Source organism: Heterocephalus glaber, unplaced genomic scaffold, assembly GCF_053883595.1.
Source record: "Heterocephalus glaber isolate CG9 unplaced genomic scaffold, H.glaber_assembly_v1.0 deba00000546, whole genome shotgun sequence".
NCBI classification, from domain to species: Eukaryota; Metazoa; Chordata; class Mammalia; order Rodentia; family Bathyergidae; genus Heterocephalus; species Heterocephalus glaber.
The window spans coordinates 29,526,151-29,598,239 of NW_028258147.1; the positions used below are offsets into that span (position 1 = coordinate 29,526,151).

At 35.2% G+C, this 72,089-nt stretch overlaps 1 long non-coding RNA gene across 1 annotated transcript; it reads left to right on the top strand.

Moving 5' to 3' along the window:
* Nucleotides 1-22,049: 22,049 nt before the first annotated feature.
* LOC101700865 (uncharacterized) lies at nucleotides 22,050-41,822 on the top strand. The gene is made up of 3 exons (XR_206010.4): nucleotides 22,050-22,247; nucleotides 35,175-35,268; nucleotides 41,618-41,822. It is a non-coding gene; the product is annotated as an uncharacterized LOC101700865 (long non-coding RNA).
* Nucleotides 41,823-72,089: the final 30,267 nt, after the last annotated feature.

Here is a 72,089-nt window from a genome sequence, read left to right on the forward strand (position 1 = left end):
TTAATGCAGTCCAGGGGACTCTTCTCTTACCGCTCATACTGAGCTGCACTTAAGGCTCTGAGGGAAGTGCTTCTCCTTTAGCATTCACAGTGAAATGTTTAGAGTCACACCTAGAAATCCACAATTCCAATATATTATGCTCGTTTGCCCCATGACAAAGTGCGGAGAGATTTAAGTGGGTCTAACCAAGGAAAATCAGTATTTTCCTGGGTACTAGGAACCAGATGGACTATAGAGGGCTGCACCAATTCAGCTAAATTTTTTCTTATCAAACAATCCCCAAAAAGAACTATTCTGAAAAACTTATAGCATGGATAATTTTGTATTTTAATAAAAATTAATAAAAGAAACAGTATCGGTATTTATATCTTATCTTATAACTTCTAATGCAAAAAAATATACTTATACAAAATAGTCATTAAAACAATAGTCATTAAGACACCTTCAGGAGGCACATATTGAAAATAAACACAAATGTAGGTTTTCCTTCTGTCTTTATATTCTAGTTTAATTTATTTAATATAACATGCAGATGAAGGAGTTAGCTTACATCTAGGAAACTTATTGTGTAAAAAATGTATACTCATAAGTACTAGAGTCACACATGGTGCGGCAGGACTTGAATTATTAGAGGCACAAAAGAAGTGAGCCAATGGGGTGAAGAACATGTTCATGGCTCCATCTTCTGTTCACTCAGTGAGGAGAATGATAGATGGATCTATCCTTTTTGCTTGGAATACAATCAGCCTTCTATATTTCTTCATCCATGGTTTCTTCATCCATGGCTTCTGTCAGTCATGGATTGAAAATACTTGAAAAAACATTGCATCAGTACTGAACAAATACAGACCTGTTCTTGTTGTTATTCCCTAAACAATACGACAAGTATTTATGCTGTATATCAGTTAGCTTTGCATCACTGTTACAACTTGAAAGAGAAAGATTTATTTTGGCTCAGTGTTTCAGAGATTTCAGTCCATGGTTACTTGTCCTTGTTACTTCTAGGCCTGTGGTGAAAGAGAAACATCATGATGAAAGGACATAAAAAAGTAAAGCTTCATGACAGCCAAGAAGCAGAGAGAGCAGGAACCAGAGAAAGGTGCCAGGGACAAGATATAGCTTCCAAGGTCACACCTCCGTGATCTGCTCTCTTCAACAAGGCCCCATCTCTATCACCTCCCAATAATGCCACCAAATTATTATCTCATCAATGGATTCATCCACTGATAAAGTTAGAGCCCTCATGATCAAATCATCTTCTAAAAGGACCATTTCTAAACACGAGACTTTCAAGGGGCATTGTAAATCTAAACTATACCATGTAGCATTTACAATGTATTATATAAGTCATCAAGAAATGATTTAAAGTATATGAGATGTACATAGGTAATATGCAAACACTGTGCCATTTTATATTATTATTTAACTATTAGCTGATGTTGGTATCCTTGGGTGACCTGGAAATCAATCTCTTATGAACACCAAGAGATGACTACATTTATTTTTATTCTGAGTATTTGTTTCCTTGTCTTAAGTTAAATGAGCACGATGCAACTTCCCTACACAAAATATAGACTCACATTATTGTTGATCAACAAGATACCATATTAGAGTCACCTCAACAACATGACATTAACAATCATTATTCAAACACATTGTGGTGACTCAACTCTTAACAATTCCTTTTTTTAAACTATTAATATGGTAGAGAAAACTGTAAGTAGGGAAATCAAGAACTATAATAAAGTGTTACTGAAAATTGTGGTTCCCTCATGACCATGGTGCAGGTATTCTATTATCATCTGGGTAAATGCAGGAACAATTTAAACGTTTTCTTTATTCCTTTATTTATTCATCCATTGATTGGAACCTAGGATGATTCTATACCTAAGTAATTGTGTATTGTGCCACAATATACATGGGTATGAAGATATCCCTATAGTATGCTGACTTTAATTCCTTTGGGTATATACCAAAGAGTAGTATAGCAGGTAGTTCTATATGTGGTACTTCTATTTTAGCTGTTTGAGGACCCTCTATACTGATTTCCATAGTGGCTGTGCTAATTTACTCTCCCACCAGCAAGGTAGAAGACTGGTTCCTCCCCCTTCCCACTTCCCCACATCCTTGCCACTATTTATTGTTTTTTTGCATTCTTGATGATAGCCATTCTGACTGGATTGAGGTAGAATCTCAGTATAGTTTTGATTTAGATTTCCCTAATGACTGAAGGTATGGAACACTTTTTGTATATGTACTAGCCATGTGTACTTTTTTTGAGAAAGATCTGTTCAATTTGTTTGCCCATTTGTTGATTGAGCTATTTGATTTTTCTAGTTCTTTTATATTCTAGATATTAATCCTCTGTTGAAAGAATAACTGGCAAAGATTTTCTCCTATTCTGTAGGCTGTCTCTTCATTCTGTTGGCTGTTTCTTTTGCTGTGCAGAAACTTTTGAATTTGCAGTCTTATTTATTTATTCGTCCTGTTATTTCCTGCGTTCAATTCAGCAAGTCTTTGCCAGTGGCTATGGCTTCAAGTATTTTCTTCATGTTTTCTTTTAGCAGTGTCAATGTTTCAGGTTTGTACCTAGGTCTTTAATACAATTTGAGTTGATTTTTAAATAAAGTGAGAGATAGGGATCTAGTTTCAATTATCTTCATTTGGATACCCAATTTTCTCAGCACCATTTGTTAAAGAAGTTGTCTTTTCTCCAACATATGTCTTTGGCCCTTTTGTCCAGAATCAGAAAGCTAAAGATGTGTGGGTTTGTTTCTATGTCCTCCATTCTATTCTGTTTGTCTGTGTGTCTATCTTTGTGCTGGTACCATAATTTTTTTTTTTTACTATGGCTATGTAGTATAATTTTAAATTGGGCATTGTGATGTTTTCAGTGTTGCTCTTTTTGCTCAGGGTTGCTTTGACTATTCTTGGTCTTTAATGTGTCGGCATGAATATTACTGTTGTTTTTTCTCATTCTGTGAATGATGATGGGGATTACATTGAACCTATAGATCACTTTTGGTAATATGACCATTTTAACAATATTACTTCTGCTGTTCCGTGAATGAGGGAAGTCTTTCCAACTTCCAGTTGTGTTTCTTTAGTGTTCTGTAATTGTCATTGTAAAGGTCTTTCATCTCTTTGATTAGGTTTATTCTTAGGACTTTGTTGATGTTGTTGAGTTTTTTTATGTTATTGTGGATGGAATTGTTTTCCTTTTTCTCGGCTAGTTCATTATTGATGTATGGACAAGTTATTGATTTTTTACATGTTGATTTTATATTCTATTATATTGATGAATTTATCAGTTCTTAAAGTAGTCTTTTGGCAGAGTCTTTATGACCCTCTAAGTATAGGATCATATTGTCTGGAAATAACTATAATTTGACTTCTTCCTTTCTTATTTATATCCCTTTTATTTCTTTTTTTTCTTGCGCATTTGCTCTGACTAAAGTTTCAAGTAATAAATTGAATAGGAATGTTAAGAGTAGACATCCTTGTTTTATTCTTGATTTTGGAGGAAATGTTTTCAGCTTTTCCTCATTCATTATCATATTGATGAAGTTTTTAGTTATAAGTTTAGAGGACTGGGAGAAGGAGAAGTAGGAAGGGATAGAAAAGAAATAGAACCAAGACTATTTGAGAAGCTTGGTTGAGATATTTTATATGTTCTTTTACCTACAAGATTTGCATTATAGATGAGGTGCTCCAAAGAGGATTTTTTCCCCAAGGGTCAGGCAGTAGAAAGTAGCTAAGCTAAAAGTCAAATGCAAGTCTCACTGATTCCAAAATCTGACCTTTCTCCACCAACAAGAAGGAAACTCTACTTTTCTTCCTCACAGGGATGAGAAAAATAACTGATGTTGAGAAAAAATAACTGAAGAGTGACTGCACCATGCTTCACTAAATAAGATATGTTAATGAAGAACTGATAATATCAACCTGTCCCATAGGAATTAAATATGATGAACTTTAAAACTCACTGAACCAGCTTTCCTGATATGTAATTCCTCCTCCTGTCTCTCTCCTAAATATGCAGTATTATCTCTAATATATTATAACCTGTGCAGTTAAAAGCCAGTTCTAATAATAAATAAATCATACTGTATACGTAAATAAAATTTCAAAAATGGATTTAACCTTACAAGTACTACCTCAGTCATGTGATCAAGGTCAACATCAATAATGATAAGACATGCGGATAGTATCCTTGATATAACAGAATGAAAATGGCACTTTACCTCTTTGTATCCCTTTCTAAACACATAAATCCAATCTAGTTATGATAAAAACATAAAAAATTTCAATGGATGGATAGCCTATAAATATTATATATGTATATATACTTACAAAATCAGAGTGATCCTTAAATTGTCAAAGTCATCAAAAACCAAGAAAGTCTGAGAAACTGTGATAGTCAAGAGGACCTAAAAAGGCACAATCATGTTGACCAAATGTAATGCACTGTTCTAGATGGAATCCTGGAACAGAAAAAGCACATTAGGTAAAAACTAAGGAAATCTGAAAAATGTTATGGACTTCAGGAGTAATGTACTTAGTTAGATTGGTTCATTAATTATAGAAAACTAGGTGTGGCCCATATAGAACTCTCTGTACCGTCTTCATAATTCTTAAAGTAATTTAAAATTGTTTTTATAAAGAAAATTTATTTAAAATAACTGAACACTTTTTTTTTTTTGGTACCAGGGATCAAACTTGGGACCTTGAGCTTGCGAGGCAGGTGGTGGAACCACTGAGCTAAATCCTCAGCCCAAAGTAACTAAAACTAAAGGGCACGTAAGTAGAAATTTGCTTTTAATAAATTTCTTAAAATGCATATTCCCCTTCCCCAGATCTCATGTTTCTTGAAAAATCTGAAGGATAGAGAAGCAACAGCATTGTTTTATTCACAGGAAATGTTTTTATAATGGAAAAGCATAATAATTTGGCCTTGTTCCATCTTGCCTTCATTCATAGAGGTTTAAAAACTCAAGGCTATTTTTTCTTAGATTGTTATTAATCAGTTAAGAGCTTTAAGAAGTCATTTTACATTTGTAAAATAGATTAAATCCTACCTGTGGGAGTCTTATAAAGTTTGATAAAATGGAACCAATGCAATTTCAATAGGTGAAATTACTTTCGGGCTGGCATTCTAATATCAGAGCTTTTAAAAACAATTACTTTTAGTCAATTTCAAATGCTGGCCAGATCTGACTTTTCCTCAAATTAAGAGGCCTATAATAATTTTATTCCTGTTTTGAATTTTCTTCACACATTTAAGCACACACTTAAATTTTGCTTAAATCCCAGGACATGCTGAAACAAGTTGGGGGCACAATTGCACCGATGGTCCACACCCTGGGTCCTGCTCAGATTTAAATTCAGGACACAGTGTGACCCAAATTTGCAAGTCTCTGCTTCATGAGTCAGCTCCTCCATAGGAAGGAAAACATCCTTGACAACTTGGCCATGCTGCTCCAAGGTGAGAGAAGTGATTACCTAGGGAGGAGACATCAAGGCCACTGCAGGCACAGACTTGCTGTGCTCAGGATATAGGGAGTTTTGTTTTGCTTGGAATTAGCTCTAGAATTCAGAATTAAGCTAACTATAACTTGCTTTTCTAAATATCCTAAAAATGTGTGCTTCTCATAGGGCCCTAGGTGCTGACTTTCTTATTTGTGGAAACTTTGCCTCTATACACCATTCCTGAGCCCTTCCATTAGCACACTGTTACTTGATTTCTTCAGCTACTATAAGGTAAAGTGAAGCATCAGCTATTTGATTCAGGCACAAATGTATTTGTACAAACAATCTCATGTGTAATCAGGAGTCACAAGACAGTAGAGGGCCACTGCAGTTTCTTAAAGAAGACGTGAGTGGTCTGTGCCAGAAACTAGGCAGGAAAGGTAGAGTATGGTCATTACCTGTGTGATGTCATTGTTCTTGTGATTTGTACTATTGGTGCCTGACTCAAGAGAACTTTAAGCCATGGGAGTACTAGAAAACAGGCTGTGGTAACTTCTGGGACTAGTCTCTGGCCCAAGGTTAATTTCCAAGCGATTTTTTTTCTCTCATGTAGGACCCAGGAATTCATGAAAATGAAGACTTGTGACTTCAGGGAGCTACTGAGAAGAATTTTGGGCAACACAATTCCATTAGGCTCTATGACTTGACTTCAAACACTACATGACTTGAAAGTCTCTAGATCAAATTCCAAAGTCTCCATTTATTTTCTCTTTGATACTTTCCCCAATGCTTCTATCCCTAGTAATTCTACCCTCGACACATTTGTAAGATGGCTGTGAGTAGGTCCTAGCCCTAGTCTCTAAAACTTTCTTACTAGATGTAGAGACATGCATCCTATTTCAACTTTAGAAGTTCAGGTTGAGTACCATAGGAACACTGACCCCAGAAATTGTTAAAGCCTAAAAAATTATACAAAATTATTTTGGGCATAATCTCTAGTCTGAGGCTGGGGTATGACACCCTTTGAACTTCTGTGAAGTTCAGAATAAATAATTTACCACATTTCAAATTTTTATTTATTACATCAGTTGCATGGGTTCCATAAGCACAGACAACAATAAAATGGTATGTAAAAATCACAAAGGAGCATCATATAGGACTAAACATTCCTGGTTTTCATCCTATATGTGTGAATGGGAGAATGAATATAGAATGACATAATGGTAAGGATCTTGGTACTTTGTATCATATTACAGTAAATGACAGGATGCAATTGAACAAGCTTACCTGTGGTCAGTTATTACTAACTTGGGGTTTTACTTCAGAGAACATTTATTTTGACCTAATTACAGTGCTTAAAACGCTTTGACAGAAGAATAGGTAAAGAGAGGAAAAATAGTATTGTAATTATTATTAATAAAATATTAATAAGCCTATAAAACATTCTTACTTAAATTTTAAAAGGATCCTATGATCAACATGTGATATAGGACAATTGGATAGCCACATAAAACAGGAGTTGGACATTTATCTCACACCATATATAAGAATTAACTCAAGATGGATCATAGCCCTTGATGTAAGAGCTACATTTGCTTACTAGAAAGCAAATGATTAGAAAACAAATGATTAAATCTTCATGACCTTGAATTAAGCAATGGTTGTTAGGCCTGATCCCAGACCACACATGATAAGAAACAAATTAGATAAGTTGGACTTTATCAACATTGAAAAACTCTTTTGCTTTAATGGTCTCTTATCAAGAAAATGTGCGAAGGACTTGAATAAAGATTTCTCCAGAAATGTTAAAATATTTAACAAGAACATACAAAGATAGTCAATGTCATTAATCATTAGAGAATGCAAATCAAAACCCACAATAAAATTCCACTTCACACCCACTACCATGGCTATAGTAAAAATGGAGAAAAACAAGTAGAGATGGAGAAAATGAAATATTCATAATATTCATAATAATTGCTGATGGTAATATAAAATGGTGCAGCACCTTGAAAACAATTTGGCAATTCCTTAGAAAATTAAACATATTACCATAAAATCCAACATTTCCATTCCTACTGGACTCCCTCATAGTTATATCCTAACAGAAATGAAAATATATGTCCATACAAATTCCTAACAGCCACTACTCCAAACTATTTGGATACTACTCCAAATGTATATCAACTGATGAATTAAAAATGTGGTCTAACTATACAATTGTGTATTATTGGCTATAAAATAGAATGCAGTATTACTATATGCTGTAACATAGATACATTCTGAAAGCATTATGCCAGGGAAAGAAGTCAGACACAAAAGGCCACATATTATATGACTGCATTTATATGCAATATTCAAAACAGGCAAAAACAAGAAGGTAAATTAGTGGTTGCCTGGGCCTTATTGAGGGGGAGAGAGAGGAGTGATGAATTTCTTTTTGAAGTGATAAAAATGTTCCAGAATTACAGATAATGATGTTCTGGAATTTGTGACTATGGTAAAAAAAACCAATGAGTTGTACACTTTTAAATGGTGAATTTTATGGCATGTAAGGTATTGCATCTATACACACTTGAAGGTAAAGAAACTATGGTTTGGAGAGGCTAAGGACTTCATTCAGATTGGAGGGAACCAGTGTAGTGCACTGATTAGATCACTGGTTTTCAAAATGTGGTCTGTGGGTCAGCAGCATCAACACCTGAAACTTGTAAGAGATGCAAATTTTCAGGTTATACTTAAATCTACTGAGTCAGAAGCTCTGGGGCCTGGCTTAGTGATCTATGTTTTCATAAGCCTGGCAGGTGATTCAATGCACATTCATGTTGCAGTTTTAAAAACCTAATTGCCCTTCCACTCATTAGATTTTCAGTCTTTGGCAAGCTTCTTGATCTTTCTGTGGCATACATTATTCATCTGGAAAAATGGCTCCTCATAGGATTATTATGAGGATTAAAATGTGTTAACATAGGTAACATGCTTGGAAGACAGCTGGCCATTGAATGAGTACTTAGTGTCAGTTATTACCGTGCAACAGTGCTGAGATTAACTGAAAATCAAATACAGATCTGTTAGCTTAGTAGAATGTCAGTGACGTACGTCAGTTTATATTTTCTAGCAGTCACATTTTTAAAAGTAAAAAGAAATGAGAAATTAATTCAATAATATATTTTATTTAACCGATGCATGATTTTTTTTTTTTTGGTACTGGGAATTGAACTCAGGGCCTCACACTTGCCAGGCAGTCACAGCGCCACTGAGCTACATCCCTGGACCTAAATATTATTTAAAGATACTTTAGACTTTCTTTTTCATCCTATGTAATAAATACCCATTGCATTTAGAATATATCTCATCTTGGGATAGCCATGTTCCAATTGTTCAGTATTTTCATGTACCTAGTGGCATACAGAACTACACAGCTCTAACTCAAACCCTGTTGTTTTTTTCTCTTTCTAAAGTTCCTGAATATTCAGAGATGTAGTTTGTGGCTAAGGATTTGGCCAGATGGGGACAGGCCATGAAGCATTGTGTTTTGACCATCTTCACAGGTGATGCTGGGCTGCAACTGAGCTTCACATTGACCTGACTGAAATAAATGTTAATGGAGTAAAATATTATATCCCATACTCTTGTCAACATAGAGTCTAAAAAAATGTGCCTGGCACATAGCAAGCACTCAAGATTTTCTTTTCCTTATTGAGTAAACATTAACAATGATTTCTTTAACTTAACCTTTAATACCCATCTTTTGAAATATCTGAAAACATCTAATAATTCTTTAATATTATCATTCCTTTTCAACTTTTAACAAGCATTTTTGTCTTCTAAATTGATTTTAAACTCCTAGTTGCCTTTAAATATTTATTGAGCCCTTAGTAAAAATTAGGTTTTATAGAACATGAACCAATAATAGAATTACTGATATCTAAGAGTTTTTCTGTGACAGGCCACCTATTCTATATATGTACAAACATACAAAGACCACAAGTATTATTCTTTCTACTTTTTTATTAGTGCTTATTAATTATACAGGGTAGTGGGCTTCACTGCGGCATTTTCATACATACATTTAACATGCTTTGATCATACCCAACCCATTACCCACTACTCTACCCTGGTCCCCTTTCTTTTCTGTAACAGTCTCCTTTCTAACTGGTTTAATTTTGGATTTTTAAACCTATGTGTTTAAGAAAAAGTAAACAAATATCCAAAGTTCTAATAGATGTGATTATTTCTACATTCTCAGTAGTGATAACTACAGAACGCATTTTTATGTGAAGGGTCCATGATGCTGGATCACAGTGACATTATTAAAACTTAGCACTTGAACAACCTGAAGGGCATGCAGAAACACCACTGATGTGTTGGTGAGTGGTATACCAGGAGGCTGACACTGCATATGAATTAATTTCTTCACTGAGTTCCTTGGATTCTTGCAATGAGAAGTTGTGAGTAGTTTGCTCAGAGTAAAAGACAAGGTTTTTCAAACAGCCTGCTGAGCCTCTCTGATGTGATTTCTTAAGATTCTTTCCCACACTCACTTCCCACCTTGCCACGCTGGCCTCCTTCTTGTTGTGGGGATTCTCTCTGACTGGCATGCTAGTACCCCTACATTCCCTTGGCTATTTCACCTCCTTCAAGTCTTGTTCAAATGCCTTTCATTTTCCGTGAGTTCTATTCAGAACGCATTATTAAACACCCACTTCTTCCTTCTCACCATGTCTTCTACCTTCTTAGCACTTACCACCTTTTAAGGACAGCAGATGGTGTTCTTTACTGTTCCTCACACTAGAATGTAAATTTCAAAGAGCAGATCTCTTGAATTTTGTTCACTCGTGTACTCTACGTTAGAATAGTGGCTGACAGATAGTGGGCACTCCATAAATCCCTGCAGAATTAATATATTAAATAGTTCACTCTAAAGAATGTTCTGTATTTCTTTGCCCTTTTGCTTTTTATTCTGCTCTTCTATTAAACTCAGCTAGTACTAAAATTGCAAGCATGTGGACTTCTCCCAACCTGTTGGTTAGGCTTGCTTAGTGAAGGAGCCTGCCTATGGAATTTATTCCTTTGGGCAGGTTGCCAAAGACTGAATTTGTCATCTTTGGTGTATGATGCAAAAGTTAGGGTTTTTTCCTTGTTTTTTTTAGGGGCGTGTTTCAATTTTGGCTGACTTTATTGTTTTGTCTGGGGTTTTATTCTTGTGTTGAGTTCTATTTGTCTGGGTTGATCAAACAATTTAGCAACTATTCTTTACAGAGTTATAGCATAGTAGAAATTAGAGCTGGAAAACTTCTCATGGTTGATCCAGGCCATCCCCCTTGCCATTAAGTCTTGTTCTCCACAATACAACAACCATGGCTTTGTTCAAAGAGGTTTTAAATGTCTGCAGAGATTCCTTTGGGTGCCCACTCAACACACCTAATACTTCTGACAATTAGCAAGAATTCCTGATGTTTTGTCTATACTTTCCCTTTCTGATTTTCATTTTATTTCTACTATTTATAATCTAATATAGCAAGCTATTTCTCTTTTGGCATTTTATAACTTCAGGAGAAGTGTGGATTTACATACATATGTATACATATATACATATATATATGTGTATATATATATATATTCATACCTTAATCTTTTTCTCCTTGTCTTTGTTTTTGGTTTTGGTTATTGAATTTCTTCTAACTTTTCACCTTGATTTCCAGTATGTGTAATTTTACTAGTTACCCTGTGAATGACTGTAACACAATGCTGTTCCTTCTCAAACCTTAAGACAAAGCACTGCCATCTGCCACATGAAATTGCCAGTATATCCAATTTGCTGCCATAATCAATCTAGGATGTTTTTATTTTATTCAACAGAATATGGAGTGAGCTCTGTGCAGTGCTATTCAGTTAATTTGACTAAAATTTTGATGATAATTTTGTACTATCAGACATCTCACTTAAGTCCCTGGCATCTTTGTTTCTACATCTATGAAAGGAAAGACTACCATTTGCTTCAGAGCCTTCTTTTCTATAATCTTATAAAAATAAATACATTATTCTAGGCCTAGAAAGATCTTTTAGAGATTAAAAACACTTCACTTCTCAGCTTTCAGACAGAATCATGCAAGATAAATTATTCTCAATACTATAAATTTAAAATTACATTTTTTTCTGGCTTACAGTGATTTATGTTAAATTAATGCATCTCTACTTGTAGTAAGGGGTAAATTTAAAACATTCTCAAACATTATGCACTGAATTTTATAAAATATAAGATCACAGGGTTGGATGAAGTGCAGAATCAAACTGCTTTAAGAGTTTCTAAATATTTATGCTCACTTTTTGTGATAGTCTCAGATAGGTACTGGTCCATAGACCTCACTTTAAGTGGCCCTGTGCTAGACAGTTTTATATTCTTCACCTTTAGATTTAGACAATTTTCAAGATAAATCTTTCCCTTATAAACAGGGATGTTCGACTTGCTTTTACTTTTCAATTTGCGTTCTACTTCAATTCAAAATTGACTTAAAATAGCATAGCCAATCAGTCATTTCCTCCAAAATATTTGGTAGCATGTTTCTCATTTATCTTTTCAGAGTGATGGAATCCCTAATTTATCTCATAAAATCAGAATGAAAAATACTTTTAAAAATTTAACATTATTTAATTGTACACAGTTTTGGAGTAGAGTGAGATGAGTCAATAGGAAAAGTACCTTTAGGAAAGAAGAGTGAACAATTTCATGGAGCTTCCATCTGGCCCAGGACTTACAGAATAATCCCTTGGTCATAGTGAGGTCACCAGCAACTCTACTTCTCAAACTGCCAACTGTCTCTGGTGATCCAAGGTCAGGACAAGGCTGAGAGTAGGCAGAAACCTACCAATCCAAAGAAAAGCAAAACCCTAAAAAACCTCCAGGATCTATTTTACCTCACCTGGCACTCTGCCACCAACCTGTACTTTTTGGATTTACGACATAGATTATATATCAGCAATAACTGGAGTAGTTCTTACATAAGCTGCTTAGGGTATGCCATAGGCTTTCAACTGGCATCTTTTATAGTTTGAGTAGAAAAAAATTTTTGTGTTTTAGGACTCTTGTCTGAAATAGGCTTCTCTTATTTTTAGTGTCTTTAATTACTTTGAGAGGGGATTGAATAAAAATGTACTGAAATTTCATTTTTCCAGGGAATCAAATAAAGTTTATTGGAAAACATGAAATGTGGGGAAATATTAGATACAGTAAACTAAGCAAATGTAATATATGTTATACACTGGACTTTTTATGATCTAAAAATCTATTCCAAGAAAAAGAAAAATTGAAATTTGAAGACTTAGAGATTGTTTTAAAAAACAGTAAAAATAAGTTCCAGCTGTTGTGGGAACAGGGATAGAGGACCAACTCACAGCCAAGGTACAACAGGGTCCTAAGGTAAATAAAAGCCCAGGGCGGGTGAGGTGTTGGCAGAGGGAAATGTTAAATGCAGAACGTTTTACACTGCTTTTCCAAGGAATTTTTAAAAAGGTAAGAAAACATATACACAAGTATCAATAGCACAGAAAATTTACCAAAAGAATATTTCAGATAAAGGTTTTCTTTACACAATTTTCTAAGAGCAAGCATATGACCAATATGGATTAATCACCAATGAATTTAATAAAGTGAACAGATTACTAGCTCCTAAAGCCAATTATTTTTGTTTTTAAAAAATATTTCAGTAAGCCAGATGTTTCCTAATAATAATTTTTATTATTAAAATGATTTATGAAGCTAAAATGCTCAACTTTTATTTCGGTGTTAAAATTTAAGTGTCAAAAACGTTAACAGACAAACAGAATTTACAGTTCAGTTAGCAGTCACTGAATGTGAAAAGAGTTCTTAAAATGCTCCTCTTCTGAGCCATTCTTGTTCCCATAGAAACCAATGTGAGATCCTGGAAAACAAGGTAAGTTCTAAAATAATCACCATTATAAATACCCATTATATAAATGTAAATACAGGCAATTGAAATGATTTAGATGATTTTGAAATTGCATATCATTTCCCAAACCATAATGATTCTTTCAGAGTGGTTCTTGTCTGTCATATAAATACAGCATTTACAAAATTTTAAAAATTCTTATGATTTACTTGTGAAACTGTAATCGCCTATTCAAACAAGTCTTGGGCATGCAAATATCAATTTTTCTTCATATACTTTAGTGCAAGATGGGTCTTTCTTGGCTAGGTTTTTACTTTATGGTAGATTAAGTACCTCTCATTAGTATATAATAAGTTTATATAATGGTTTCTTTATTTATTACTAATTGCTTACAAAAATATCCAGATATTTGAGACTTATTTTACAATTATGATTTTTCACATTTTATTTGCTCAAGCATTTTGTCATAAGAGCCAAAAAATCTTTTTCTATTGCAATTGCAACTTTTTCCAAAGTCTAGAATCAATCATTAGAATGCTCATAATATTAATGAAGAAATGAGTTGTTCAAAGTTGTTATATACATACAATACACACACACACACACACACATACATTTAAAGAAGAGCTAATGAGTAAAAACAGAGGAAAAATTTCAACTCTATGTTTAGTGTGCCTGTTAAGGGAACAACAAGCTATAGACTAGTCACATGTACTGTTAGCTAGATCAGTTTTCAGAACCTCAGTATTTTTTTTTTACTTGATCATCTACAGTTTTGCTTTTTGTTTTTTGTTTGTTTGTTTGTTACCGGGGATTGAACTTGGGTCCTTGCGCTTCCGCAGCAGGCGGCGAAACCACTGAGCTAAAACTCCAACCCTACAGTTTTGCTTTTTAATGTGTGCTCTCCAAGCCAGCAATACTGATGTCATTTAGGAGCTTGTAGAAATGTAGAATCTCAGGCCCTATACTGACTCAATCAGAATCTGAAGTTTAACAAGATTATCAAAGATTTGAATGAACATTAAAGTTTAAAATCATAGACAGCCCCAAGTATTTGCTCCCCCCCAAAATTAGAAGCTTTATTTCAGATGGAAGTTAACAGGACCCACCATGATATAAACTCTAACAGGGAAGGGGGTGTGTCTTCGTGTGGTCTCTGTAGTGTATAGTTCAGACCAGAATCTATAAATAACATTAAATAATTTGGGAAAAAGAATTTAAAGTATTCCTTTATTTCAAAACTGACATAGTTTCAAGTATAATGTTTTTTAAAAGAAAACATTTTATATTTTTAACTACCCTTCCCCCATAAACCGCAACATTAAACATATTACACACAAAATATAACCCAAAATAAAATCTGAAACATAAGGCCTGATGCTCTAAAACCCCTAGAAGGAAACACAGGAGGAAAACTTCATAACATTAGTCTAGGCAATGGTTTCTTGAAAATGATGCAAAAATCACATGCAGCATAAAAAGCAAGTGGAAATACAAACTCAAAAGCTTCTCCAAATCAAAGGAAACAACAGAACGAAAAGATAGCCTATGGGATGGGAAAAAAGTATTTGCAAACCATATCTCTGATAAAAGCTTAATATCCAATATTTATAACTCTTTTAAAATTTAATAACACCAGCAAAACCCCAAATATTCCAATTAAAAAAGGGCAAATGAATTGATTAGAAATTTTCCCAGAGAAGACATACAAAAAGCCAAAGGTATTTGAAAATATTCTCAACATCACTAATTATCCAGGAAATGCAAATCAAAACCAGAATATACCTCTCACCTTTTAGAATGGTTATTATTTAAAGAAAACAAAAGATGACAAATGTAAGTGAGAATGTGGAGAAATTGGAACCTTTGTACACTATTGTTAGGAGTGGAAAGTGGGACTACCTGTAAAGAATGGAAGATTCCCAAAAAATTAAAAACAGAACTACATAACTATATATGATCCAATTATACCATTTCTGGGTATATATCCAAAGGAATTTAAATCAAGATCTTGAAGATACAGCTTGCACTCTTACAGTTTATAAAACTCTGTAATTTTGATTTTTTTCTCCTGGTAGAGTTACACTTGTGTTTACCATAAATATACGTGGAATATTCATGATGGTTGTGAGAGCTGCCTAAGTGCTGTGACCTAGTGAAGAGAAGAGGTTTCTAAAAGTGTTTTGCAGACAAGTTTTACCGATATCATCTATTCTAGGACCTGCCCTTTGGAAGTAAGAAGCTACAGCAAATAGTTGTATTCTGGAAATTAGACAAGGCAGATGAAAAGACAGCCACAGTATTTAGCACAGCAAATGTTCAAGACCTCTTGTTAGCAAGCATCAATGTTGTTGGAAATAGCCAACTTCTAATGTTGAGGAGTTTCATGCATTGCTCTAAAGTAGGAATCAGTATTGTGTACTTGTCATATACCAGATGCCCTTCTGAGTTTTTTGCATTGAGTAGCTAATTTAATACTCATAACAACTTTATGAGGAAGGCAAGTTTATTATTACCTCTTCAGCGATTAGAACACTGAGGCACAAAGGAAAATTTTCTAGAGACACTTAGCCAGCAATCAGTAGAGCCTGAATGTAAACTCAGGGTTACTTTGGAGTTCAAACATTTTAAGTCACTTTCCTCATTGCCAGGACAAAATACCTAACACCCACAATTTAAAAGAAGAGAGGTTTATTTTGGCTCATGTTTCAGTTCCTGGTTGGCTATCTCCCAAGAAGAAGTATCATGGCAAAAGGATATGGCAAAGGAGAAGCAAAGGCAGAACCATGGAGGGAGATACATACTTCCAGGACACACCACCAAGAGCGATATCTTCTGACTAGACCTCTAACAGCAAATCAGCTATATTACCCTTATAATCCAACTGTCTTCCAAACACATGAGGCTTTGGGCATCATTTTAGATGTAAACCATAATATTTCACCCCTGGCCCTGAAAAGACTCACATACATCTTTTTATGCAAAATGCATTTAGTCCATCTCTAAAAGTCATCAAAGTTTCAACAGTTGCAGCATTGCTGAAAAAACCAGTCCAAAATCTCCTCTGAGACTTAAGGCAAACTCTCAGCTGTGAACCCTTGTGAAAAATCAAAACAAAAGTTAAATACTGCCAACAAATTATTTTAGATATAAACCATAACATTCCACCCCTGGCCCTGAAAAGACTCACATACATCTCTTTATGCAAAATGCATTTAGTCCATCTTTTGCCAACAGGCTAAACATTCCTGTTTCAAAAGGAACAGGGAAATAGAAAGAAATCACACCAAGACAAGATCCAAAGCCTAGCAGGGCAAATACTAAATCCTATAGCTTCATGTCCAGCACCTAGGGCAAGTTATGACAAGACATGAACTCCAAATGGCTTGGGTAGCCTTGCTCTATATGCAAACCTAATGGTCTCTCTCTTAGGCTGGCACCACTCACTGTCTGTGGCCTTCCACAGACACTGCACATTCCTGGCTTCTCCAACTTCCGGGGGTCTCTGCTGCACTTTTATCTTCATTTCACAGCTTCATAGACTGCCCTCTCATGGGCGCACTGCTGGGCCTCTCAGGCCTTCTTCTGAAATTTGAGTGGAAGCCTTCTTGATCCCCTAACTCTTGCATTCCACACGTCTGTAAAACTAGCACCACATGAATGATTTCATGGTCTGCTGCCAGCTCAAACAGTACCCAGGCACTCTTGAATTGTGGCTGCAGAGGCCTCCAAGAGCCTGGATGGCTAAGCACTGTGAATTGAATCTCAAGGAACCAATTCCTGAGGTGGTCCTTCTCAAGCAGAGCGCCCTGAGGCTGGCTGTCTTCTCTAAAGCAGTTTTTCACTTTTGCAGTGTGAAGAGTGGGGTCTTGTTGTTTCCCAGAATGCACTAAAGGCACCCTTCCTATTGTCCTGACTAAAAGCATTTGGCTTCTTTTTAATCTTTTCAGCCACTAAGTTATCCTCAGCCAACACTTTACAGGCTCTAACTTTACAGAAGCTTCCTTTCTGGTGAAACTCAGAACTTTTATAACCATTCAGTTGTGCCGTCTACTCTAGATTCTCAACGTAAAGCTGGCTAAAAGCCTCCAACAGTACCTATGCCACAGCCTCAATACGGGGCTGCCTTGCAATTTTCCCCACCAGATTAGCCTATTGCCCTTCACCTCAGTCTAACTCAAAGTCTCAGGACATAAGCAAAATGTTGATAAATTTTCTGCCATAGCGTAACACATATGACCCAGAGTCCAACTGTCAATGGAGTCCTTGTTCCCAACTGAAATTTCCTGAGTCTGTTCTTTACCTTCTGCCTTTTTATCAGCATTCTGGTCTTCTGAGCTCCAACCAGTATCACACATCAAGTTCAGCTTACAGCATTCTATGGTTGCTTCTCCAGCTAACATCTCTGAACCTTTCCAAACTCCTCCCTGAACCACTCTAAAGGCTTCTAAACCACATAGTCAGGTATAGTCCCAGAAACAACTCCATTCCTGGTACCGAAATCTGAGTTGGTCATTTTCCGTGTTATTGAGACAAAATACCCAACATTCACAACCCAAAGGAGAGAAAGTTTATTTTGGCCCACTAGCTAGTCTGCAGCACTGTTACTGCTTGTTGTTAGGAGATAGGGTCTGGTCAGAGAAGGCAGGTGTTATGGTCAGGGTTTGCAAGGGAATAGATTTAATACAGGACACATAATTTACAGGATTATTTTATAATAGTCACCCAAAAAGTCAGATGCAGAGGAGTGCAAGAGACTTAGCTGCATGCTAGCGACCCAAAGAATCCAGCCAAGGGTCTGGATCGCACAGCAATGCCCTGCACAAGTCCAGCTGAAGACATAAAGTTCAAGGCAATGTCCATGAGTCCAGCCAGTTGCCTAGAGCCTAGAGCCCACGGCAATGTCTCATGCTTGTCTATATCAAGGATCTTCACCAAGAAGGCCAAAGGCCAGTGGTGGAGGCTAGAAAGCCTGTGCCAGCAGGGTGAAGGATTTGTGCCACCAGGCTGAGGGATCTATACTGGAGCCTGGAAGTGATGCTCATGGCAAAGATCAGAGCTCCCCTGAGAGAAAAGCAGCCATTCCCAGCCACAGAGAGGACCTGAGCTCCTCCTACAATAAGAGAAAGCCAAGTTCACATCAGGAAAACCACCTGCAGCAAGCTTCCCCAAGAAAATCAACAGCCAATGATCTTCCCCTCCAGTTCTCTTTTTATGCAGTTGGCAACGATCCTCAGGTGGGTCTTCCATGCCCAAACCACACTGATTCAGTTTATCTGGGCATTCCAAGTTGACCGTAAGTTAATCCACCACAGCAGGTCACTGGGGCATGACCTGGAAGGGTACATCTCTCTTCCTAAATGCTCCCTTGGCTCTCTGTTTTCCAGATGCCACATGGTGAGGTGAGCAGCTTTCCTTCCACCATATCCTGTCTACCCTATAACCTGCCAACTATAGACTAAAACTTCTGAAAACTGTGAACCAAAGCAAACCTCTCCTGGACCGGGGATTTAGCTCAGTGGTCCAGCTGCCTGTCTCACAAGCGCAAGGTCCCGAGTTTGATCCCCAGTACCAACCCCCCCCCAAAACAAAAACAAAACAAACCTCTCCTCTTTTAATTTGTTGGTGCCAGGAATTGAGTTCCAATAATGAAAAAGTGACTAAGATGTACATTTCTCAAAGTATGCCATAAAAATTGACCTATAGGTGAGCTTTCTCAACTATTTATGGCTAATTAGATCTACCTTCCTGAAAGTGCCTTTGAAATATCAACCATTTAACAGTCTCTCATCACTTCTCCTTGGACAGACATAGACATGAAATAGTCATTCTGATATGGTTCATTCTGCCTCATTACAAAGTCATCACTCTATTGCAAATTTAAGGATTTAGGTACTTGTGATGTTACTAATATCATAGGGATCACTAATGGAACTTCTAGGGGAAAAAAGATCTACTTAAGACAAATGGGATAATCTATAAGCTGCTAACTTGATTTTCTAACTGTGAAGTTAAAACTATTCCATTACAGATATGATAGCATAACTCCTCATATTTTGCAGAGAAGTTCCTAGCCATAGACAGCTAAGCCAATGTTAGAGTGTGAATTTCTTATTCATTCTATCGGTTTCCTTTCTGCACTTCTGTTAATGTGTGATATTTCGGGGGGGGGGGTTGTCATTGTCCTTATATATGTATATTTAGTACTGCCCAAAAGATATAATTCCATTCTAGAGGTTCTTGTGTCAACTGTCTGCGTCACTACATTTTGGGATGTTTTTAGGTTATAATAGCTCCACCACTTCTTAGCACTGTGATATTGGCCACATTATCAACCGCTCTTTTCAGTTCTCTCAAGTGTAAAAAAAAAGAGTTTAAATTGTACTCAATCAAGCTGTCATGTACAAGATTAAATGAGTAAATACACAAAATAGGCTTGGCCCAGTAGCTGACACCAAGCAAACATTAAATAAACATTATTATTACTATTAATTACTATACAGTAGGGGTGCTGACTTCCTCATAAAGTACCATCAAAATATTGTCACAGAACCACAATCCATACTTAAGAAACTTTTAGGATTGACAGGAAGGGTCTGAGATTTTAAAAATATAAATCCCTTGTTTAATAACAGCTAACATGTATTGGTCACTAGTTGCCAAGCAGGCATTGGGCTATGCACTTTATATACATAATCTCTTTTCATTTTAACTATGATATTGCAAATAATTAAATTTACCACAGAGAAATTAAGTAATTTATCAAAGCACCCTCTTTAGAAGCAATTCAGCTTGGACTTTTAAACTGTTTGCAAATACATATTCTTATGTAATTTAACTAAGCAACAATAATTCTCATACTTTTACATCTAATGATGCTTCTCATGCTTTTTACATGTGCCACAACCATTAAATGAGAAATTACTTTAGTGGTGCAAGCACTCTGGATTTTATGAACCAATACAATTAGAAAAAAAAGGGCTGAGTTTATATTTTTAGATTGAATGCAGTTTTTAGGGGAAAAAATATTGTTGTCAATATTTTTCTTTTGCTAAGGATTAATACAAATTTCAGATGAACTAAAAAACAGGTCCAAGAGCAAGAGTAGATTTTCTGACTCTTTGACAAAACACACTTTATTCATTTCTTTAGAAAAAAATGTTTACTTGAGAAAAATGGTATACAGATGCTCTTTATGGTGTTATATCCCAAGAAACCCAGCACAAACTGAAAATATTATAAATAAAAATGCATTTCATGTTCCCGACCTACTGAGTATCCTAACTTATCAACGTGTACACCATAGAGTAAAAGATATTTCACCTCATGACTGCATGGTGCTCTGGGAGCTGTATATAATGCTGAATATAATGAGAGTAGCTTACCATATATTGCTAACCCTGGAAAGGACCAAAATTCCAAGTACAATTTCTACTGATTGTGTATTGTTTTCACACCATTATAACTCGAAAAATTGTAAGCTGAACCATCACAAATCAGGGACCAGCTGTATATTTACAGAGTACAGCATGATGTTCCAAACTATGTATACATTGTGGAATGGCTAAATGAAGCTAATTAAAATATGCATTCGCTCATTTATTTATGTATTTATGTATTTATTTGTTTATTTTTTGTTGGTGAGATACCAATATGTTCATCAATAAATTCAAGTCAGAATTGTATTATGAGGGACATACTTCTTAAAAATTACTTAATGTAGTTCTCATTTTTCCTTTATTTGTTCAACTCTGCAATCCCACACAATGTATTGATTTCTCACATAATTTTAAGATGGAGATTCAAATGGATCACTATTTTTCATTGTGATTTATTTATATGTCTGAGTAGATAGTATGCCAGCTCCTGGAGAGAAAGGACCTGTTCTACGTGTGTATCTACATGTTGATACACAATCCCTTGTAGTTGCTGAATGAAGGAACAGTGTTCAAATATTTAAACAGGTGTACCAAAATTTATAATATCCTATATATTTCATATTCATTTATATCGTTACATATCCATGTATAGGACATGTATAATTTGGATAGTTCACTATTATACTTAAGACATTCAAAAATTCTAAATGACATTATTTTGAACAGTATAAAATGTTACACCTACCCATTTTTACATAGTATTGTTCCATAACCTGTAAACCTGAGTTCCTACACATATCCTCAAATTCTATTTAATGAAGCCATTTGCCAGAAAGTAATTCCAAGGCCAAGGAACACTGCATAATGGGAAAGTTTGGAGATCGGAGATGGGCAAACAGATCTGGATTTGATTGTCTAGCACTACCTGAGTGACTGGTGACTTGAGTTTTCTGTGATGTGGAGATTTTTAATACTATGCTTAGGGAACTGGTTTAAAGACCAGCGTAATGTACTTTAAAGCCTGGCAATTACAAAGGCTGATGAATGTTGGCAGTCACTTCATCTTTCTATATTTTCTTCCTCATTTGTAAACTAAATAAAGGCGTTTAATTTTTTTTACCCATTACGAGGTGTTGTTTTTTGTTTTGTTTTATTTATTTTGCAATTCAGAGTCTAAACAACGTAGTGAAACAAAAAATTCACCTATGTCAAAAGGACTGCTAAAATCGCCAGGAGCACCGGGAGGACCTCCAACATCCCAGCATTCCTCGCGCTGGTTCGGTAGCTCTTCCCCCTAGTCTCTATGGTAGCGCCTGTGTCGCTATCGGCGGTGACGGAAGCCGCTGAGGACAAGTGTGGGTTCCAAGTTACCTACTGTGCTGGTCTGTGAGGTACTGGCCTTGGAGGGTAGCGATGTCAGAGAAGAAGCAGCCGGTAGATTTGGGTCTCCTAGAGGAGGACGACGAATTCGAGGAGTTCCCTGCCGAAGGTAACGGCTGCCACTTCCCGGCTTCTGTGAGGGCGGTGACTCAGGCCTCTAGGTGAAATCGGTGCGGCCTCTTGGGCCTCCCGGGGGTGGGCGCCCCCAGGAAGTCTGCACCCCGGCGGCCGGCAATGGAAGCTCGGACGCGCAACTTCCCTTGGGCCTCGGCCTCGGCTCAGGATGTCACGATAGGATACTCTGGGGAGGAGCACGGTGAACTGGGTCCCAGCCCGGGGTCGGGGATATCTGGTCCTTTTCTCCACGCTTGAGTCTAGTTGCCCCTCACCTCGTGCTTGTCTACATAGCCTTTTTTCCTTACTTGCCGTTGGCTTAGTAGCTTTCTTTTGCCTCGAAACGTTTTCAGGATGAAATTGTCCCTAGCTATGCCAGTGCTGCTTCCTTCTAGGGTGTTACAAATGAAGCCTGAGTAGGATGGGATGATCACGTGTTGTGTACCTAATAATAATAGTTTTGACCTCCTGTTTATCACCGTTTTAGCGTTTTCAGGAGAACGTAAGTTAAGGGTTTGTAAGACCCTAAAACTTATACATTTTTACTAATATTAACAAGGAGATACTTTAGTTTTCCTACTATAGATAATAGCATATAGTTATTGGCTGCTCTGTTCTCAGAAATTTAAGTGGATTGCTTGAATTGACATATTTCATTTTGCACAAATATAGGAAATAGATACTAGTGTTGCTGTTTTTCAGGAAGAAACTGAAGTTTGGAGCAATTAAGAAACAGTCTCCTAACTGCCTAGAAATGATGAAACTTCATTTGGCACACCTGGACTGATTGGCACCAAAGCTCTCTAACTGCATTGCTTCTGCAACTGCCTTTGCCAGTTGGGTTTCAGAATTGACTACTTTCCTGGTTGTTTCCAGGAGGATTCCTGCTATTTACCTTATAAGAAAGTAGGATTACTATTGGGTAGTCTTTATAAAGGTAAATAGGAAGAGAATTGTGGCTAGAGGGATACACATCTGTTGGTGTCAATTAGCACGTCACAAAAATTGTCCTAAGTTGTATAGCCCACCGGGGTTTCATCATGTTTAAAATCATATAGCTGGACGATTTGTTCTATTTTTTTGATAGTGTATTCAGTTGTTTAGAGAAAGACAACATTAGCAGGCATAATACTCAGCACTTAAAACATGTATTTTTTGAGTATGAAATTCATAATACTAGTTTTTGGGGTTTTTTTAATCTGTTCAGTCTTTTTATTCAACTTCACTTTCAAGTCAGTTTATAGTCCTCTAACATGGAGCTATGTGGTAGAAAATTGGCTTATTGAGGGCAGTATCTTATTCTTATGTTCCAACTACATATTTCAGATAGTATTTATTATATAAGGCATGCTGTTAGACATTTAATTTACATTATATGGTCCAACATCACCACTCTGAGGAAACAAGCTCAGAGATTTTAAAAAATAAAAACATAGACTGCCTACAGCTTGTCAGATCAGAAAGGTTTTTTTGATTCCTGATCTAAAGTTCATTTACATTCCAGAAAGTGGCTGATATGTGATAGTTGGTCAATAAAACCTTACTGAATGAATCCACATTTAAAATAAGTAGTTGAGAACTGACTACTAATAAAGAATCTATATAGATAATTCTACTTGATAATTTACTTGATTTTATTCAGCAGTTTTCGTCAGCTTTTGTGTGTGTAGTTTTGTCCTCATTCTAACTTTATGTTGTAAGCTGCGATTTGTTCAAAAGTTACTAGTTACATACTGAGAAAAAAATCTCGTTAAAGTTAAAAGGGAAAGTGAAGAAAAAAAATTTTAACACAAAGGACTTACAGCAGACTGGGTTTATTAGCATTGAGTAACTCACTGTTTATTGATCTCCCAGAATATTTTTTTTTCTCCTTATAGAATATTTGAATGTGTATAATCCAATTCATTTAGGACACTTTCTATTTAGAATGAGAAGTAACATTTGAAATGGCTTTATTTTGTTCAGGCTTCTCTATATTCTCTGGTTTTCATCTAAATAGGTTTTCTTTAATTTGAAATAGTGAGAGTTTGCTAGATACAAAACTCTGGGTAAAACTATTAAGTACTTACTAGTGAAAACTACTCTGATAGATCCAAAAGGGGAAAAAACAACCTTGGAAAAGTAACACCAAAGAATTATTTATCTGTTTTTGACACATACACATTTTCTTTCATATCTTGATCTAGTCATGGTTTAGAGTCTCTGTTGCTGCTCAACAACAGATCAGTCTTGGCTTTGTTTAGGAGCCTGTTAGAAGCACAGCATCCTGTTTCTCAGCCTAGATCTACTGAATGAGTCTGGCTGTAATTTACCAAGATCCCTGAGATTTGTATGCACAGTTAGAGTTTGCAAAGCACAGCTTTAAAACAGTGGCCAATTTTGAATATTTGAATTTTTGGTTCAGTTAATGCTCTGATTTACTTATAAATTCTTTTCCGTTGGAAACATTCTTTTTCTTATGATTGTCATTATGGTGAGTATACCATTGACAAACTCACAGACAAAACAAATTAAAAGTGCTCTTATTAAGCCAGAATCTTTGCATTCTGTGGAAGTCTTTGAAATTTACAGAGGGTTTTTTTTTTTAAGTCTCAGGATGTTCTAAAGAAAGGATACTGATCACACTCTGGATAACTTGCAGTGTCGAGCCCTCATGCAAGTTATTATTGAAATTGTGTATTAAGGGTCTGAGTAATGGATTGTCCATCTTTTGGGAGTATTGTTGGTATATCTCATCCAAGGTGAAAACCTATTTGGTAGGATGTCAATTTAGTGACTTTAAAGAAAGGGAATTTTTACTTTCAAAAGGATGCTAAGATAATACATCTTCATGGAAACACCATTGTATTATGTGAATAGCTCTTCTTTAGTATGAAGTAAAACATCTAGAATGATTCTCTGAAGGTACAAGGGAACAAATCCTCCTTTTATCCTCTCTCCCTCATTATTTAGTCTGAATCTGTTATATTGGTAATTCCTCACAGTTATAATTTTAAAAATCATGTGTAAGATTTTTAATTCTCCAAATTCTTGACTAGTTAGATTAAGTGAGCAGCTTTATTAGGAAGACATTCAAAGTCCTGGGCATGAGTGATTTTGATATGTTTTTGGAGGCTCTGACATGGTTAGAATTTTAGAACCAGAGAGCAGCTTGGTCCGGAGATTTTATTTTTCATTCATATACATTTCAGTTTGTGTTATTAGAGTGGTGTCCAAATCTGAGGTACTTCATGATTTATTTGAAACTTTGAGTGCTTTTTTATGTTACACAGATACTGAAAGAATTTTATTTCCTTTCTTTGACAAGTAGACATGGGTTAAAGGTGAGAAGAAAACAAGTAGTTCTTTAGATTCTTTTCTTCTTGTACCAGAGGTAAGAGGCTTTATTTTCTTTGCTTTTTTAGAATATTTAAAATGAAATTGGGTTTCCCTGCAGGAGCAATAGTATTTCCAAGAGTATGCTGTTATACTAAATATTCTGTAAGTTTTCTATAACCTGTGAAACTAATATATACTCTGAAGAAATCAGGAACAAAGTACTACCCATCTCTTAATCCCACCCCACCTTGAGAAATTGTAGGATTCTGCTATTGTTGAGAAGGGAATCTGTCTTTTGAGGAAGACTATAGGCTGGTGATCCTCTAATGCTACCAGTGTTCGGGAATAACTGAGGCACTGTCACCTATGCTTAACAAAGTGGGATGTTTTATAGTGGTCAAAACACTAGAGAAATGTTTTGGGGCTATTACAGACCCTCGACAGGTGGGAGTATGAAAAAACTGCCAGCACTTAGTGGATAGAAGCCAAGGATTTTAAATGTGGACTATTCTTAGATAATTCTGCATATGAAAGAATTGTCCTGGGAAGAGTGCCCTTGAAAAATATTTAAATGAATATTGTATATAAACTGGTGGACTAAATTACCAATGGGCAGATTCTTTAGAATTTTAAATGCAGAAGGTACAGGACCAATGCAGACTTTTTCAGATACTGTGCTAGTCAGTTTACCTAAGGCCAAAGCAGGCTTCACTGTTTGACATTATTAAATGTAATATAATGAATATATAAATGATATCAAACATATAGGTTAGTTACAAAATGAAGCAAGAAATGGAAAACTCATGTCCTAACACTTGTAAAGAAAAAATATAATGAATGGCCGAGTACTTTTTAAATGTCCATTATTAGTAATTACATGCAAAAAGAATGTTTTTAAAATCCAGGATGGAATAAACATTATGAATATAGGATCAGACCTATATTTAAATAAACTTCTATGTCAACTTATGCTAATTACTTCTTTAAAAATATATGGACCGAGGGCCAGGAATGTAGCTCAGTGCCACCGCGCCTGCCTCACAAGCATAAGGTCCTGAGTTTGATCTCCAGTCCCCCCCCAAAAAAGTATATAGGCTGTTTGTGCAAATAACAGCTTAAAGAGTTGGAACGTATGAAAGAATATATATTGAAAAGTAAAATTACTGTTTGTCCCTACTTTCCCTCCCCAGAATTTTTCATGCTGTACTGGTAACCACTGTTTTTTTTTTCTGGTATTTTTCCAAATTTATATATGAATTGTGCCTGTTTGTATTATCCTTTAAATGCACAGCAGACAGTATTCTACATACTGTTCTCCTTCTTGTTTTTTATTTAATATATCTTAGACATGGTTTTGCATAAATGTAAAAATTTACCTTGTGCTTTATTATGTACTATACATGTTTAATAATCTATCTTACCTTGTCTTTTATTGGTAGGTATGTGGGTAATTTTTATTTTTTTATGTGTTTTCATATTACACTGCAGTGATTTTCTTACATCTTTTAATGAATGTTTTTGTGCTTACCTATAAGATAAACTCTTACAGAGGTAATTGCCAGATCAAATTTGCAGATTTCTTTTTATTTCTTTTAAAATATACTTATTTTGAAATAATTTCAAAATCACATAATAGTTGAAATTAAATTTTTCTCACAACCATTTGACTCCAGTTAGGCTTTCAGAATATTCCTGCTCCCATACCAAGTGGAATGAGCTGGAAAATATAATAGAGGTGTATGTTTATGTATAAAGCCATGAGTTCACACTAGTATATCCAATTTCAGTTCAACATCACAAGGTTTATTCTAGTTCCCCCCTTTTCACATTTATGATTCTCTTCTCCAGTAATAAGAAACCTGGCTACAATTATCTTAAATTTTGCCTGTATGTTCATTGTCTTCTCTATCGAATCTTTGCCACCCCCTCCCATGAGAGAGGCCTTTGTCATCTCATCTGGGTTCAGCGTTCTATGCCAGGCTACCATTTATTCTTTCCTCATTTTAGTATGAATGACTTTTCCATCCTGTCCAAGCTCTGACACACCAGCCACACCATGCTGTTCCTTTGTGGCAATTCTGTCTTTGATCAGCTTGGGCTCCGACACTTCATCTGGAACCAGGTGTATTTTAAATTTTGGCATACATTCTCAAATTGCCTTTGAGAAAGGTTATACCAACTTATATTTCCTTCCTTCTATAGTTAGCCTTTTCTCTAATGAGCTTGCTTATACCAGATACTAAACATTTTAGTTATTGCCAACCTGATAGATAAAAATGAAATCTGATTTTAATTTTGTTTGATTTTTTTAAAGATTCATCTTTATGTTTTTCCATGAATTGTTACCTTCTTAATCCTCAGTTTTCTTTACCTGTAATTTATAAAGTCATGAAAGGATTATGTGATTGTATTAGTCTGTTAGAGCTGCTATAACAAAATGCTTTTGACTGGATGGTTTAAACAATAGAAATTTATTTTCTCACCCAGTCTGGATGTTGGATAAGCAAAGATAAAGGTATTGGGATACTCAGATTCTATTGAGGGCTTTCTTCCTGCCTCACAGAAGGCTGGTTTCTTGCTGTTTCCTCTCTTGGGGTAAGTGAGACAATATGCTCTTTAGTCTCTTTGAAATCCTTCCATGGGACTCCACCATCATCACTTCATCCAGCCCTGTTTACCTCCTCAAAGACTTCATCTCCAAATTCAATCATATAGTCCATTGCAGTTAAAGCTTCAAAATAGGGAATTTGGGGTGATAACAAACATTTAGTCCTTAACAATGCTATATAAATTGCTTAACAGTTTGGCACAAAGTTTGTATCTAATAAATATTAGTCCTTTTTATTTTTTCTTCTTTTATTATTTGTACTTAGGGGTTTGCATTTTAGATAGTTTGATATTTATTTAGAATTTTAACTATTTCTGGCAACTATTTCAATTACTAATTTTGAGTATATCCCAAATTAAGCTTGCTGAATTTGTAGGTTAATTGATTAGTTTTCTTGTATTAAAAACTTCTTAAAAACATTGCTATTAAATGTTTCCCTGAGGTATTTTAAGCAGTAATGTGGTTATTGATATAAAGTTTAAATACACAAAAGACACGAAGTCATATGTGTATATAAACATACATTGTTTAGGGATGCATACAAATCAGAATGAGAAACTCTTAAATCTAGATTCTGGTGCTTGGGAGGGGGAAATGAAATGAAATGTTTTTCTGTTTTACTAAACAGAAAAACAATTCTTTGAAAACCAGTTAGCTATTTTATGGTTCTATTGAATGAGCAAGCATTAAGCAGTTGCAATTTAAATAGTGTTTAATATTACTACTTGATTGTTAAACATTACTCAACTCATTGAAAAATGTAATAAACTGTAAAAACACTAAAAATAAAACTTTTGAGAACTACATACTCCTTTTTTGAAGTATTTAAAATTCATCAAATACTATATCTTTCCAGTTATGTGAGGTAGAAATGTTACTGCTTTTATTCTGAAACATCTTCTCTCAACCCTTGGACTCCCTTGTAGTGGTTTAGCACATGATAATAGAATTTACATGCATTGTAGCTTACATATATCCTACCATATATGTACAGTATGAAGGATTTGTAATTGCTGGAAATACTATTTTGGAATATTAAGCTCTTAATAGTTAAACTTTACATAAAAAGTTCTATATATAAACTCAGTAAGATATTTAAAGTTTCCCTCTAAAAGAGATGACATTCTAATTTGGCAGTGTGAACATTAATTTTATTAATATTCTTATTAAATAATTAAAATGCCTAATAAAAAGGTATTTCTCCTTCCTTATCTGTGGTGATTTCAAGAATGGTATGGTATTAACACACTTTGGGGCATTTTACTTGTAGGGGTAAAGATACCAGGGTTTAAAATTATAAGATGACTAATAATGAATTTGATCCAGCATTTCTGTCTTTATATAATCTCAGTGGTATTACAATTATGAAGTATCATGTGTATAATACCAAAGAAGTATAGAACTGTTGTTATGAATCTTTTTGCATGTGCTCTTCCTAAAACCTTGCCCACACAATTGTTTTTTTCCCCCTTTATGACCCAATGTTTTTCTCAGAATTTTATTTTTACTTCATTCCTTTGTTTGTTTGTTTGTTTGTTTTTTTGGTACTGGGGATTGAACTGGGGACCTTGTGCTTTTGAGGCAGACAATGGAACTACTGAGCTAAATCCCCAGCCCACTTTATTCCTTTCTTTTGCCTGCCATTTGGGAGAAATGCTTTATCCTTGTGTCAAATGGTCATCACTATTAAACTTGATAAAATAAAAATTGTACAACTCTTGAAAAAGAAGACACTGTTAAAATCTAGTATATTCTGTAAAGAATTTTGACTTTTTCCAAGTAAGACTTGGTATTCCATAATATAACTTATTAGCTCAGTTTTATTTCTTGTCAGTAATTCTCTGAGGCATTTGCCTATAGAGAAGCAAGTACAGTATGGTTTTCTTTTCCTCTTATGAAGTTGAAGTAAAGCTAGCATGGATATATTTAACATTAAATAATAACAATATTGAAACCAGTGTTTTAAGTCAAATCATAATTAGATTAAAAGTTTTAGGGGCTCTGTAATTTTACTGTTCCTGGAAAAAGGCAATTGCTCTAGAAGAACAGGGCTCTACAAGTGTGTTTCAAAGACTTACAAGGTTAGCAGAAATTAGTATTTGAAATTAGTGTCAAATATTCATTATTTCATATTTCTAACCTGCATCTTTTGACACATCATTTTCTTTTTAGGGACCAATGTGGATGGAAACTACCCATTTAAGTTTAGGAAGGTGTTTAGTTGGAAGTAGGCCAGGTTTGACTGCAGGCTTGATATCTTAGAACCTTAAAACATTTAAATATCTGTGAAACAGATAATTAATTTGACAGTTCTTGCTTCCAGGCTTGACCAAATAGCTTATGTAAAGTCTGCAGATTGGGGAATAATGGTAGAAAAAAAGTTAATGAAATATTTTCTCATAAGGCAGTTTTCATCTGTTTTATGATAGTGGTGATGGTGATGGTTTCAAACAAAAAAAGGTATGATTAATCTTTAAGGCTTTCTCTGTCTTCAAAAATCATTGCATTTTGTTTCAGTTTTGATAATATTGGATATTGAACCCAGTGCCTTGCATATGCTAGGAAAGCGGTCTACCACTGAATTCTTATCCTCACCCTTTTTTATTTTACTTTGAGACAAGGTTTCCCTGAGTTGCCCAGGTTGGCCTTGAACTTGGCAGTCTTTCTAGCTCAGCCACCAGTGTAGCTGAGATGCAGTTATGTACCACCACACTTGGCTTATAATGTAGTTTAATAAAGTAGTTCCATATGAATTTTTTTTATATATACAGGAAGGCTTTCATGTTATTAAAACTGGAAATGGGCCGGAGATATAGCTCAGGGATGCTGCATCTGCCTGGCAAGCACAAGGTCTTGAGTTCGATCATTGGTACGGGGAGCGGTGGGGGAGCTTAAAACTAAAAGTAATCCTAACTGTCCAGTAAGATTATTAGATAGTAACACTGAAGGGAATGTGGAGGAATAAAGGATAATAGGCTTAGTTGTTGCATTGCAGGTTTGACATTTAAGAATCTAGATTTTATAAATGATAAATTTGACTTTATTTAAAGTACTTTATTCAGTTTAAAAAATCAAAACTACTTCATTGACTTCTGGTGATTTAGTGTTACAGAGATACAACCTACTGTGTGAATTGCAGGTCCTTTTTAACTTAAAATTTGATCTTAGGCTATAACCCAAACCACCTTTACCTAATGTTCCTCTCATATATATTTAGTAAGGGAACAGAGAAAAGACTGCAGTCCATGGAGAGAATAATCTCCAAAACTGATGTAATGGTAGTAAGAATAGGGAGAGGGTAACTCTAGAGATTCTTGGTAGTTGAAATGGGAAATATATGATTGTGATAATTGAAAAAGGAAGATAAGATGCCTCCCAAATTTCTAGTGTTTCTTTTCGGGGACAGGTAAAATTGACCTGTTCTTAAATTATGGTGATGATATGTATCCCATTTTAAAGAAATAATGTATATAATATAATTGGGATATAATAATACCCATATTATAAGCCATTCTTGAGTAGCTTTAAATCTACATGTAATAAGGAAGGCCTGAATGACACCTCTTGTTACTTATTTTTCTTCTTAGGTTGAAATGTTCTTAGCCATGTTTTATAATAGGTGACTACTAAGATGAAATAATGGCTAGGAAATATTGAAGAGAGTTTATAATTCATAATTACTGGTTTGGGAATCAAAAATATAGAAGATCTTATTTTTTTATTGCTACATTTGTGTAGTATATCTTTACATTGCTTGTGGGGCATTGATATATGTACTTAGTATATCTTTTTTGTTTGTTTCTTGAGACAGGGTCTCACTGTGTAGCCCAGGCTGGTCTTGAACTCATGGCAACCCTCCTGCCTCAGCCTTCTGAGTGCTGGGATTGCAGGTGTGCACCACCACACTTGGCCATAATAATTTTAACTCTTTATTCCATCCCCTTTCCCATTTCCCATCTATCTCTTGATCCTCTTCCTTTTTAAAAAACTTTTCTATGTTTGCAGTATGAGATCTTAGTATTATGATCTAGAGTTATACTGTGTTTTTCATAGTCATGTTGTGTGTATGCTAAGGTATTATTTGTAATTTAGGGTTGTGAAGTTAAAGAATGCCTAAGTTTCTCAGACACTAATAATGAGCATAGATTTAGTAAATGATAATTGTGATTATATAAAATGCCAATGTTGTGATAAAGATACATGCAAAGTTTCTAGAGGAGGTGATTTTCAGGCTGATTTTTTAAAAAAACTTTTTCTTATATTTAAATTTCAAAACATTTTAACTCCATAGAAAAGAGGACTACAGACACTTAGATTCTTAGATTGTTAACACTCATTTTTGCTCATACGCAATGATATGAGTATCAAATATATATGAGAACAATTTGTGAGTAAGCCGTTAATAAAATGACATGATTAAAATATGCATGCCTTCATTAGGATATTCTCTAAAATTATTTCACAATCATGCCTAAGAAAATTAACATTAAGTCATTAATATCTAAAATACAGTCCATATTCAAATTTTACTAGTTGTTTAAAACAAACAAGTCTCACTTTTCTCCTAGTCTTGTGTTTTCAGTTTGTTTTTGTGTCATTATTTGGTTGTTGGTATCACTTTTGTCCTTTTAAATCTAACAGTTGCCATCCATTTTTGTTGTTTGATTTTTCATGACGTCGACTAGTTATTTGAAAAGTTCAGTTTTAGAAAGTTCGACCTTCTGGATTTGTTTGATAGTTTCCTTGTGATTAGATTTAGATCAACTTCGTTAGTAATTACTGAGTATCACATAATTACTACATCACATCAAGAAACATAAGTCAAGCTGTCCTAATTTATTGATGATGCTAATAAGTTTGTTTATTGGATTAAGATGGTGACCTCTGTGTCTGTCTCACCCTTTGTAATGAATCTATCCTGTTAACCAACCATTTTTGCACCCCATAATTTTAATATCAATCATTGATCCTTACCTGTGTTACATCGAGGGCTTGCAAAATAGTAATTTTCTAATTCTGTCATTATTTTCGTATTTATTCAGCTGGGGACTATAAAGAAGGAATTCCCATCTTCTCTCTTTCTGTCAATTATTGCTATGGATTTTTAAAACTTCATTGTTCCTTTATGCCAGTTTCTGCCATTAAAAAATCCTGATTTGCCTAGTAAGTTCCATGTCCCAGATTAGAAATTAACCATTTCTTTTTGGAGTCATGGTTTCTCTTAATAGAGGAATGAATGAATATTTGAACCAAATTCAACATAGGTAGAAGTCAGACCAATTAGTAGGTTCAGAAGATGGCACAGAAAGATGAGCAGGATGAAATGTTTGATGAGTACAGAATCTTAAGCAATTTTAAAATATGAAGCATAATGTTAAGGAGTTAAGTAAACAATGATCTTGTGGGTCATTCTTTATTGCAGTTTTAACATGGGGGAATGTGTGGGAGAGAATAATTCAAACCACATGGCCAACATGAAGTTATCTCAGTGGATTTGAATATTAAATAACAATTATTTTAGAACAAATACATTATGTAGTATAATATTTGTGTGTGTGTTAAAATGTAAAGCTATGTCAAAACTGTAGGAAGTGGGTCAACCCAAGGAGGAGAAGAACATTATATACATACTCTCTTGAATCTAGGATAGTTAATTTGGTGTATTTAAAATGAAAAGAAATCATAGGGGCGTTAGCCTAGAGACTAGATATTTGTCGAGATCAAGAGAATAGAAGCAAGAACCTGTTGAAGTAATATTGCTTTGTATAGGTGAGAAAAGATAATGTGATAGTCTGATCTACAGCAGAGGTAATAGGGATAGAGAAACGGATTGATATGAGAATGACTGGGGATGAAGGGTACAGGACTGGATCACAGATAGAGAAAAAAGTTTGTGATGACTCACCTGGCCCTTAGTAAGACTGATTGACTATTTTTGTGATTTTCCTTAGTTAGGCTAAGAGAACATGTTGCTTGAGGGTGGGAGTAACTGAAGATAATGAGTTAAGTTTTGGTGGTATTGAATTTGGACCCTGTAGATAGTTATATGTAGAATTCTAAAGTTTAAGGAAGACTTCTGCTGTGGTGACAGATTTGAAAATCAGTGTGCTACTAAAATAAATCACTCTGAGGCACTGAAGGAGAGCGTGGAGCATGGATGAATTCCTAGTTCAGACATTCAGTTCTAAAGAATTAATATTCAAGAGCATATGGGAAGGAATATATAGAGACAATTTATGTTTCACCTTTGTTATGCCCATTGGTTTCTGAAATAGAAGTAATAACTAGAGATGTTGTTATAGGAAAACCATTGTATTGATACTTAGTTCTTTTCTAATTGTATACCTAGTGCTCTTAGTGTTACTTTCTCAATAACTATTCCTTACTCCAGTACTAGAATGCCTAAAGATACTAGTTTACATGTTCATTTTCTATTTTAAACAAAAGCTGAAATTTTATTCTAAACCGTCCCTCTACCCAAAAGGGATAGAAGAACAAAATTTAGAAAACTAAAAACTGCAACATTCTACCTTACACATATTTGTACTTTTCCTTCCTTTAAGAATCTGAATTTTATATTGATATTAATAACCAGATACTAGTGTTGGCTCATAATATCTGTATATAAGTTCTTGTCCTTTTTATGTTGATATCAACCTGCTACTCAGCTTGCTTTATGGCTGTTACTGCTGTTTTGAAAGATTATAAAATATACCTTTTAAAAATCAGCTCAAAGAAAAAAAGAACCAGTGAAGTAAATGACCTCCTAAAATCGAAAGGTTTCATGGCAAGGGGAGGTTTTTATATGAATGTCTATTTTAGATTATCTGCAAATTCAAGAATTGAGAACAAGACAGCAGAAATTTTGAGATTTGAGAAGATGCTTTCTTCACATGGATCTGGCATTAGCTGTATTTGAATTGTGAGAGTGTCCAATGGTTTTTATGTTTGTAGAAATAATGTATGGGATGCATTTAGACATCTCTGTGTTTTTAGACTGGGCTGGTTTGGATGAAGATGAAGATGCCCATGTCTGGGAAGATAACTGGGATGATGACAATGTAGAGGATGACTTCTCTAATCAGTTACGGTAAGCTCTAAGCCAGATTTTTATGATAGCTCAGTATTATAAGTTTGGAATATGTAACTTACATAGTCTATCTCTTAAAAGATACTTAATCTTTGAAATAGATTTTTGTATAATGTAAGCAAGACATTACCTTCATCTTCTGGGTTTCTAAACATGAATACTTTGTGTAATTGTATACAACTTTTGTTCTTTCTAGTCTTTTGGCAAATATAGTTAAGTAGAAGCATATTTCCTGTTCTTGTTTTTAAAAATCTTCATTAGTTTAAATCTATCAGTGTAAATTTTCTACCAATATTGAATAATTCAGCAAAAATTAAAACAGAGTTTGGGGGACCCAAAAGATTGGTGATTCTTGAAATGAATTGTAGATTAGGATTGTTGGGGTATACTTTTTCATATTCATATAGAAATCTACCTAATTTTATTTATTGACAAAATTCATATAACATAAAATTAATCCTTTTAAGACTACAGTTCAGTGACATTTAGTACATTGACAATATTGTGAAATCATCTTTCTGTATAGTTCTAATATTTTCAGCATCCCAAAAGAAAATACTATCCTCATTAAGCAGTGACTGCCATATGCAGTCACTTTCCCCTACCAACTGCTAATATGTTTTCTGTCTGTCTGGATTTGCCTGTTTTGGACTTTTATATAAATGTCCTTGTATGTCTGCCTTCTTCCATTTAACATAATGTTTTCAAAGTCCATCTGTGTAGTAGTATGTGATCAATATTTTATTTCTTTTTAATGGCTCAATAATAGTCCATGGTATGGATATGCCATATTGTATTTATCAGAAGTAGAATTGCTGGGCTTAACGGTAATTCTAGGTTTAACTTTTTGAAGAACTGTTGAAACTGTTTTCTACAGTGGCAGAAAAATTTTACATTCATACCAACAATGTGTGAAAGGTTCCAATCTTTTCACATATTCACCAAAATATTTTTCATTAAAAAAAAACGATAGCCGTAAGTGGAAGGGTATAAAATATGTCTCTGTGGTTTTGATTTTAATTTCCCTAATTACTAACTTTTTCATATGTACTTGACTATTTGCCTGTCATCTTTGGAGAAATGTTTATTAGAGTCCTTTTCTTATTTAAAAATAGTGATTTTTTTTTATTATTACTGAATTGTGAGATGTCTACACACGTTTTGGCACCAAAATTTTATCAAATCCATGACATGCAAATGTTTTCTTTGTTTCTTTAGGCTGTCTTCATGTTACTGTCCTTTGCACAAAAGTTTTTAATTTTGAAAAAGCCTGATATATCTCTTTTTTCTTTTTAACCTGTGCTTTTTCTTTTTTACATGTGCTTTTGGTGTCGTACTTAATAATCCATTGATGAATTCATGATAGTTAAGTGTTTTCTTGTAAATTTTATAGTTTTAGCTCTTAAATTTAGAACTTCAATCCATTTTGAGTTAATTTTTATAGATCATGTATGATAAAGGTCTAACTCATTGTTTTTCATGTTGGTAGCCAGTTATCACAGCACCATTTGTTGAGTAGACATTTCTTCACCTCCTAATTTTATTATGATTCAACCTATGTTTATCTATCTTGGCTGCAAGGATATATAAATAGATTGCCACATGCTTGCTCAAATCAAGCTACAGAAGATCTGTTGTTCAAAAGGGAAGTGAAATAATTTATAATAAATTTTTTAAATTTAATTTTAATAGTGATACAATAGTACCTATTTTCTACTACATTTTAAAAAATTGATTTAAAACACCTCCATTCTAAAGACTTTTTAGAATTTTGCTGGAGAGTGATAATTTTACCATCTCCTTTCTCCTCATTTTAGAAGTAGTACAATTTACTTTGCACTGTTATTCTGATACCTTTACAATTTCCATGATATTCTTAAAGATTATTAACTCAGGTTTTTTATGTTATCTTTTTTTTAATTTTTCCTTGAGATATAATTATCCACAAGCTTGAAAATTTAAGCTATTTTATTACAGTTTGGAGTTACCTCAACTTAGTTTTTAATTTGTCTTTTTGATGTATTTCCTTTTACAGTTTTATATACAAGATAAGAATACATAGCTGCTGAACAATAATACTTCTTTTCTAAAATCTGTTAATGTTAAACTATCTATTCCAACCATTGAACCCATCTTTTGTCATGATGTTTCACCAAAATATAGCTCTTAAAAAGCTCTTTTTTTTTTTTTTGTGGATCTGTTTACTCTGGGATGAAGTTAATTCTATATAAGGAAGAATATGCACTTTGTGTTTGCATTGTGTTTTATACCATTTTAAAATTGAGCCACATCAGAGAACATCTTGCCACCTTTCTTCTAAAATATGTATCTCTGTTATCTTCCTCATTGGAAGCATATTGAGCTATAAATTGTCAGGCTTTCCAATGCTGTTAAGTCCTATTCCATATTTTTAATCATGGATCAGTTTTTTTTCTTTTCTGGTGCCTTCTTGAAATTTTTAAAATTAAGGCTAAATGAGGTTTTCTTCCTCATTGCCATTCAAAAGAGAGTCACAGTTCTTCAGAGGGCTATTTTTTTTTTCTCTTGTTTCTTTCATTCATTATATGATGGCAGCTTTCTCTTAGAAATTACTCAAGAGATTATTGATATTACGATTTTTATCAGAGGGCTTGTCATAGTAAATGTATCGATAATTGAATTTCATACCAGTTTTGCTTCTTGCCTTTTTACTGCCTTAAAAATAGAGCTTCATCTACATACTGTATTCTTTGTGACTGTTTTTGTTTTGTTTTTTTAATATACCTCTCAGTGCTCTTTTTTTCCTCTGTTGTGTTCCTGCCTTTGGGCCCCTAGAATTCCATGTGTGTATAAACTGTGATATATCCATTAGCGATAAAGTGTCTGCTTTTTATTTCTCTACTTAAGCCATGGTTTTTAGCTAAGGTTATTGATGTTATCTGTGGTGCTGTCAAACAGAACTTACTGTAGTGATGGAAATGTTCTTTAAGCTGTACAGTACAGAAGCCACTAATCACATATGGATTTCAAGCACATAAAATATGACTAGTGCAGATGAAGAGCGAGAATTTTCAAATTTAAATAGCCACATAAAAGTGGATATGGGGGTACATGCCTGTAGTCCCAGCATTCTGAGGCTGAGGCAGGAGGATCACAAGTATGAGCTCAGCCTGGGCATCTGACTGACTTAGACCCTTGCCTCAAAAAGTTAAAAAAAGGAATGGGGATACAGCTCAGTGCATAGGCTCTGGGTTCAATCCCCAATATTACCAAAAAAAAAAAAAAAGCCACATATAACTACCATATTGAGCAGCACAGCCATAAACAATCCTTCCTTTAACTAATTGGTATTGATTAATAAGTTGTTAATCTTGATCTTTGTATAATGTGTGGAGGCCCTCACTGTAGTATTATGAGTCATGGTAAAGAACTTATTTTACTGTTTTCTGACCTTGGTCAATACTAATTCCATCTAACTTTGGAGAGGCGGCTGATATTTTACTGGGTTCCAACCCTGGATCTACCTCTTATTTAGCTACACATATCTTGAACAAGTCATTCTGCCTTCCTGTGACTCGCTTTTCTCACATAAAAAAGGCAGATAATTAGGACTTTACTCATTGGGTTATTATAAAGATTAAGTTAATATATGTAAAATATTTAGAATATGGTTTGTGTTAAAGAGAAATTCTCAATCTAGCAGGCTGCCCACTTGCCATTTTCTCTTTTTCTCATTCAATGTAATGACCTTGAACAAATAGAAATACATTAAGGCCATCTGTATCTTCCAAGAACTAAGAATCACTATTTTTTTGTTGCTCTGACCTGATCATTTGTTTCTGTGTATATATGATAGAAAATTAGGTACTTTTCCTGACACTGCATCTTACATAAAAACTCCAAGAAACCCTATAGTTTGTGATTTACCATATCAGATACAATCACAGTAATAAAGCTGAGAGCCTCCTTGTTGCTATTAGCGTTTTTCTTGTTTTCTTTGCAAAAGGAAAGCTGTTGGTTTTGTTTCAAATAGTCTCCATTCACTGTCTTCTATAAAACCATTCTAGGTATTACAAATTTCTTCCCGCTTGTCTTTTTTGAATTTTTTTCATTCAGTCTGTATTAATAATATTAGTATTTTTGTTTTGTACTTAGTGCCCTCAGTTTATTTTTCTTTTGGTTTAATATGCTTTTAAATCCTAGGAAAGAACTTTGTATTTTCTCTGAGAATTTAGTTGATAGCACTTCAATCTCCTTTGTGTTTACAGTTTATAAATGTAATTGGTGACCACCTCCCATCAGGAAGGTAAATATGCACAAACCTGGAGGATAAATTTGGTCTATTTAACTCTTAGGTTGAATGCTAGTGGATTTTATTTTTGTTGTTGTTGTTAAAAGAAGAAAAAGTGAATAATCAATAGTGAATGTGTAAAAGGAAAAAAAGCTAATGTTTAAGAAAGTTTTACAAAAAGTATAAACTTTTAGTATAAGATAAAATTCAAAGAAAATTATGAAATTCCCATAAGATTGGTAACAATAGTTTTTCTAGGAAACATTTAAGGCACTTTCTGTGATCAACAAAAATAGAAGCTTTTAGCTTTTCCCTTCAACCTAGTTCTTATTTTAATACTGCATTACATGTGTATAACTTCCTCTGATTTAAATAGCTCTCAAAACAAAGGAGATAAGTTGTTATATATGAAAGACAGACATTAAAATCTTCCAGTTTCCTAAGGGGAAGGGAAGGAGCCCAAATGAAACAATTTAAATTTAGCAAAAGAAAGACTGCAGTCAGAGACTTGCACTGGGCTCTTCGAATCCAGTGTTTGTACTGCTAGCCTACTCGGAGCTCTTCACACAAATAGTCTGGCTTTGATAAAATTCATGGAAATTAGGTCAGTATTTCTCTTATAAATAACTAAAATATTAAAATGAAGCAGTTTAGAGAAATGAATAATAAATATTATACATCATTCCTACCATGCGATTTTTGCATTATACTTAAATGGTATCTAAGCCAAATTGTACTTGAAATGTCTTTATCTTCCTGGATATAATGTACAGAGCATATTAATCATTCTGTACTTTTACACAATGTTTTGTTGTAGACTTTTCCTCCAGTTTTCTCATGCACTATTAGAAAGTCTGAATTGAAGTAGATATATCATTTAAAATAGTTGAAGTTGATTACACAGTTAAACTTCTTTATACAAATGTTTTATACAAAGCAGATCAGCAATTGAGGTTGACATTCTCAAAGTATGACTGAAATTTCAGGTTGGATAAGTTATTTAAAATGAAATAAAGTATCTTTTCAATGCATATTTGTACATAAATTTTTTATATTTTTATCTACATTTGAAATTAGGTAAAATTTTGTTTGCTATTTTATGACATTTATTCTATTTATTTTGACTACATATGGGTAATACAAAAAAATTCTCACACTTCCTTAAATTGGATTAAAATTTTTTTCTTGGTTAGAACAATAGTTACATGTCAATATGGAAACAATCTGCTTCTTCCTTCTGTGTGTATAACTGTAATACTTGTTATGATGATTATAAAATCCTTAAAGATTTGATACTAATATGTACTTACCACTAAGATTAATGATTCTTAAAGTTTATATATAAGGGGTTGGGGGCAGAGCTGGTAGAGCACCTGGTAGGCCTGTCTGAAGCCTTGAGTTCAGTCCCTGGCACCACCAAATCAAAAATAAACAAAATTTTGCATTTATTTGTTAGGAACAAAACACTTGTATAGTGTTTAGGAGGTATTTGGAGGATAGTGGTAAATCCCTTAAGTTTCTTCCATAAATAGATTTATAGGAAAATTAAGGAAGAAAGTGATTCACATCATTTCCTTTGTACATGTTTCTTTTCTAAAATAAACGCATGTGGTAATATTTTAAGTTGATGCCTTAGGCTTAGTTCATTGATTTAGAGTGAGTCATTTTCATAGATACCAATGGACCTTCATTACAAACATTCGTAGTTGCAAACAAATCATGGAAGTAGCTCATGTGTCTGCCAGACATTGTCACAGTTGTGCTGCTGTGTGCTGCTGTACAGTGTAATAGTGTACAGTAGTACAGAGCTCAATGAGAGCCTAGGATGTCCAGAAGCAAGAAGAAGAGTAGTGATAATGTGAAGGACACTATTAGTACATGCAAAGCAATATTCATAGAAACAAATGTGAAAATACAGTGTAAGACTAACTTTCAAACAAATCTGACTTACAAACATTCTTCCAGAATGGAACTTGTTTGTAAGTCGTGGACTTAATATTTATAAATTGTATTATTTTTTAAAAACATATTTTTTGACATCATAAAGAAATGCCTACTGTTCTTTATGTTTTATTGTAGAGCTGAACTAGAGAAACATGGTTATAAGATGGAGACTTCGTAGCAGCCAGAAGATAGCAGCCAGAAGAAGTGTTGAAGTACCCTCAGTTTGAACTGTGTACTAAATTCTAGGACAAAGAACCAGGATGGAATGCTTTTAAAAATATGTTTATTTCATTATTTGCTTGAATTTTTTTGTAACAAAAAAATAAATGTTTTGATGAAATCTTGGTTTGGTTCAGTCTTAATCTTTTGCTGTTTAATCGTTAGTTTTATACTTATGCTTTTACAGAGCCTTATTCTATTGAGACAGTAAAATTCTATATTATGATTTATTTTTTTTTTGGTAATGTTCAGTAGGACTCTTGTTAAATGATCTGGGCTTAGAATTCATCTGATTACCAATTCAGTACTTTTCTTAAGCTGCAACAACATTTCTTAAGCTGCAACACGTAAATGTTAGTCCAATTTTATGAAGTACTTCTTTTATATTACATTAAACCTTAATGTCCTCTATATTTTGATAGCTTAGGTAACATTTAGTGACATTTACAAAGTGACCCTTCAAAACCTGTGGGGGTTTTTAGCTCATTAATTTATGTGAAAATAAAATTTCATAACAAAATAACAATTGACTAAGAATAATTAATACACTTTGTATGCTGCTGCTGAAAAGTTTCACAGAAAAAAAAAAGCCCATCCACGGGGCAGCCCACTCCTAGCCGAGACATCCCCAGAATGGAGCAGCTCTCTGGGGTCCCAGGCTTCCACACACCTGAATCCTTGCACCCAGCAGCAAGGCCCTCAGAACCCAATGTTCCCAAGGAATCCAAATATGTTGTGTGTACAGCATTCAGTGAAAGAATGTTTATAGTCAGGCGAGGGATTGCACTGTGAGAGGGCAGCAGATGTGAGGGACCCAGTGACCCAGCGCTGGGGCCTCCACCATTGCTTAGGGTTCAGCTTCTGCTCCCTGATGTCTGAGTCCTGTGTATAATTAATCATTTTAAAATATAACTTAGCTCCTGAGCTATGAAGAATAATATTAGTGGTTTATAGAGTATGACTAGTACTTAAAGTCAGTTGAATGATCAGTTTTAAGAAAGTATCTTCTGTTAAAAATTAGGGAACTGTGCTCAAAATACTTTTATCAACAAGTCATAGCACTTGTACTATGTACCACAACAGATTATTTTAGTACAATAAAGTTTCTTCAAAGTGATTTCTTTTACCAGACTTATTGCTAAGGGGGAGATTTAATTTGGGTTGTAAAGGTTATCTTTTTGATAAGGCTTAGAATAAAACTAATATACTGAGGTTTGAAAGGAATATTTTCAAACTTAAATAATATTAAGTAGAATTATCAGTACTGTTAATTTCAAATTAAAATTTCTGCATCAATGCTGCAAACAAGTTCTGATATGGGAGTTGAACAGAAATATTTTCTCCTTCTGAAAATAAATCTTATCTACCTGACAACTGCTAGTTGATCAAATGGATTAAGATACACAGAAGAACTTTGGAAACTATAAAAGCCCTATACTTACTATTACTGATAACTTTTGTAAATACAGTGAAGCACGGGCAGCCATGTGAATGTTACAGCATGCTAAGAAATACTGCATATTTTCTCAATGTTCTAGACAGTACCTTTAAAGATTATATGATAATAACAATGCCTTTTTATATTTTGATCTGTGACATTTTTAACATACTCATATCCTTTTTGTACTACACTGATGAAGTTGAGAGGGGCCATATATCCCATCCTTTTGGTTGAGAGCTGACAGTTTGCACTATGCTCCGTATCCCCACATGATGCTGGGGCTTTTCCAGCTACCATACTGTCTCCTGTTGTACCCCACTGCTAAATCTGACTTGACTTGTTGCTGTATTTATACGTTGTCTTTAGTAATCTTAATTTGATGAAAACAAAAACCTTGAGTATCTTTCTCAAATCTGATCTTGCCAAGTCTGGCAGTGCACAGTTGTAGTCCTAGTACTCGGGAAGCAGAGGCAGGAGGCAAGACCCTGTCTCAAACAACAAAAAGTCTGATCTTTCCTCCAGTCTTTCACATCTTGCTTTTCCTACCCAGTTGATGAAGTCAGAAATATAAAAATTGCTCTTTAATTCTGTATTCTCTTAGTATCCAATCCATTGGCAAGCCAGTCAACTCTTTCAAAACATGTTCCGTGTAGTTGATAGCACTTCTTGCCTACTCAATATCCAGTCCCCCTTCCTCTTTCCTAGCAAAACTTCATCCCCACTTAAAGTATCCATCTTTCTTTCATATAGGACTTGTGACTCAAGGCAAGCCAACACCAACACCATTCCCAGCTCAGGGCAAGATGGGGCTCAGTCTTCAGACAATCCTGCTGACTTCCTTTCTTCTGCAAGTAGTTAGATAAGGGATACACAGATTTAAATAACTTAGAGCCAGTGAAGTTGGCAAGGGCAACTGGCAAAAAGGAGTTCTGCCTCAAAAATAGTCACATGAAGTCAAATTCTGAATATAAATTTGGGAGTATCTAATCTTAATTGCTAGTAACAAATAACAACCCTTCTAGGTTGAGGATCAGGATGATAAGATTTGAAAGTATAGGGCTGTTTGATGATTTCATCGAGCCTGCTCTAGGACTAGGCCTGTAAAATAAACCTGCAGATTTCCTTAGGTTGGGTATTTGGTTATTTGTAGGCAGAATATTTTAACAGATAATATCCAGAATCCATCTAGTGTTAGTATCCTACTTTAACCATCATTGCTCACTAGGTTCTAGTACAATGATCACCTAACTAGTTTCTCTACTTCTTTTTCTGTTTTATAATCTCTTTTGGAAGAAACATGGGTCTTACTAAAATTTAGGTTGTGTCAAGCTTTTTCTTAAATACTCTCAGTGCTTCTTAAAGTTGTGTAAAATCTCAACTGCTTATAAAGTCCAGACTGATCTGGCTTCTGCCTACTATTGACATATATCACTTGATTCTCAGTAGTGTTGTAGTTTGGGCATTTCTGAAAGGGAAATCAAAGATAAATCACTGGCAGATAAAAGTGAAGCTGTTCTTCCTACAAATGGTAAATAATAAAACAAGGGCAGTTCATCAGTAGCATCTGTTATATACATAGCTGATATGTCTTCAGATTTGCTATAAAGCAAATCTTGAAACCATTTATCAGGAGATCAAGAAAGTTTGGTATCAGCAGCATAGACCAGAAAACAGTGGTAAAACTTAAGGTAAAACTTATACTTTTATCTACATTAATGTTCATAAATAAATAAAGATGACTAACAGGGATGTTGGAATTTTTTAAACAACATCAAAAACATAGACTCACGGGACATTTTATGTATGAAACCCATAGTCCAAGTTAATCGCAATGTGTCTTCATGATTTCAGTAATAATATTTCCAAGTAGAGGAATGAACAGAATGCAGGTTTTATAAGAAGAGCAATTGCTTCTCTCTGCTAAGCTAAGAAAGTAATGACCATTAACCACAGAGATGGCAATCTGTATTTGTCATTTAATATTTTTTAGTAAATTTACCTTCGGTGGTTAAAAAAATGGCATACACCAAATTGCTTTGGCTTTCAGAGACAGGCATTCTGAAGTAGGACTTTAGGAAAAAACATAGAAGATGACTTACTAAAATATCAAAATTATAAGCAGAATTAAAATCTATGTTAGAGGGTTTTTTCATATTTCAGAATTTATTAAGTCTTGTAAAACATTTTGAAGCCTAAATTTTCACTGTCTAATATAATAATCTTAGTCCAAATATTACTAGTCTGTAATGTAGGGGATTTTATTTTTGAAATTAAAGTTAATTGGTAGACTCAAAATTGGCTTTAAGTCATTTGAATACTTTTCCATGGAAAGCTTTTTCTTTAATTTTTCTTATCTGAATGAAATTGGTAATATAATTTTAAGACTACTTCAAAGTATAGAAAAGTCTAGAGATAGGAATTAGACTGATGTCAAACAATGTTGCCAGGAATGTGTGGGAGAAGGTGCAAACATGGGGCTCCAGGCATCGCTCTGTTGTTTCAGTCAGAGTATTTTGACCTTTTTGTTTGTTTTAGACATTGGAATTCAATGTAAGATTTCATTTGAAAAACTGATTCTTCTGCCCTTCTTTTAAAGTTTGATAACAGTGATCTAGATTTTCTACAATATTGGCAATTTCTCCTAAATATCACCAAGTAACTTAGATTTTACTTTCTGTCCAGATTCAGGGTATAGCCACTTCATACTGTGAAAATTATAAACATTTTTTTCCAAGTTTGCTGACTCTGTATTTGTGATTATGATGTTAGACTTACAGAATTGGACAGATTCTTAAAGAGCGTCTACCTCTACTACTTCATTTTATAGATGAAATGAACCCAAAGTGGTTATGACCCATCCCCAAGGTCACACTGGGAAGAAGCAAGAAAAGATTCTAATCTAATACTCTTACCATTGCATTGAGCCTTCTCTTTTAGAGATTCTATTTCATCAATTTTGAATATGGACTATTTGCTAGGTATTAGTAAGTATAAATGGCATAAAGGAAAGGATGAAAACAACACCTATTCAAAATATTTAAGGAGTAGCTATTATGCATCAAGTACTATACTACTTACTAAAATTAGTCTGATAATTTAGAGATGAAAATTCTACATGTGTGTTTTTAAATTGGTTAATGAATGTTAAATAGATGGGACCTAGTTTTTAGGGTTAAAATAATTTTTTTAATACATAGAGGACATTGGTTTCATATTGGCCAGAGACACAGCCTGTATGTGGATAACCACACTCAGATTACCTTATGGTAATACCACTACCACCTCCTTTCCCCATTCTATTCAATCCCTTTGTTTTTCTACAGTCACTAGTGAGACCAAAATTCAGGGTCTTCTGTCCAGCCCTGATGGAAGACTGAAAGCCTATGGCTAGTATTAGACCAATTCAACTCTTTTTCTTGGGACTTCTGTCTCAAGCAGAGAGAAACAAAGTTAAGGGAAAACTGCCACGATTCCTTCAGCTGAGACCACTGAATAGTTTCTGAGGCCCTTTCCCTATCAGAGCATCTTGGATCCTATCCTTTTAAAACTTAGCTCTTCAGCATCATCATAGATTCTTATAATTCTCTCATTTCCGATAAATCAATAATCAGAGTTGGTCTGTGCTGCTTGCAACCAGTTTACCCCAATGGATACCTATAGCTGCCTGTGAAAGATTCTAAAACTCTTTGTCGATTGCAAGAACACAAACTTCTAGAAAAGAACAGGATTTGTGAAAGTTTAGGCTTTTTATCCAAAACCTGAGTCATCGTACCAAGAAAAGATGACCTGAACCCCTAAGTAAACCTTTTCAGCGCTTTGTTACATTAACAAGCTTGGTATCAGGAGACCTGTTATACAATAAAGATAATTTCCTTCCCTCACTTATCTTCTCCCCATTTAGACTTCATAAGAAGCCGTCCTGGGCCTCTTAGGGCTGTGAAGCACTGTCATCCTGTTCCCAGTGTTCATTTTGATCTGCTAAAGTACCATTGCGCTGACCCTCTGCTGAGTGCTGTTGACCTTGTTCACTGATTGCTTTTAGTGATTCCCTTCAGTGATTGATGGAACTGACTGGACAATAATGAAAACAGAGCTGATTCACTTTATCTTAGCAGGATTAAAGCCTGAAAACAAATCTAATTTTCTTTTATGGGGAAAAAAAGTAGGAACAAAAGATTTTGATCAGTGTCTTAAAGTAACATGAAAGGAAGACTAGAGGATTTAATATGGTAAAAGAAACCTTTGCAAAGGAAAGGAAGCATAACTGTTAAGATTCCTAATGGAAGGAGTGGTGGCTCTCTAATTTCCTTTTTAACAATAAATGGGTTCACATGCTAGGCATGGTATATACTAGCCCACATTACCTCTGGATAAATTTATGTTCTAAATTGGGAGGAAATGACAGGAGGGAAATGTAAAACAATCATGGGGAAATTGAAGAAGTCAGAATAGAGCATTGGGCAGCATAAATTGAAATCTTAATCTTTCCATGATGTTTCTCTGTAAAAATAACAGAAAATGTAGCTTATAGGAATTAAAAGAAAGTAAATTTCTCAGTTCTTTTGCATTTTTTACCATTGTTGATGAATGTAAATAGGTTAACTATTAAATACTATAGCATAGAACCAGGTATTAATATTTGTAAGTATCTTTAATTTCCAGTCCTTTTAATAATTGAATCTAACTTATGGGTACCTGAGATTGTATTGGCCCTATCTTAGGAGAACTGCTGCAAGAATATCCTTTCTTCATTCCTACTTGTTTTTTTTTTGCAAGAGTATATAGATGGTTCAATCATTCAATCAATAGACAGAGAGAAAGGAAACAATAAATAGACCAACATAATGTCGTTGCATTACTGTAATCATAGTTTCAGTGTCACTGACTTAATCTTTGACCTGTTTCACAGCTGGAAAATGGGGACGTGTGGGTCAGGGTCAGGGCCACTAACAGACTTTACAGTGTCTCTGGCTAAATTGAGGATGTTGTTCCTTCCTTCAGCCTCATGACCTGGGCAGTAGGGTTCAGGCCAGATTTCGATTTCCCCAGTTTTGTTTTGTTTTCTGGATTCTCTTATGTAGAGTATAACCTACGTAACTGTGCATAGCAGCCCTGGTATAAGTTGTTGGTTGCCTACAAAGAGAACAACCCTAAATATTTTAGACCAAAGAAGAACTAATTGGCATGGTGTTGTGGTCACGAGGAAACTGACAAAGTGACAGAATCTAGGGTCACTTTAGCATTAGGACCAAGGTTTCACCTCAGGAGTTGAATGGTCCTCAGATCCCAATTGATGCTGCAGTGGATTTGACCTCTCTTCCTTTGCATCGCTTAGTATTTACAGTATCTTCTGTATTTCTACTTTTTCTTTTTTGCCTTCCTACCTGCCTGCCTGCCTTCCTGCCTTCCTGCCTTCCTGCCTTCCTGCCTTCCTGCCTTCCTTTACAGGCACTGGCATAAATGGCAAAGACATGATCCTCACAGTCAACAATGTTGTCTTTGGAGTAGATGAAGTGCTAGTTCCCCAGGCTCCTGTATGATCCAGAACCCTTCACATGACCCAACCCTGCCATGCAGTATCTTGGTGCTTATTATGTATAGGCCTTCCAGAGTGGGAGAATATCATAGCGATTCTATTTGTTGGTTCTTGCCCAAAACTCTGCTGATTTTCCTCTTAGATGTGATTTTTTTCTTGCCTTTAAATTTCCTGTCTACAAAATTTCTGACCTAGCACATAGTTCAGTGGAATTTCTCTTTCCTCAATGTTAATATTCACATTATGAAACCAAAACTTCTTACTGGCATATATATTCTTCTTTTGATGGACTGATGTTCACTCCTTTTGATTGATTCATGTATTAAATATCTACATAAACTTGTGAAAATACAAACAGACCATTGACACAAATTGAGTTCTTGGTACTACCAAATTCAAAGGGTTGGGATGCACAGGAAGGAGTAGAGAGCCATGTATTCGTGAGCACTAGTAATTTCCAGCTGAGTGGACATAAGGGTGACTTGGGAGCTGGAATATTCCAAGAAGAGAAAAATTCCTAGATAAAGGTCTGGAAGTAGGATTATGGTTAGCATTCTGCACTGTTAGGTCATAAAAGGTTGTGCTATTTCCTGTACCAACACAGCAGTATACACTTGAAGTGACAATTTATTGTTTTGGTTACTAGAATTCAATGGAAAGTTATATCTTTTATGTTAAAAAAACTTCTGAATTTTATAGTCCTAGATGAAAGACAGATAACAAATCATAGTTATTAATTAATGGTAAGTATGATAACTATATCATATGCATTTTCTCATTTAATTCTAAGTACTGCTTATCCCCATTTTACAAATGAAGAAATAGAAGCCAAGTCATTTACATCACTTCACCGAGCTGATAAGGATGTTCCATAATTCCATTGTAGCTTTTGAAATGAAAAACCATTGTTACTAAAACTTCACTGAAACACTGGAGCCAAAATCAAACTCTGAAAGCCAGCTATCCCAGAAAAGTTATATAAAAGAGATCAAACCTGGACTTGCATCTTACTGCTGACTTCCAATTCTAACCTTTTTTAAAAGAAGGTTGTTTATTAAAGGCATCTTAATTTCTCTAGCTGTAAAAGAGCTGTGAATATTGTAGTCATTGAAATCAGTGAGGCCTTCTATTCTCTTGACATCAACATGAATGTAGCTCATAATGCCAAAAATAATGTGTGTGGCTTAATCAATGCAGAAGTGAAGAACAAGAGTCTTAGTGCAGCTGTACTGATTTGACAGTTTCCTGGAATCAACAGGGAGTAGGGAGTATGTGTTCCCATGTGGCAAGCTACTGGATTTCCTCCACTGTATTGCAGGTTATAAACACTTTCTTCCATTGATGTTTATTAGAAAGTAATGCAAAGCAGATTGCAGGGCTTATTCTTTGTGGACATTGTATATCAGGGATATTGTATGCACTCCTTGTGCCAGGCATGATGGAATCCTTGCAGGTTAAGCCTCAAATCCTGTTCTGCCATTTTAATAATTCCATTGACTTAACCTTTATATAGATGAAGTGTATAATTTAATCAGTGAATACTTTGCTCCTTTGTGCTTGGGGAAAGAATGCTTCAGGTTAGAAATTTGGTCTGTGATCTGTCTCAGGTGATGATACAAAAGGTTTAACTTAAACACAAACACTAGTTCGCACAGGGACATGATCCAGATGGTTTTGTATTTGATTACACCATCCTCCATCTCCCAGGTATCTAGAGCCTTTTTTCTGTTTTCTGCCATCTGTCAGTACACTTGAGTGAGGACCTTAATCACCTAGGCTATCAACAGGTTACGTTTATTTTTTTTCACCTTCTCTTTCATTGGGTGGTAGTATGACACAAGTATACTATAAAACAGTATCTAGTTTTCCATTGTATTCTGTTTTCCCCAGAGTTAAGAAGTACTTTAACACTAAGGCTAGGACATTTGCCCATGTAATTCCAGTCTTTGTGGCAAATAAATTTTTTTATCTTATCTCATTTATTTTTTAAAATTAATTTTATTGGTACGTTTTAGGTATATAATATAATGACATTCATCATTGGAAATTTGCACCTTTACATAATCTCTCTTGGTTCTTATTCTTTTCCCATTCCCCTGCCCTCCTTTCAACGTCTCCATCCATCCCTATTTACAAAGACTTTGTTTCCATTTTTTCATTTTCTCATATTAATTCCATTCCCTTCTTTCCTTTCCCCTACCTCTCCCCCTTCCCCTTCCCCTTAGCCCCTTTTCTTCCAATTTAACATTATCTGTTATAGCTTTGAGTCCTTCTTTACACTTTCAGTTTCTCACACTAGAGAAACTATTCAGTATTTACACATGTGTCTCCTATTTATTTCACTTAAGAATATCACCTCAATGTGCATCCATTTAGATATAAATGTCTCTAATTTCTCATTTTTAAGGTTATGGCTGAGTAGTATCTGAATTTATAAAAAAACACATTTTCTTTATCCAGTCTCCAGTTGATGGGCAATGGGGCTGCTTCCAAGTTTTAACTATTACCAGTTGTGCTGCTATGAACATGGGTACACATATATCACTGTGGTATGATTCTTTTAATTCTTTGGGGAAGATATCCAGCAGGGCAATAGCTGGGTGAAATGGGACTTCCAGTCCTAGTTCTTTGAGGTTTCTCCATACTGATTTCCGCAGTGGTTGCACCAGTTGACACTCCCACGAGCAGTGAAGGAGGGTTCCTCTTTCCCCACAGCCCTGCCAGCATTTGGTGTTGGTTGATTTCATGATAGCAGCCATTCTTTCTGGGCTGAGGTGAAATCTCAGCATTGTTTTCATTTGCATCACACAAGTGACCAGTGATGTTGAACATTTTTTCATATATTTATTTGCTATTTCTACTTCTGTGACTGAGAAATGTCTGTTCATTTCAGATGCCCATTTTCAGACTGGGGCTTTAAATTTAGGAGGTCTGTTTTTTTAAGTTCTCTATAGATTCTAGATAGTAGAGCTTTGTCTGAGGAACAGCAGGTGAAAATTTTTTCCCACATTGTGGATTGTCTCTTCACACTGTTGGGGGGTTCTCTTGGTGTGCAGAAGATTTTTAATAAGAAGAGATCCCACTTGTTGATTGTTTGTGCTAGTTCACGGGCAACTGAGGTTTTGTTCATAAAATCTTTTCCTACACCAATGTCTTCAAGAGTTCTACCTAACCTCTCTTCCAGCCAATTCAGCGTTTCTGTTTTAATATTTAGATCTTTGATCAGTTTCGATTTTAGTTTAGTGCATGGTAAGAGATATAGATCTAGTTTTAATCTTTGGCAAGATGAAACACAATTTCTCCAGCACCATTTATTAAAGAGGCTATCTTTCCTCCAGTGAGGGGGTTTGGCTCCTTTCTCAAAGATGAGGTGGCTGAGTGTGTCCAGAGTTGTTTCTGCATCTTCTAATCTGTTCCACTGGTCCTCAGGTCTGTTTCTTTGCCAGTACCATGCTGTTTTTATCACAGTAGCTTTGTAGTATAATTTCAAGTTGGGGGTTGTGATACGCCTGCCACGTCTCTGTTGCCTAGAATTGCTTTTGCTATTCTGTGTCTCTTTTTGTTCCAAATGAGCTTTTGGATTGTTTTCTCAAGGTCCATGAAGTATGCTGGTGGGATTTCAATTGGAATTGCATTGAATCTACATAGCAGTTTTGGAAGTATGGCCATTTTCACTATATTGATTCTTCCTACCCAGGAGCAAGGGATGTCTTTCCATTTTCTGATATCATCTTCAATCTCTCTTTTCAGAGTGCTATAGTTTTCAGAGAAGAGGTCTTTGATTTCTTTTGTTATGTTGATTCCTAGGTATTTCAGTTTTTTGGATGCTATTGTGAAAGGAATTGTTTGCCCTATTTCTGTCTCAGTGAGTCTGTTGTTCATGTAGAGGAAAGCTACTGATTTTTGTGTTTTGACCTTGTATCCAGCTACTTTACTGAATTTGGTTAACTCCAGAAGACTTTTGGTGGAGAGTATCATGTCATCTGCAAATGACAATTTGACTTCTTTGTTTCCTATCTTTATTCCTTTCATTTCTTTTCCTTGTCTAATTGCTGTGGCAAATGTTCCCAAACTATATTGAACAGGAGTGGTGATAGTGGACATCCTTGTCTTGTTCCTGATTTTAGTGTGAAGGATTTCAATTTTTGACCATTTAGTATGATATTGGCTGTTGGTTTTTCATAGATGGCTTTTATCAGTTTGAGGTAGAAGCCATCTATTTCAATTTTTTGTAGGGTTTTTATCATAAATGCATGTTGGATTTTGTCAAATGGTTTTTCTTTTTTTTTGGTACCAGGGATTGAACTCAGGTTCTTGCACTTGCGCAGCAGTCGGCAAAACCACTGAGCTAAATCCCCGACCCTGTCAAATGCTTTTTCTGCATCTATTGAGATGATCATATGGTTTTTGTCCCTGGCTCTATTGATACAGTGTATTACATTGATTGATTTGCATATGTTGAACTATCCCTGCATCCGTGGGATGAATCCCACTTGATCAGGGTGTATGATCTTCTTGATGATCTTCTGCATTCTGTTTGCCAGTATCTTATTAAGGATTTTTGCATCTATGTTCATTAGTGACTTTGGCCTATAGTTCTCCTTTTTGGTTGGGTCTTTCTCTGTTTTGGGGATCAAGGTGATGCTTGCTTCCAGGAATGAATTTGGGAGTATTGCTTCCCTTTCAATTTCATTGAATAGTTTAAACAGTAGTGGCAGCAGTTCCTCTCTAAATGTCTTGTAGAATTCAACAATGAAGCCATCAGGGCCCAGGCTTTTCTTAGTTGATAAGTTTTTAATTACATTATCAATTTCATTGGTTGATATTGGGTTGTTCAGAATTTTTAGGTCTTCTTTGTTCACCTTTGGTAATTCATATGTATCTAGGAATCTGTCCATTTCTTCTGTGTTTTCCATCTTATTGGCATATAGGTTCTGGAAGTAGGTATTGATGATCCTCTGGATTTCTGCTGGGTCTGTTGTAATTTCACCCTTTTCATTCCTAATTGCATGGATTTGGGCCTTTTCTTTCCTTTTTCTGATAAGGTTGGCTAAGGGTTTGTCAATTTTGTTGATTCTTTTGAAGAACCAACTCTTGGCTTCATTGATTTTTTTGTATTGTTCTCTTAGTCTCCATTGCATTGATTTCTCCTCTGATCTTTATAATTTCCTCCCTTGTATGAGCTTTGGGGTTGTCCTGCTCTTCTTTTTCTAGAAGCTTGAGGTTCAGCATCAGGTTGTTTAATTGGGCTCATTCTGTTTTCCTAATATGCATATTCACTGCTATGAATTTCCCTCGTAAGACTGCTTTCATTGTGTCCCATAAATTCTGATATGTTGTATTGTCATTGTCATTTAATTGAAAGAACTGTCTGATTTCTTCTTTAATATCTTCTGTGACCCATTGGTTATTCAGAAGTATGTTGTTCAATTTCCACATGGTTTTGAAATTTTTCAAGTTTCTTTTGCTATGGATCTCCAATTTCATCACACTATGGTCTGATAATATACAGGGGATAACTTCAGTTCCTTTGCACTTACTTAAACATGTTCTATGAGCAAGTATGTAGTCTATTTTGGAGAACGACCCATGTGCAGCTGAGAAGAATGTGTATTCTGATTTTGTGGGCTGGAATACTCTGTAAACATCTCGTAAGTTCATTTGTTCATAAGTTTGATTGTATTTCAGTACTTCATTGTTTATGTTTTGTCTAGTTGATCTATCTATTGTGACAGTAGGGTATTGAAGTCCCCCACTACTGTTGTATTAGTGCTTATTTGATTTTTCATGTCCTTTAGTATTTGTTATATATTTGGGCGCACTAGCATTTGATTCATATGTGTTTAAGATGGTCATCTCTTCCTCTTGGATTTTTCCCCTTACAAGGATGTAGTGTCCTTCTTTGTCTCTCTTAATCAGTGTTGGATTGAAATCCACTTGATCTGCAAAGAGGATAGCTACTCCTGCTTTTTTTGGGGTTCCCATCACATGGAGTATTGTTTTCCACCCTTTAACTTTCAGTCTATGAGTTTCTTTTTGAATTAAGTGTGTTTCTTGTATGCAGCATATTGTTGGATCTTGCTTCTTGACCCATTCTGCCAGTCTGTGTGGTTTTTTTTTTTTTTTTCTTTGTACCAGGGATCGAACTTGGGTCCTTGTGCTTGCACAGCAGGGAGCGAAAGAATCTATGTCTTTTGATTGGTGAATGTTGACCATTAACATTCATGGTTATAACTTATACATATTGACTTATCATTGTCCTGACTGTTTCTTGTTGTTGGATTCTCCCTCTTTGGGTTTAATTTCTTGTCGTGCCAGATGGATTCATTCTGCTGGGCTTCCTAGGGTTGTGATCCTTGTTGTCTTTTCCTAGGATATTGTCTAAAATTTTTTGGAGTGCTGGTTGGTGTTCATGAAGTTCCTAAGGTGCTCTTTATCATGAAAGTATCTTATTTCTCCATGAATTTTGAAAGATAGTTTTGCAGGGTACATCATTCTGGGTTGGAGGCTTTTTTCCTTGAGGATTTGGAATACATCATTCCAAGCCCTTCTTGCCATGAAGGTTTGGATTGAGAAGTCTGCTGTGATTCTGATGGGCTTTCCTTTGTATGTGATTGGTTTCCTTTCTCTAACTGCTTGTAGAATTTTTTGTTCTTCTGTTGGTTTTCTGGAATCTTAACAATTATATGCCTATGTGTAGATTTTTTTTTTTTTTTTGATCAAGGCTAGTTGGATTCCTATATGTGTCACTTATCTGTATGTCAAGTTCTTTTCCCCTGCTTGGGAAGTATTCTGCCATCACTTCTGTGACCAGATTTTTTATGTCATCTGAATTCTCTTCTGTTTCTTCATTGACTCTGATCAGTCTTATGTTATTCTTCTTTACATCGTCTAGCAGCTGCTGGATTGATTTCTCATGTTCCCTTATAATTTTAAAGAAATTTTTCTTTTGTTGGTCACTAATTACAATCCTGTCTTCTATATCTGAAATTCTGTCCTCACATTGGTTCATTCTGGTGCATAAACTTTCACTGGAGTTTGTAATCTCATGTAAATCCATTTGTATCTGTTTTATGGATTCCATTTTTTCCTGTGTTGGGATTCCATCATGTTTCTCAGCTCCTCTATTTTTTTTATCATGTCCTCTCTTGCTTTATTAATCCTGTCTTGCACTATGGGCACAATTTCAGCTGTTATCTGAGAAATTATTTCTGATTTCATTTGTCCCAGATCCTCTTTTGTTGCCAGTTCAGGGAGTCCAGGTTGTTGAGTATCAGATTGTTCCATCTCCTTTCCCTTTGATATTGCTTTAGGTTATCTGGAAGTCTGATTTTGAGGCTTGTTCACATGTCTTCTCATTTCACTGGGTGTTGGGGGCTTTGTGTGCTGCTGGCAGCCACATGGCTCACCTCTTCAGTGCTGGGGGCGATGGTCCAGTGGCCGGAAGGTTCACCCCTCTGTGCAGGGGTGGGGGGGCAGTTCTGCTCCTCAGTGCCTGGGGCAGTGCTATGTTGGCCCTGAAGGTTCTGATCTCATTTAATGAGTTAGAATTTGATGCATTTTCTTCTATTATTTGTTGTAATCATGAACTCTAGATTTCATTTTTACTTCTTCATTATAAATAATGAATTATTTTTTATTAATTATAGATTATTGATATTGGAAATTTAAAATTAACCAAAACAAGAAATTAACAAAAATATAGAAGTGGTTTAAATGATAATCCTTCAAATGAGAGTCACCTGACTTATTTCTGGTTCTGGTATTTACTAATTGTGTAACCTTTGCACATTACTTATCCTTTTTAAGTAAGCCATATCTGTAAGGAGGTAGGGAACCAGGTAACTTTCACAGTCACTGTAAGATTAATGAGACAATTGTGTATAGCCCTTAACATAATATCTGGCAATCTATAAATGTTCAATAAAGAGTGATCATTTTCATTATTATTTGTGCCACTGTTTTTAATATAACTTTAAATGCCAAAGAAATGAAATAATGCAATGAATTTCCTAAAGATACTAATCTCATATGCATCTGGAATTGTTATTTCAAGTGGATTTATTAAAAATATTTTCATTTTAGAGAGATACCACTTAGTGAATATAATTTTCACTCACAGTAGGTCAGGCCACTTCGCTCATATGTCCTGTGGCAAAGGAAGTATATTCTTTTCTGTGATGCTTTCTATTAAGTACATCAAGCTTATATCAGCAACTTGGAAAAAGGTTCAACAAATTACAGGTTGAAGACCAAATCCTGCCCCGTCTGTTTTTATATAACCAGAGAACTAAGAAAGGTTTGTATATTTTTGTAAGTGGTGGAAAAAATTTTAAGTATTATTTTGTGATTGAGAAAAATTATATGAAATTCAAATTTCAGTGTCCATAAGTAAATTTTAATGAAATTCAGCCACAATCATTTATTTATCTATTGTGTATGGCAGTTTTCAATAAGGAGAGTTGAGTACATGTATTTGTGACATGCATGACATGCAAAGCCTAAAATATTTAGTATCTAGCCCTTTACACAAAGTTTCTTGACCCTTGGCTCAGAATAATAAAAGCATGAGCTTTTCGGAATCTGTCATTTTGAGTTGAAAACTAGGATTGGAATAACAAGTACTATGGCACAAACTGGATGGCTTAATACAAAAAGTCATTATCTCACAGTTACAGAAAATAGAAGTCTGAAATTCTAGAAGTCTGAAATGAAGGTACAGTAAGTATCTGCAGAGCCATGCTCCTTCTCAAACCTGAGAGAATCTTTCCTTGCCTCTTCCTAGTTTCAAATGGTTTCCTGGCAATTCTTGACATTCTTTGGCCTGCAGTTCATAAGTCTGATTCTGCCTTCATCGCCACATGGTGTTCTCCCTATGTCTCTGTCTTTAAATGGCCACCTTATTATAAGGACACCAGTCAGAATGATCGGAGATCCACTTTGCCTCTTCATTTTAGCTAATTGTATCCACAAGGACTCAATTTCCAAACATGGTCACATTCTAAGGTACTAGGTGGTCAGGATTTCAACGTATCTCTTTTGGGAGAGAGAGGAGGAAGAAAAACTGAAGTCCTCAGTACTACAATTATTTATTTAGAGCAGCAGGAAAGAATTAAGTATAATGAAGTTTCTTTCTTTTTTATATATATTTTAGTTGTTAATAAGCCATCCTAGGAAACAGAATTGAATGTATTTACAACCTGTTCTGTGGCAAGACTTTAATATTTTACTAAACTCTCAAAGTTTACATTGTTATTCAGAATGACATGCACACAAATCAAGGCTAAAGAGGAAAAAATGGGAACATAAATTGTCATTTAAGTACTTTCAAAAATAATATATGCTAACTGAATTTTTTTGTTTCTCAATGACTGTAACTTTTATAAGCTATAGAAATTGAAGTTTAAAGTTATTTCTTTTTTAAAGTTACTCTAAAAGTAGTATTTGACAGTGTGTTCCCACCTCTGTTAGGTCTATTAAAGCTTTATGCAAGAAACTAATAGAATTTGTTAAAGTATCATTAAAATATGGAGTGTGGAAAAGGATCTCTTTAGAACTTTAGTAATAGAAACATGACAGATCAAAAAAGATATTGATATTATGCAAGGACAAGAAGAGACAGAAAAGTTTTAATCAAGTGTTATTTGCCTGTGAATACCCAACTATATTCTTTACAGTATTTTTCAAATGGTATCAGATGCTTATGTTATGGTGAAGCCTGAGTGGTGGGACTAAAGAAAGCCACCAGTGTGATTCTGCAGTGTTGTTGTGGGCTGATCCAGGCTTTTTGGTTTAATGTTTTGGAAGATGCTTCTTCTTCCATTAGCTGGCACTAAGGCAGTTGGGCATGTGGCTCAAAAACCATAGGGAAAAGCACCCCCGAGTGAACCTTCAGCTGTGATAGTCAGCCATCCAAACCCTAAAATAATCCCAAGATTAAATGATTATGCTTTGAAGGAAAAAGCTGACAATAGCTTTGTTATACAGAAAGTTCCAAGTTTGCTGACTCTGAGGTAATTAATCATCTGACATATGTCTTTGAAGTTGATGGAAGGAAGGAAAAATTACCCCATTTGACTGATAGAAAAACTGAGACAAGAGCAGCTAACTTGCATGTGGTTACCCAGGGAATAGTTGGCTGAGACTCCAGGATTCCTGACTCCAAATTCATTGCCATAACCACCAGACTGAAACCAGCCGCCAAAGGCTATAATTTGGTCTCGAGGCTGTGGCAATAGTAAGAACCACAATAGTGAGGGAAACACACTGTAAGGAGGACCTTGAAAATCTCTCAAGAGAATTATGCCTCTTTATCTACGTTGATTATGCAATGATTCGGATAAATGAATATTCCTTCCCCCACCACATTCATTGCTTTGGATTAGGCTGAGTCCCCCTTAGGAAACTGGGAATATTTGTCTCACATTACAGTTCCAGTTTTTAAACCAATTGTATTGAGTTTATGATACATGAATCAATATGTTAACATTATCCTTTGTATTTGGCAGAAGTAATATGAGTTGTAATGGAAACAGTATTTGAGAAAATTCTCTCTAGAGAGGAGAGAACTGGAGACTTGGAAACCAGGAAAGCAAACTTCTTGGGGCCACGGGGGTGATCTGGATAGGCCCCAGTGTAGATGATCAGCAGGGATCTAAGTAGGCAGAGTCCCTGCATCACTGTTTCTAGGAGGCAGGCAGGAGGAGTGTGAGTAAAAAGTATGGTCGAAGGAAGGCCTATGAGTACCAGACTGAAGTCCTGGAAGGAGAGCCTTGGGCATTTCAGGGGTTGAACTTTGGGGTTGAGGTGCAAAACATAGGTTTCTATGGCAGCATTCTGGCTATTTTAAAAAAAGTTAACCATTACTCCATTGGAACAAGAATACCAGTAACAACAGCCATTATATCATTAATAATAATTATACTATATCTACTCTTTGTTGAGTACCCTCTACACTGGATATTGTTACTCCTTTTTATGTATTCTTTCCATTCCTCACTAAAACCTTTTATTGTAGGGTTTAATTCTTACATTTATGGATATGGAAATTGAGGCTCAGAGGGGTTAGCTGGCTTGCTGAATGTGAATGTCACAGTGATATATCAGATGGTGAAGTGTGTGAACTGGGACTCCAATGTCATTGGCCGTGCTATGTTCATTCTTACTGGAATAGGGGACACATTAGGGCCTCAGTTCATAGGCACAAGGTGATAAGTAAGTTTCTAGATGCAAGGCTGATGACAAACCATTAATGTGTCTCTGGTCCTAAATAGTAAGCCTTAGATTTGTCTTCAAGGAAGAATGACTAGAGTGAGAAATTGAGGTTGCTAAGCAGATACTCATCCATATTTAATTTGGTCCTTCCCCACAGCTTTTCTTCACTGTTAGTGGGTAAATGCATGGACTTTGAAGTCATATGAACTTGATTTGAAATTGTGTTTCAGATGCTGACTAACTGCATGGTTATGGCTAAGTTACTTAATTAACCTCTGTGAGCCCTAGCTTCCTCATCTGCAGAGAAGGTATCTCATAGGATTGTTGTGAAGAGTCAGTGAAGACCTGTATACACATTTTTACCCTCCTGACAAATTATTATCAGTCTTCAACTTTAGTTATACATTAGAACCATCTGGAGGGCTTTAAAATCCCTGATCTTCAGGCACATTCCAGATTAATTAATTCAGAATCTAGTTTAGGTGTGGAATGCTGACATTAACATTTGTTTCAATCTCCCTTTGATAATCATCATGCAGTCAAGGTTAGGGACCAAAACATAAGTACTAAATAATATTTTTCTATTGTTTAGGTGAAACATAATTTTTATCCTCAGTTTAGCAAAGAATTAGAGAAATTTTTGAGTAAAAAATAAATATAGCTAAATCTTAACCATATTTACTCTCTTAGAAGTTCAAAGGTGCTACAGTTCCTTTACTTTCCTAAGTTTCTAGTTTAGCTATTAATTTGAGAAATGAACAGAAATAAGGAACCAAGGGCATGGTTTTATAGTGAGTGTATAGCTCCAAAGACGAGTGAAAACTCCACTGTCACACAAACACTATCCCACTTCAGTGAATGCCCAGGTGTAGGGAGGTCTGTGCTTCAGCTCTATCTGATCCCACCTCTGCTTTTGGCATCCAGGGGGCTATGCAGCCTTACGGCTTGGTAAAGGGATGGCTCTGAGGGGGAGGCTGGGGCACAGGTGCCTTTCCAGGGTCAAGAACTGTGGTGACAGCTGATGGTAAGATACAAGCCATTCCCTGTGGAGGTCAGAGGATTCAGAACTGAAAGCTCAGATGCCAGTGCTGAGTCCACCGAGCAAGTGTGGAATTGTATGGTTCTAAGTGTGGGAGACCTGAAGGGTACTAAGTTGATTCAGGTGCAGGAGACAAGACAGTGGAGAATGATTGTTTCAAATGCCACATTGTGTCCACTGCTAAACTTTGTGGTTGTCACAATAGCTAATGGTCAAAGTTGGATCTCCAGAAAGAAGACATATATTATGGCCCTAAAATCAATCTATGACCAGTATTTTTTAAAGTATCGATTTGCCTAGAAATAATTGGTATAACGGATAGAATAAATGGATTATTAAAAGAGCACAGAATGCAAGGAAAGTAGGATAACTATCCTGAATTAATAAGTACAATTTAAATACGGTTCACTCTCACTCTCAGAGGTGTCCTGATTAAGGTTAAAAAATTTTATGACGCCCTCTGTGTAAAAATCTTTGAGTTCTGTTATCCTTTGAATTAGAACTGGACACACTAACCATTTCAGTGAACTGACAGAATCATAAAAACAAGTGTCTGACCATCCTTGAAGATAAAGTAAAGATTATTCACCAAAATCATTTGATATTTTCAGGGAGCAGTGTCTCCACAAGTTGAAAGCTCTTTACAACCGCCCCCCCCCAGCAAGAAGGTAGCAGAAATTAAAGAAATTTTGTTAGTGAAACTATAGTTCTTTGACATTATACAGTTAATTTAGGATTCAAAGAATTTTAATGCAAGAATTTGTCACATTCTATTTCTAATGGGGATATGGGAAAATATACTTTATTCATAACACAAACCAAAACTTTGCTCCATGCAACCTAGTTTTAGTGTGGACACAGATAAATATGATAAATGCCTTATTAATTCATAGAGTGAACCTTTATGTAAGTTATCGTTCTTCAGTTAACTCTAGCTGGTAAGTTATGAGAAAAGTCAAAACAGTAACAGAAACAAAGAATTGTCTTATTATGGAGGATGCATAAAAAATCCTGGAATAATGGTGGTGAACCTATGGTACACTTGCTGCACCAGGGTGTTTTTACCACTAAAAACTCTAAAAGGTTCACCATCACTGGCTTAGGTTGGTTTTTTTTTTTTTTTGTACTTATCTTGTAGACTCCTATCCTGCTCTTACTCTGGGTTAGCATACGAATGGTAAGCAGGTGGGTTGATCAGAATAGATATTTGGGGAAGGTCTCAGAATTAGGCTATGGGAGAAAGGGGTTCCTGGTAGCTAAGGAAGGAGTTGGGCAGTGTGTAAGAGTCTACCATGGAGGAAGTCTCTAGCAGGGAGGAGGGCAACAAGTATGTAGCGAGCAAGGAAAGGGAGTCCGTTCAGGACAGGTAGGAAGCTCCAGGTCAGAGATCAGGCAGGTGAGGAGTATTAACAGATGGGCCTACATTTCTGAAGCAGCTTGTCCTGTATGGACTGGGTTTTCAAGGTAGTCCTTAGGGTTAGGTTGCATCTGACTGTCTTCCCCTCCAGTCCATTTTACTAGCATCATCTATTGACCTCCCAGGCACTCCTTTACATTCTTTGAAGGCTTGAGATATCATTCCAGAAGAAAAGTGAGAAAAAGGAAGTCACTTATAGAATTACCAGTTTGCCTGGGGACCGCATTGCTTGTGCTGATGACCCTTCAATACCTTATGTTAAAGTTCTTGTTTTCTCAATTTTTCCCCTCATTTTTGTTAAAATGGATTTTTAAAAATCATGCAATATTTTGTAGAGAGAAAAATGGAAAATTTCAGATATGTATGTGGTACAGCAGGATAATAAATGAACAGTGCAAACTCAACCCTTAACTTATGTGTTTGTGTATTACACAACCATTTCAGCTAGCTGTGTAGCTCAGCCGTTTCCTTTGCCAGAATTAACCCTTATGCTCAACATTGTGTTATTCCCTCACCTTTTCAAAATCCACATTATGAGTAGTGTATATTTTATTTTTAGCTTGGCTGATGAGCTTTGCTAAGATTGGATTCTGGAGGAGTCTTCTGGGACTTGCTTTCCTCACTGTTATGTTTCTAAAATTCAACCATTTCACTTCATGTGTATTTGTTGGTTGTTCTTTATTTCATTACTGTATAGTTTTACACTTTATGAACATACCATAATTTATTCAGCCATCCTATCATTAATGAACACTCGAGTTCTTTTCAATTTTTATTGTCATAAACTATGGTTTCTTAAACATCTCTGATCATGTTTCCTGGTGCTTATGTGCACAATTTCTTTACAACAACTTAGTAGGCCAAATAACAGCCTCCTAAAAAATGTCCCAGGATGAAGCTCTGAGGCCTGTAAATATATTATTTTGCATGGTATAAGAGATGTAAAAGATAATATGTGATTAAGATTGAGGACTTTGAGATGGATTTATTCTGGATTACTCAGGTGGGTCCAGTCTAATCATATGAGCCCTTAAAAACGGAAGGTGGAGGCAGAAGAATGGTTTAGGAAGATGCACCTCAAGAAGTTGTCAACCTGTTATTGCTGACTTTGAAGTTGGAGAAAGGAGTATAGTTGACTCTAGACATCAGAAATAGCTATCAGTTTACAGCCAGGAAGCAAAGAGACTTTAGTTTTATAACTGCAAGGAACTGAATTGTGCCAACAAAATGAATGAATGAATAGGAAACAGATTCTCCCTAGAGCATCTAGAAAGCAATGCAGCCTCCAACACCTTAGTTTTAGTCCAGTGAGATGCATACAGACTCCTGGGCTACAGGAGTTTAAGATAATAAATTCTGTTGCTTTAAGCCACCAAGTTTCTAGTCAATTGTTATGCAGCAACAGAAAACTAGAGCAGATATACAACTAAGAATGGAATTACTGGTTTGTGAATTTCTGTTTTCAAATTTATTAGCTAATGACACCCTGATTTCCAAAGACAATAGAATGTTTCTCTTTTTTTTTTTTTTTTTGGTACTGGGGATCGAACTCGGGTCCTTGAGCTTGCGCAGCAGGCGGCGAAACCACTGAGCTAAATCCTCGGCCCCAAGAATGTTTCTCTTATTTTATAACTTCACACACACTTGGCATGTTCAACTTTTAAACCTTTGCCAATCTTGGGAATGAACTGATATCTAATTTGGTTTTAATTTTCATATTCTTGATTATTATAAGACTTCATATATTTATGGGCTATATGTATCTTATTTTTCTGTGAAATGCCTGTTTGTCATTTGTCTATTTTGCTCTTCTGTATTTGGTTTACTTTTATCAATTTTTAAAGAATTCCTTATAGTTATATTTATAAACTATATAGTTTACATTTCCTTCATGTTTGGAGATTGTTTACTTCCATTTTGTTACCTGTGGCAACTATGTCAGTGGTTCAAAAGAATGTGCTGTGAGAACTGTAATTGGCTGACAACCTTCATGGGCCACACCTTTAGGATCACTTTCTCCCGGCCAATACCTGGGCATGGTGAAGGCACTAAAGCCTGACCAGGATTTTCTCAGTGTACTCCTGTAGCCAGGATCTTTCTTCCCAGTGTCAGCTGCATCATAATCAAAGACCCTGCACACTCCTGGTTTTCTGTTATTCCCAGATATTTCTTCAGTCAAGTCTCTTGCCTCTCTGACTCCATCTGAAATTTACCTTCTAGAGAACTCAAACTAACACGGTCGTTTTGGATGAACAGAATTCTGCTTTTCTTTTCTGTCTTCTCTTTCTCTCTCTCATTTTTTTTACCTCCCCTTCCTCTCTTTTGATTATTGAAAATGTGAAATATATACAAAAGAAAGAGAATTGCAAAACATCTTCCACATATCTACCACCCAGTTTCTATCATTATGAACATTTTTTTCTCCCCAGTTGTCTTTCTTCAATTTTCTTCTACTTTTTTTCTGGAATTAAAAATGTTAATTGACACATAATAATTGTACATATTTGTGGGGTACTATGTGATAATTTGATACATATAATGTTTAATTATTAAATCTTATAGGTATTGTATAGAATAAATTGTTTTAAACTATACTCACTCTACTGTGCTATAGAACAGTAGATCTTATTCCTCCTATTGAACTCTAGTTTGGTACCCACTATCTGATCTCCCTCTATCTCATCTCCTCTTTACCTTTAAATACTAAAGGTTAAATACTTAACCTTTAAATATCAGTTTGTTTTTTTTTAATTTATTTATTTTTGGTGCAGGAATTGAACTCAGGATCTTGTGCTTGTGAGGCAGGAGGCGGCACTAGTGAGCTAAATCCCCAGCCCTAGATACTAATTTTACAGTTGAGCCTCTGTATCATATTATTTCACTATCTCTAACAAAGTCCTTCCGAAAAACACCATTATCATATCTAATAAAATTATTAATTCCTTATAGCATATAGTACCCAATCTGTTCACATGCTTATGGTTGAATAGAAATGTTTTATCTTAATGTAGGTGGGTAACTCATTTTTTCCCTTGATAGTTTATACTTCCTATATCTTCAAGAAATTCTTTGAAATCATATAGTCAACAAAAACTCCCCTATAATGTTTTTAATTTTTCACTCTTGTTTGGTTTTTTTTCCTGTTTTTTAAAAAATTTTATTGGTACATTTTAGGTATACAATATAATGACATTCATCATGGGAGATTTGTACCTTTACATAATATATCTTGGTTCTTATTTTTCCCCATTACCCTGCCCTCCCTTCAACACCTCCATCTCTCCCTATTTACAAAGACTTTGTTTCCATTTTTTCATTTTCTCATATTAATTCCATTCCTCTCTTTCCTTGTCCCAACCCCTCCCACTTCCCCTTCCCCTTTGCACCTTTTCTTCCTATTTCACATTATCTATTATACATTTTGATTCTTACTTACACTTTCAGTTCACTCTTGTTTGTTTGATTTTTTTTCTTGTTTTTTTTGTTTTTGTTTTTGTTTTTTTTTGAGGCAAGGTCTCCCTTTGTAGTTCAGGCTGGTCCTGAACTCACTGTGTGGCCCAGGCTGGCCTTGAACTCACGGCAATCCTCCTACCTCAGCCTTCTGAGTACTGGGATTACAAGTGTGTGCCACCATGCCTGGCTCTTCACTCTTGTTTTTGCACATCTAAGCCTGGGATCATATGGAACTTATCTTTGTTTATAATATGAAGATGGAGTTCAATTATTTTTTCTATATGAATAGCCAATTGTCTAATTACCATTTATTGAATAGCCTGTTCTATTCCCAAGAATATGCAATTGTACTTCTGTAATATAAAAATCAATTATTTTATTATCTCTCCATTCTCTATTTAATTCCTATAATCAAATTTATATCTGTATCAGTACCAGACTACTCTAATTAATGCAACACATAACAAGTCTATATCTGGCAGAGCAAATCCCTTCACCTATTCTTCCTCTAGAGTAGGTCTTGGTTTTACTGACCATTTGTTCTTTTCATATGAAATTTAGATCAGCGTGTTGAACTCCTAGACACAATTTGTTGATATTTTAGTTGAAATTGCACTGAATTTAAGGAAGAATTTGGAGAATAGGGGAGAACTGATATCTTTGTTGTATGCAGTTTTTCAATTAGAAATGTGGTAGATACATCTATTTTTTAGGCATGGGTGTCTTAAAAACCAGCTTTATGGATTTCCCAGTGATATTGTATGTCTCTGAACTGCATAGTAAGGAAGAGTGGCAAAGAGTGCAGAATCTGGCATCAGACTACCTGAGTTTGAGTCTTGCCATTTACTAGCTGTACAAATTTAAGTAACTTGCCTGTGCCTCAGTTTCTTCATTTTAAAATGGAGATTATAATTATACTTATTTTACAGGGCTGTTATAAATAGTAAATAAATTAATATATGTAAGGTGTATAGAAAAAGGTCTGGTAAGTAATAAAAGCCATGCAAGTCCTTGCAGCTGGTATTACTTATTCTTATCTCTCTGATATTCTATTCAAACAAAGTAGGTTTTATGATTTATATTTCTCTTATTTCTATATGTATGCATGTAATTTATTTTTATATATTGATTTTAAATGTAATGTTGTTCCGGTCAGATACTATTTGTTTGAAATTTCTTGAAAATCACTGCATTTGATCAATTTTCATAAATATTCCATGAATTCATTAGAAGAATATGTATCTTTAAGTTATTGGAGACAGATTTCTTTCAATGTTTATTAAATCAAATTATGAATTGTTGTTCAAGTCTTATATGTTACTGTATCTACAGTATGTGGATTTCACTTCATCAGTTGGTGAAACTGAGATAGCAATGTAGAAAATCCCTAAACCATTTTAAAATTTCTAAATGCAAATTGGAAATTATATATACCATAATGTGGCTTCCTGGCTTAAACAAAGCATAAAGTTTCTTTGATTTTTACTAGGATTAGAAAAAAATCTTTATGTTCACAATAGCACTTAAGTATATTTTTCATTTAAAAAATGAAGTTATTGAACAAAAAAGTGCCTATATATCTCTACTAAATTCTAAAGAAAATCTCTTTGATCTATCAAGATTGAGAGTCATGTGTAAAATGTCCCATTATAAGAAAGGATTTGTCCATTTCTCTTTATGGTTCTATCAACTTTTGATTTATATAATTTGAAGCTATTTTATTAAATATATGCAATTTTAGAATTGTTAGGTCTTGGGGAGTTGAAACTTTTCATCATGTTGGAACTCTATCTACAAGAATGTTTTTGTTTCAAAGTCTATCTCATCCACTATTATAGTTTTCTCAGTTCTATTTTTATTATTATTTGCGTGATTGGCTTTTTTCTGTCCTTTTAGTTTCAACAATCCATATCCTTAGTTGTTTTTTGGTATGATGCTTGTAGACAACATATAGTGGATTTTATTTTTCATCCAGTCTGATACCCATATTTTTAACTGGTAAGTTGACTACAATGGCACTTACTGTAATTATTGAAATATTTGGGCTTTTTTTTTTAACATCTTAGTTTGTCTCTTCTATTTGATTTACATTTTCTTTGCTATTTCTATTTATCTTTTTGCCTTTTGAAATAGTTGGTGGAATATTTTGTTTGTTATTCCCTTCCATTTTTTCCTCTATTGGTCTGAAAGTTATTTATTTACTTCTATTTTAGTGATCACCATTGAAATTTTGGAATAAGCTTACCAAAATCAGTGATCAGCACTTTATCTCTTGGAGAGAATACATGGACCCTTAATATACTTTAATTGTAAAACTTCCTTTCCCATTTTGAACATTTCTATCTTTTTTCAGTCATTAAATTATAAATTATTATTTTCTGCAAATGATGTTTATCTACAGATTTGAACTTTTTTTTTTACTTTTCTTCTAATGTTTCTCAAATTTTCCTTCTAAGATTATTTTCTCTCTTTTTGAAATCACCCTTTGAAAGTTTCTTCAGTAAAGATCTTTTAATGGCCATCTCAACTTTTTTTTTTTTAGCTAAAAATGTCTTTATATTGCACTTATTTTTGAAGGGCCATTGTGCTAAGGAGATAAGTCAGGAATTATTCTCTACCAGAACTTTGAAAATATTATTTTACTATCTCTCATTTTCCTTACTGCTCTGGTGAGTTTGTAATTTATGAATCATTTTCTTTCTGTTGCTTTACAAATTTTTCCCTTTGATTTTGCTATTCTACATTTTCACCAAAATTTATTCAGGTTTGTAATTCCATTGTATTCTTCTTGTGATATAGATATAGATACAGATACACACACACACACACACGCACACATATATATGCAGAGAGAGAGAGAGAGACATAGTTCCTTGGGTCTGTAAGTTCACATTTTCTCAATTCTGGAAAATTCTGGGACTTTAATATAGAAGTTGCCTTTTCTGTACTCTCTGTCTATTTCTGTAGTTTGCTACAGTATAGCTCTGCAAGCATGAATGTCTACCAAGTACTTTCAATGAAGTTGCTGTACTGTTATAATTAGTGTAGCAATATCCACAATAATGCAACTAATTACAAGTACAGGACCTTTAATAGGTTATAAAGCAACTTTTGGCAAATTAGGAAAAAGCACCCCCTTCAGTTGGTTATGGGACATTTGATTTAGTGAGCAGAGTTCATAGTTTAAGGAGTAGGGATCAGGGTTGAGTTTTAGTCCCCTGTTGTGCCCTTAATGGATTTCTTTCTGCTGAACACAGCTGGCACAAACCATTTGCAGCACCCTGAAGTGATGAGGCCTCAGATGGTGGTGGGACACTGGACACTGTTAGGATCAGAGCCATGAGGAGGGAACCCCCAAGGCCTACAGAAGCACAGGGAAAACTTCATGCTGTGCATTAGGGGAAGGCTTCTCAGTCACAGGTCGGTCTCTTCTGTATCACATGTACATAAACACTCTCCATGTTAGTAGGGCACCTTCTCATTTTGAGCCAAGTAATGGATATTTTCTCCTAGGAATTGTGTGGCTCCTATGCATGAATTTAACTTGGTTTCTTTGATTCGTTCTACCTGCGTTCTTTATCAGAGGAGTTCATAGAAAAACAAATTAATTGGTCATTTTGCTATTAAAAACACCTATGTGGTTTAAAATTTGAATCAGTAAAGAAATTTAAAATGTATACTAGCTATGTGTAGCATTTTTTTCATTATATAAAATGTACACCTGCAGTTCCTGAGCTCCCAAGTAAGTGAGTGCTTAGATATCAACCAAATCTGGAGAAAAGAGGAGCTAAGATTTATACTCAGCAAACTTTTACTAGGTACCCTGTGCCCAGGACTGGGCTGACACTGAGCACAGTACTTCATAGGTACTATAATGTTAGCAAAATAGTATGATAGAAGCCCCTGGGTCCTGAAGACAGGAGAGTGGTAGGACATTAAATCACACCTCCCATTCTCTGATTTCACTTGGGATACATCAACCTAAGTAACCTGAGCGTCATAATTGAATTGGGAGACTCATTTCCTTCCCTGGAAATCATTAAAGGTGGCCATGGCCTGCTTGAAGCAGCACTTTCTCTAATGGAATCCCCTGGATTCGTTCATGAGAAAGAAAGGCTCAGTCAGCAGGTGGCTGCTCAGCCCTGCTGGCCCATGGCCTGTGCAGACCTGCCCTCTCCACAAAGGCTGCCAGTAGCTCCTCAGGCCTCCCCACTGGGCGCCTTTCAGAGTGCACAAAAAGGGCATATTGCCATTCCTAATAGGGGCAGCAACCCTGGGCCAAGGGCTGGCTATTGGCGTCATCTTGGTCATCACCCCAATTAGTGAGACACACTCTATGCCACTAAAGAATTCTTAACAGGAAACTCTTTTGTGAGTAGCTCAACTTCTTCCCTCTGTGAACACCTAGATATTGTGACTTCTTTTTCGAAGCCAATGTTAAAGTTCCTAATTAAATCTTTACCTTTGAGGTTTTTCAACCAACTGAGAAAACCCACTAAAGGTGGCCTTAAAGAATTTGCAATTCCTTCTGTTCAATTTCACCAGTGAGAGGTGAAACTGGGAGTGCCCACTCTGCTCAGAAAACTTTTAGAGTCACAGAGGGTGGTCCCTCCATTCTAATCCCTGTCTGCTTAGGAAAGAAATAGCTTGAACCGCAATCTGGAAGAGTAACATCAAGTCTAGATAAAGATGCTGAAGTTTAGGGTCACACATTGAAAGCTTTCTGAAAGTTAGTTTTGTGACATTCATTTATCCCTGTAAATACCTCATACTTAAATACATCTTTGCGTGTGGTGGAAATTGCCATTTGAATTACATATCCTACAAGCATGAGCCACCTCCAATTTAAAATCATCTCCATAACTCTGAGATACAGCCTTAAAGCTACAAATGGGTTCTCTAAAATCATCTAAAAATTACCTATGTCATCAGTGAGAAAGAGTCTCCTTGTCTATTCCTTGGTTTAACTATTTTCGCCATTCCAAGTTCTTCAATGTGTCCAACGTAAATTTTCTTGCTGCCACTTAAATTTCTTGTCTCTGTGGATATGAATAACAGATGTTTCATATTTTAAATGGTTTAAAGACAATATTTCCTTAGAGTATATAATCACAATTTTATACCCTAGACTGCATATTTTTATAGTCACAGCTACAGCTCAACTTATGAGTAAGCTCAACATACATATATTAGAAATATGCACACACACACACACACACACACTGCAAACTGCAATTGGGCTTAGTTCTAATAGAGAGTGCACATGTGAAAAGTGCTAGAGTATCACATTTTTCTTCAGCCCATTCTTACTTATAGACTTTATGGGATTCAGAGGTTATTTTTCACCATTTCATCACTGACTAAATAAATGTAGATGATTTTGGTGTACAAAGACAGTTCATATTTATTTTATATTTTTGTTTCTCCTGCTTAGAGCCAGAACCCATCTCTGAGGATGAACTGATCTTTGCCTATGGAGGCATGAAAGCTAAAAACAGGGAGAAAGTGACAGCAGGCTAAAGATTATCTACAGGACCAGTTTTCTTACTGCCTAATCCATTAGCTTCTGCATACCATGTTGTGGGAATCAGGCCCAAAGTTTCTGTCATCAGGATTAATAGCTTCTTAATATGTAGCTAGTTCAATTTTCACTTTTCACTATTATAATAATAGTTATTTCTCTAGCCATTTGTTTTACAATCACTAATCCTTATAATGCTCTGGTTTAGAAGGTAGCATTATATTAATTATGGAGATGACAAGATGGAAACTGAATAATTTATTCAAAACCACAGGCAGCTAGTCATAAAACAAAAGAGTGAAAGGACCAAATCAGTACACTTGACTTCCACTGTGATAAAGAATGGGCTGGATTACCAAGGGGCATAAGGATACTTCAAGGATGATGGATTTATATTATCTTTACAGTGGTGTTAGTTTCAAAGGTGTAGAGTTATACAGTACATTGAAGATTTACATAATGGATAATTTACAGTTCAGCTATGTCAAATATACTTCGATAAGCTATTCAAGAAATAAAATCATTGATGGTACCAATAGTTGATGAATGGAAATGGAAATAAGATGCAGCTTTTGCACAACCACAAGTCAATGAAACAGAGTCTTGTGTGCTGGATTCTTCTCTGTTCTCAACAAGACTATTGCAAACTCCTCTTCCTTCATTAGCTGGCCCATAGTCTGAGATGAAGCATTTCAAATTCACTAGTCTCTGGCACCCTTAAGATTATGTCTCAGTCAGGGAGAAATTTGAGTAAGTGGTAAGGGCTA